This window comes from Gossypium hirsutum, chromosome A01 (genome assembly GCF_007990345.1).
Source record: "Gossypium hirsutum isolate 1008001.06 chromosome A01, Gossypium_hirsutum_v2.1, whole genome shotgun sequence".
Lineage (NCBI taxonomy): Eukaryota > Viridiplantae > Streptophyta > Magnoliopsida > Malvales > Malvaceae > Gossypium > Gossypium hirsutum.
Genome location: NC_053424.1, coordinates 111,486,786 through 111,558,874, shown reverse-complemented (window position 1 = coordinate 111,558,874; position 72,089 = coordinate 111,486,786). Strand labels below are relative to the sequence as shown.

Below are 72,089 nucleotides of genomic sequence, written 5' to 3'. Positions count from 1 at the left end.
TTAAGCATTTTCTTGTCCTCAAGCAAAATCCTCAACTCACAATCAAAATAAATTCTTCTCAATTTATAATCCCTGTCAATAATATCTCCAAATAATCCATAAGTACTCATACATTGAAAATTCAACTAAAAGTACATCAAAGTTTCAAACATTCCAAGTTGAGCATTTTATCACGAAAACATAGGTGTCTCCCCTCATCTAAGTAATTACCTTTGATTAAAATATCGTATAGTTTAACATCCTCACTAAAGATTCACTCAAATCACTCAAGGTGTTTAAGGACATCAATTAAAGCACTCATTAGTCAATATCAAAAGTTATTACCATAAGCTTGCTTGAAAATCAAATCTCCACCACTATATATTGAGCCGATACATCAATCAAAAAGGTCTTTTAGAGGGTTGTAATGTGGCTTTGGTTAGGGGGTGTGGTCACAAGCTGAAAGAAAATGTTAGAATCGAGATTGAATTAAAAAATTACCTAGCTAGAAAAATAACCAGTCATCAGTTGAATACAAGTGAGCTTCTTCTCGGAATATGGAATTAACACTTAAGCTCAAAAATGACAAATTACAACAAACATGTATGTAAGTATTTTTTTTAAGAACAAGACAAATACATAGAAGAACAAAACATAGCTAAACAATTTGTTGAAATCAAATCTCGACAAAAATAGGTATCTAATTAGGGGATTTCAACAATAATGGGTTAAGGGTTAATATTGAGGGTAAATCAATTAATGGCTTGTTAGGCTCAAAAGGGGTTAACTAAGGGTTAATTATAGAGGTAGGCTTTTGTGGAGTGAGTGAATTAAACCTAAGTGCCTTTATCATCTTGACATATCAAATCAAGTGGTGTAGTCTTGACATGCATAATTAAGCAAGTTCTAGAATAACAAATCAAAACTGACGCACTCATAATGAAAGTGAGATTGAAAGGAATAAAATATGCTCTAAAGGCTCAAGATATCACAAAAATTATGGCTTTTTGATGTTTAAACTTGTGAATTTCAACTCAAGATAATACCTAAACTTAGAGAAACAACCTAAAAGTTTTTAATTCGTCAAAAATCAACTTATCATACTTGATTCCCTAATGTCTTAAAGTTTAAACAATCAATGCATAATTGCCTATGTTTTAATTCAAGACATATAAATAAAAATCATAAATTAATTAAAATTCATTCTAATAGTGATATGAGTAATTCACGTGCGAATAAGACAACATTCAGGGATTTCTAATGATGATATAAAAGACCCCCTACACTTAAGATGTACATTGCCCTCAATGTACAAAGATAGATATATTGAAAATGATAGATATAAAATCATAAGATAGTGAGAAAAGTGAAACTTCCTGAATGATGAATTAATTCCTTGAATTGGAGTTATGGAGAATAATCGGCCAAAGCAATGATGAGGGTGGAGGAGGATACTCCGGTGGTGGTAGAGGTTCATTAGTCCATAAGTCCTACGCCAAAATAATATTATATCTGGTGGTAGCTATGGTCGTGGTCAAGCAGGACATGGCAGTCGTGGAGAACCTTTCTCAGTGGAGTTTGTAGTTCCTATGCGATGATGCTCTTTATAACTGTGATAGAATCAGGAACTTTTTAGGGAATATAATAAAGCATAATTACTCGTAATGAAATAGCCAAAACTATAAATTATTCAATAAAAATTATAAAAACTAAAATTAAAATAATATTAAAGGAAAATTAAATAAAAAGTACTTAATTAAGATAAATAAAGAAAAAAGTGAAAATAAAAATAAAAAATAAAAAGTTTTTAAACATCTTCATCGTTAGATGGTTCGTGAGGTGGGGGTGACAATAAGATGTGGAAGTGCTGACAAATCTGACGTAGAGTCGCATCAATGTGATCAAAGCATTGAAAACATTATTGCTCAAATCGTGTAAGGCGCTCAGAGATGTCAGACGGTGAAGCCGCCGCATGAACTAGACGATGGATGGGTGGTGGGTGAGACGATGGGTCCTCATGACGTGGAGGAACATCATCAGTAATGTCCTCTGGGTCCTCCTCGGTGGATTGAACGAGGCGGTACTGAGGAGGATAGGTGCCACGTCGTTTCTCGATCATCCTCATACTTAGCATGCTCGAGATGCCTTGTGGGGACATCTTGCCGATGAGAGTGAAGGAGGATGATTGTGTTGCTGTGTTGAGGAGCCCGAAGTGCAGAGCCAGTTGAGCCACATAGGGCCCGATAGAGATGACCCCTCTCCTATGTCGCTCTGTCTGATGGCGGATGGCGAGGGCGATGAAGTAGGCAAGGTCAAGGACGTGCCCGTTCGCCATGCTCCATAAGAAATAAGCATCGTGGGTGGTGACGACGCTAGTGCTTTCTTATCTCCCTGTCAGAGTGTAAGCCAAGATGGCGTATAGATACCTCAAGGATGGAAGGAGAGCTGATGCCTTGGAGCGGCTAGGATCGTAGGTGGCCGAAGCAGGGACGAGGTCCCTCTAGCATTTTGAGGGGGTGTAATAGATGTAGCGGTGGAGGGTGTCGAGTTCATTGTCGTCTATGAACTCCTCCGTGTACAGCCTTAGTGCAATCCCAAACTCGGGTACGCTCAACTGGCTTACTAGACCACCAAGACGGAACTGGACCATTCCAGGATCATCGAAGTTGGTCATGACGGTCTGAAGATGGAACGTCGAGAAGAGTTCTAGTGTGAACTCGAGATACGTCAGCTCGATGATCTCAAAGAAGAGCCCCCACAGGTCAGTCGTCAGGAGGGCTCAGACTGCGTCAACCAATTGAATATGTTCAAGTGTGGCCCAGTCAATGCAGCGGCCCACACCTAGGGGTTGAGCCCATAATATCTAATATAATTCCTCTTGGGGTCCTAGGGGAACCTAGAGGAACGAGTGCCTAATCTCCGCAGTAGGACCCGAGGATGATATTGCTTTTTTTCTCTTCTTTGAAGCGGGGACAACGGTTTTCTTTCCTCGTGATGATGACATAGTATATCTGCAATGAACAAAAATAGAAGTTTAACCAATATGCCCCAAGAATAGTATGGAAAATCAAGACTAAATATGAATATTTCAAGAGATTTACGTACTAGATGATACAAATTAAAACAACTAAATATATCAAGTTATAGGATTATGGGAATAATGCAACGAGAATATGAATGAATGTATGTGTGTAAGCATAAATTTCATGGAAACAAGGAAAAATGAAAGAGTATAACATAATGTAGTAACTAAAATAACAAAATTTTTATAAAATAAGCATGAGTATTTTAATATTCTAACTATGAATATTCATTCAAAATAGTTCAATAGAGTAGATAAATCATGAAACAAACAACATATTTAAAGAAAATAGAGAGAAAAGAGTAAAGAAACGCAAAAGGAAGAAGCTTAGAGAGTCAGAATTGGTGTTGTAGGCAGCGCACGGGCGTGGGGGTAGGACGTGTGAAGTTGCAGCGACTAGGGTTAGGGATTTTTAGGGAGGGAGATGATGAATAGTGAGGGGTTTATATAGATTTTGGGGCACACGGCTGTGGGACAAGCCCGTGTGGCCTTATTTTTGCCCGTGTGTTTCGTAAATTTTGAATTTGGGCACGTTTGACATTTGGCCCACGCCCGTTTTCTTTGGGCGTGTGGGTGCACACGACCGTGTCACACAATTGTGTCCTGCTTCGTTCGCTTCTCCCATGTCTGTGTACATAGGTCAACGCCTGTGTTAATTTGACAGATTTGCCCACAGGTGATGGGCACGAGCGTGTCGCATACCCGTGCTAATTTGACAGGTTCGCCCACAGTTTCAAGGCACGGGCGTGTCGCACGCTCGTATTATCTTGGCAGGTTCGCCTACGGCCATGTCGCAAGTTTATGGCGACTTATCGCTTCCCGTGTTGGGGAAAAAATTTTGCCCTGTTTTCACACGGCCTAATGCAGGCCTGTGTGCCTAGTCTTATGGTCTTTAGAAAGCCTGCGTTCCATGATTCGGTCAGTATGTTAGATGTTAAAAGCTAAAATGTAAAGAAATTAATACTATTAGTACTCGGGTTGCCTCCCGAGAAGTGCTTATTTATAGTCTAAGCTCGACTTACCTCTCTGGTGTGTGATCATGGTGGCTTAAGGAGTTTACACTCCTCATCCCTACTGCCAATTTTATCAACGTAAGGTTTAAGACGAGTAATATTTACCTTGAACGTGCCGAATTTAGGATGATTTACCTCAACTGTACCTTATGGAAAAATGCCTAATACTGTAAGAGGGATTTCTTCATTCGGTTCAGAAGTGGCAATTCGAGGATCTGGTGCATTTAATAGTACTTTGTCTGCAACCTTTAGTTGATTTGGTGAGGTAATGAGCTTGTCCTGGCTTTGTTTATTGTGTGTTCCCGGTTCATGTGTCTGCCATTCATCTAGCTCCTCGATTTGTAACCTTTTTTCTTCATGGATTGGTTCTTTGTTGTTGCTTGGCTCATGTATGTTCTTCGAACCTATTTCATGCAAAGAAGGTTGCACCATTTAGTTAGTTTTAACAGAATGATTTGGACAATCACCTTCAATTTTTGATGTGTTATTCGAATTACGAGCTTGATGGGTAATTGTTTCGTCCTCCACACGAAATGTGAGCTCACCTGTGCCAACGTCAATAATCATTCTAACGGTTGCTAAAAAGGGCCTTCCTAAAATTAAGGGAATGTTACTATCCTCTTCTATGTTTAGAACAACAAAATCAACTGGGAATATAAAATTTTCAATTCTAACTGATACTTTTATCTGCTAATTGAATGCTCATCCTAATTTGTTTGGGTTTCTCTAGACCTAGTTGCTTAAATAATTTGTGAGGCATGACATTGATACTAGCCCCTAAATCAGCCAGCGCGTTATTAATGTCTAAGCTACCGATTAAACAATGAATCGTAAAACTCCCTGGATCTTTGAGTTTGTTAGGCAGCTTATTTTGTAGAATGGCTGAGTAGACCGCGTTCAGCTCCACATGTGATGCTTCATCTAACTTCCGTTTATTTGTTAGAAGCTCCTTTAAAAACTTGACTGCTTTTGGCATCTACGAAAGGGCTTCAATAAACGGTAAGTTAATATATAGTTTCTTTAAAAGTTTAAGGAATTTACCAAATTGTTCGTCTGATCAGTCTTTCCTTGTCGCATTGGGGTATGGCACACGAGGTTTATATTCTGTACTTACCGGCTTTAGCTCATTATGGCCTACCTCATCCTTAGATTTGCTTACCACCGTTTTTGGCCTTGGTTCTGCAACTAACCCTTCCTCATCTTGAATGGCAATCGCGTTGAGTTGTTCCCTTGGGTTAGATTTAGTGTTGCTTGGTAGGCTACCTTGTGGTCATTCGGAAATCAACTTGGCGAGCTGTCTAATCTGAGTTTCGAGCCCCTGGATTGATGCTTCTTGATTTTTGAGTGTCATCTCGGTATTCTAAAAATAAGTTTCTAACACTGAGATGAATTTGGTTAGCATCTCTTCAAGGTTCGACTTTTTCTCCTACTGGTACGGTGGTTGCTGAAAGCCTGGAGGGGGTGGTGGTCTCTGATTTCCTTGGCCTCCCCATGAAAAATTTGGGTGGTTCCTCTAACCTGTATTGTAAGTATTTCTATAAGGATTGTTTTGAGATCGATGATTGTTACCCATGTAATTTAACTGCTCATTCTCTATGTTTTGGCCATAAGGTGGGTATTCTGAACTGCTCGATCCACCTGCTTCACATTGCATTACTGGGTGTACCTGTGAGGAACCAAGTAAACCATCAATTTTTCTATTTAATCATTCTACCTGATTGGAGAGCATGGTGATCGAATCGATCTTAAAAATGTCGGCTGCTTTCGTTAGTTTTACCTTCATGACTTGTCACTGATAGTTATTAAGTGACATCTCTTCTATAAATTCATAAGCATCTTCAGGTGTTTTATTATTGATGGTTCTGCCAGCGGCTGCGTCGATCAGCTGTCGAGTCGAAGGATTCAGACCATTATGAAACGTTTGAACCTGTAGCCAGAGTGGTAACCCATGGTAAGGGCATCTTCTCAAGAGGTCCTTGTATCTCTCTCATTCATTGTAGAGTGTTTCTAAATCCATCTGCACAAAAGAGGAGATATCATTACGTAATTTGGCTGTTTTAGACGGCGGAAAATATTTTAATAAAAACTTTTCGGTTATTTGTTCCCAAGCAGTGATTGATCCATTGTGGCAACGAGGTCAACCATTGTTTAGCCTTATTCCTCAATGAAAAGGGAAACAACCGAAGGCGAATGGTGATATCAGAAACGCCATTAATTTTAAAAGTGTCACAAAATTCTAAAAAATTTGCGAAGTGAGCATTGGGATTCTCGTCCTGCAAACCATCAAACTGAACAAACTATTGGATCATTTGAATGGTGTTAGGTTTCAGTTCAAAATTATTTACAGCAACAACAGGCCTAACTATGCTCAATTCAGTTCCTGTTAAAGAAGGTTCAGCATAATCATACATAGTGCGCAGAGTAGGATTCTGATTAACAACAATCGTAGGAGGTAGCGAATTTTCTTGGTTTTTAGCCATCTCCTCGGTTGTGGTAGAAGTATCGTCCTCTTGCTCTTCTTCTGTGTATCGAAAGCTTCACCTTATTTCTCTTCGGTTTCTACGAACTGTGCGGTCGATCTCACCATCAAACAGTAATGGTTCTGATGTGTTTTTTCTAGTCATAAACTAGAAAAACCTGTCAGAAGAGAATAAATGAAGAATTAGAAAATAAAATAAAAATTTAAATTGCAATAAAAGTAAAATGGCTAAAGAAATAAAAATGGAGTGTTCCTAATATCCTAGTTCCCCGGCAACGGTGCCAAAAACTTGATACGTGATATTCGTGACAGGTTTTAAAGATTTATGAATGAATCGTTCTTGAGACTAACTTATTATCACGATTAAGGCAAGTGTACCTATCGAACAGTAGTATAGTTCAGCAAGACCAGATTGTCGAACCCAAAGGAACCACGAGTACTAGTATTTACTTTTTTATTATTATCTAGCCTAAAAATTAAGAGGTTTGGTTATCTAAACTAATTACTAAACTAAGAATACACAGAAAGAAAATTTGGGAAAATACTTTTGGGAAAATTCGATTGATTAAAACAATACCTAAGGAAAAATCCACTTAGACTTCACTTGTTATTTGACTTTGAATCAGACGATTTATTCATTTGAATTGATCTGTAGAAATCCCTAAGTTATATTATTATCTCTCTCTAGACTAATAACACTTAACCCTAGGTTGAATAATTGAAATCTCTTTCTAATTAACACCTTAGAATTGCATGAACTCGATCTATGGATTCCCTTATTAGGTTTCACCCTAATCCGACAAAATCTTGTCACCTTATCTCTAGGCACGCAATCAACTCCACTTAATTATGACAATTTTAACTCTTAGACAAGGTCTATTCCTCCTCTGAATAAGAGCTTAACTTGAATCAATATCCTAGAATAATATTTATCATACAATTCAGATAATAATAACAAGATCCGTCTTAGGTTTCATTCCCCTTAGGTATTTAGGGGGTTTAGTTCATGATTATAGAAGAAAACATCTCAAAAGCATAAAGATAAAAAAAATAAGAAAACCCAAAACTCCTGAATGAAAATTGAAGGGAGATCTTCAGTCTTGATGATAAATCCAGCTTCTGAGATGGATCAATCGGCTTTCCTTGAGTAATTTCCTGCTTCCTACTCCGCGTCTCCCCCCTTTCCTCAGTGCTTCCTTAGGTGTTTAAAGAGGCTTTAGAATGCCTAAGAGCTCTTAAAATTGGCCTTTTCCGAATATGGTTATACTTGGGCTCGACAGGGACACGCCCGTGTGCGATAACTTTAGCCCGTGGTCAAGGCTGTTGAATAGGCACGGGCATATATTGTACTCGTGTAAGTCATGCTTCGATCCTGCCAAAGAGACATGGCCGTGTGACACGCCCGTGTAAGGAAGTCCAGGCCGTATTGATTTTCCATGTGGGTCCATTTTCTCCATTTTCGGCCCGTTTCTCGTTCTTTTTACTCTCCTATGCTCACCTAAGTACAAAACATGAAATTAAAGGATTAGGAGTATCGAATTCACCAAATCTAAGGAGAAACCATTCATAAATGGGCTAAGCATGGGATAAAAATATGTAGAAATTACGATTTATCACTCACAGTGTTTAAGGTTTCATCAAAGTTTAGCTTCCAAGGATGACCTTCTTGAGAGTCTTCTTTAGTGGTTGCAACATACATTAGATCTTCATTCAGGAAATCAAAGTTCAAAGCCTCGTAATCTTCTAGAGCTCTATTGGCCAGAAAATTTGCTATTGCGCTCCCTTTTATAGCCTTCTGATTCATATAGACTATATCAAATTCGGAAAGCAGAATTTACCGCCGAGCCATTCTTCCATTCAAAGTAGTCAACACCATCATGTATTTTAGAGGGTCCAGTTTTGAGATGAGCCAAGTTGTGTGGTAAAACATTTACTGTCTCAGTCTTCGAGTTGTCCAGATCAAAGCGCAACAAAACTTCTCAATTGGCGAATATCTTGTCTCACATTCAGTGAATTTCTTACTGAGATAGTATATCGCTCTTTCTTTTCTTCCTAACTCATCATGTTGACCAAGCACACATCTAATGAAATTCCCGAATATTGTTAAGTATAGGATAAGCGGCTTATCTTAGCTGAGAGGCATCAGCACTGGGGCATTGGATAGGTAATGTTTTGACCTTGTCAAAATTTTTCTGACATTCCTCATCCTATACACCTGGATTTTGTTTCTTAAGGAGACGAAATATGGGGTCGCATTTCTCAGTCAGTTGTGAAATGAACCGAGTGATGTAATTCAATCTCCCTAAGAAACCCGGACTTCTTTTTGAGTGCGTGGTGGTGACAACTTCTGTATAGCCTTGACTTTGTTCTGGTTGATCTCAATCCCTTTTTCACTGACCACGAATCCTAGTAATTTTCCCGACCTAGCTACTAAGGTACATTTTGTTAGATTAAGCCTTAGCTGGAATTTTCTCAACCTTAAAAACAATTTCCTTACGACTTGCACATGCTCTTTTTTTGTTTTGGATTTTGCAACCATGTCGCCAACATAAACTTCAATTTCTTTGCAGATGATGTCATGAAACAAGGTTACCATGGCTCTTTCATTCATTTCTTTTGCATTTTTCAGTCCAAATGGCATCACCTTATAGCAAAATGTTCCCCACATGGTTACAAATGTGGTTTTCTTCATTTCTTTAGGATGCATCTTTATCTGGTTGTATCGTGAGAAACCATTCATGAAAGAGAACAGTGAGTAACCTGCTGTGTTCTCCACTAAAGTGTCGATATGAGGCAACATGAAATTGTTTTTTGAGCTGGCTTTGTTCAAATCCCTGTAGTCTATGCATATTCATACTTTCCCATCTTTTTAAGGGACGGGACGATATTGGCTATCCATTCTGGGTATTTAACCACTTGTAAGAAACCAATATCGAATTGTTTCTTGACCTCCTCTTTTTTTTTAACAAAACGTCAGGCCTCATCCTTCGGAGCTTCTATTGAACTAGCTTACACTCCTCCTTTATGGGGAGCCGGTATACCATGATATCAGTACTTAACACGGGTATATCTTGGATTAACTCAATAAGGTCTCGCTTTATCTCTGTGGCAATGCAAGCTTCAATCTTCACCTCTTTTTCCACTCCTAAGCTCACAATTTCTACCGACTCTTTGGAAGGTAGGATTTGTTTCTCATCTTGTTCTACCATCCTCAACAAATCAAAAGATAGATTACAGCCTCGATCATATTCAAAATCCTAAGAATCCTCTATACATGTATCTTGCTCAAAATGAGACTCTGAGTTAGTAGCAGCGTCACTCATATAATTAATATCTGGAAACCTGTTATAGGGATGAAGAAAAATCCAAAGAACAAAAGAATCTAAGAATAATTATCTGTATGGTATGATTATGAATGAAATGGAAAGAATAAAAGAATATTTTCTCAAGATGATACGTAAAGATGCATTTTATTGAAATAAAGATGTTGGACATAAGCCTATTTCAGAAAAGGATTCTTATTGCTCCTAGGCTTAGAGCAATAAGCGTGTTTTGAACATTATTCTGAATTAGCTCTAAAAAATACAGAAATCTCTTCTACAGTCCAATTGTTTAGAATACTTTCAAGTACATAAGGGTAGATGCTTGATAAATTTTCTCCTCCAATTTCTTTTTTGGATATAGCGTTGATGTTCAGATTTCCCAACATTTTTTCTGTAGTTCCTTTCCTTAACATCTTTCGTTCAGGGTGAATAGTTCCTCCTGACACGAAAGTTCTGGATATATAGGGAAAGGTTATCGATTCCCACTTGACCTCTTCCCTACTCAGTCGTGCTCTTCTCATTTCCTGCTTCTTTTCCAGCTCTCTCTTCTTTTGCCCATATCTAGCTTGTATCCTAAGCCAAAGCAGTCTTGTTTGTCCATTAGCATCGGTGCCTTGACCCTTCCTTGTAGGTATTTTTCGAATCTTTTCCCAGGTAATGCTCCTTTCCCAACTGTCAGTTGCAGGCCCGTCCTCATGGTCTTGGATATTTTGGGCACTGGGATTTTGTTCCCTTTTGCAATGAAGGTTGCATTCACAAATTCAAGCTATCGAAATGAACATTCTATTGCCTCATCATCCGCTCCTATGTATGCGTGCCGCTGGTTACGATGCAATAATATCTTCTTCCATGTTTATCGTCACCAATCGACCTTCTGTCACCAACTTTAGCTTTTGATGCAGTGATGACGGCACTGTCCCAGTTGATTGAATCCAAGGCCTTCCTAACAGGCAATTATAAGAAGCTTGATGTCTACCACCAAGAAATATACCTCATATATGTTTGGACCAATTAAAAGGGGTATCTCAATCCTTCCCATCACCCTCCTTTTAGTACCATCGAATGCTCTCACTATGTTTTGGTACATCTTCATATTAGAGCTATCCACAGGCAATCTGTTCAATGTGGATAAGGGTAAAACATTCAGTGTAGATTTATTATCAATTAACACCCCTGGTAATGTATATACTTTGCAGCGGGTGGTTATATGCAGAGCCTTTGTAGATCCCATGCCCCCCAGAGGTATTTCATCATCATTTAAAAAGATAAAGTTTTCGGCACTTATATTGTTAACTAGGTGATCCAGCTTGTTCACAGAGATGTCATTAGTGACATAAGTTTCATTCAACACCTTCATCAAAGCACTACGATGAGTCTCTGAGCTCAAGAGCAATGGTAGTACTGATATGCGAGCTGGCTACTTGTGTAGTTGTTCTACAGCACTATACTCACTGTGCATTAGGAATTTCAAGAATTCTTTAGCCTCTTTCTCAGTTACCAACTCATTAACAAGCGATTCAAGTCTGGCTGTCTTCTCATTCTTTTGTTCAACTATCGAGGCTTTTCCTTTAATGGGCTTGACTTTTGTATTTGTGGGATCATAGCGCCTTCTAATTCGTGTGTAAGAACCCATATCCTGGCCCTTTTATGAAATGCTAACTGGGTTCTTCTCTCCCGGGATCGTCACGTTGCAGTCATAATTCTAGGGAACCTTCTTGCTGTCATTGTAAGGAAAAGCTACAAGTTTATAGATTATAACCCTTGGTGCAATTTGTACTCTGGCTTCATTACTTCTTGGTCGTGAAATAATAACCACTGGGTGGTTGACTTTATATACCTTTTCTGTTGATCATTCTTCTAATGCGCACACATCTTCTCCTTCCGAGCCTTTTACATATTCAAAGAATTCTAGCTCTTTATTATCCATCAGACTTTGTACTAGGGCCTTCTTCAGCATGGAACTCACAGTAGTTCCTCATCCTTTCGGGTCTCTCCTCTGAATCCTGTTTGATTGATCCTCCCGCTGCCATTTTCTTCCAAACCCATTTCAGTGGAGTTTTCGGTTCCGCTACATTCATCTTGGTTATCTTCCCTCCACTCTCAATTATCACATTTACCCCTTTATCAGAATGACTGGGTAATGGATTTCTCGCCACATTAGGTCTCGATGGATCATCAAACTTCACAATGCCCATATTAATGAACCTTTCAATTAACTTTTTAAAAGTGGTACAAATCTCAATTGAGTGTCTCGTGATTCCCGCGTGGTACTCGCATTGAGCATTCTCATCGTACTATTTGGAGAATGGAGGTTGCATAGGTTGCAAGTAGAAAGGGGATACCACATGTGCATCAAATAGACTCTGATATATGTTATCGGGATAGGTGTGAACTAGAGCCTTTCTATATTTGGCTGTGGGTTGGATTCTTGCCTTGGAGTGCCCTAATGGCTAGTAGTTATTGTCTTTAGCTGGCCTACAGTGATTGGTTTTGAATAACCCTTGTTATATATGCTTAAATTATTCAACTCATTTTCTTTCTTCCACGGGGCTGATCTTTTTGCGCTTTCCCCCGTGTCTATCTTACCATTTCTCACTGTATTTTTAATCATTTCACTGGACGTTACTATATTGGAGAAGTTCTAAGTAGCACTTCCCAATATATAGTTGATGAATGGGGCTATTAAAGTATTGATGAAAGCATTATGGTTTCTTTCTCCAAAACAGGTAGCTGGACTTGCGTTGCCACCTCTCTCCATCTTTGGGCATATTTCCTGAAGCTCTTATTTTGCATCTTCTCCATATTTTGCAACGTGATTCTGTCAGGTTTCATGACCGTCACATAACTATATTGCTTCATAAAAGCTTGTACTAAGTCTTTCTATGAATTGATTTTGGCATGACTCAATTGGTTGTACCATTTATCTGCTGACCTGATCAGATTGTCTTGGAAGCAATGAATTAATAATTGGTCATTATTAAAGTATCCTGTCATCATTTGACAAAACATCTTGATGTGAGCTTCAGGACAGCTAGTCCCATTATACTTTTTAAACTCTGGAGTTTTAAACTTTGGAGGGAGCACTAGATCTAGGACCAAACTCAAGTCCTTAACATCAATTCCGCAATGATAATTAGTGTTTTCCATTGCTCTAAATTTTTCTTCTAACCATCTACACCGATCTTCAAGTTGCTTTGGCAGATTGACTCTTGCTTTTTCCATTTCTACCATATCATCTAGATCAGGAACAACAGGATTGGTTAGATTATCCCCCGGATTGGAGCCTAAGCTTGTTTGGTAGTTCATCGGGGCCAAGGTACTGACTTGATACTGTTAAGGCCTGATTGTAATGGGTACCCTTCGTGGGTACACATCTAGTTGTGCCTGGACGTGTATCGGGGTAAAACCGGGGGGTAAGTAAGGTCATCATTATCATCCCCTGAGTCGACCACAATGCTCTTCCCCTTTTCAAGTCCTCTAGCCAACAAATGCGTCAATTGGCTTATCATACTTTTTTAGAATTCTTGTATTTGATTCCTCATCTCCTATTTTACTTTTGCTAACTATTCTTGCAGCTGCGCTTGCAACTAATCTTGCATGTCTTTTTGAATATGTTCTAGTCTTTCTAGTATTTGATCCATTACTTTGGTTTTGGCGCGAGTACTGTAACGATATTTGGTTGGTTGGCTCTTGTTGGTTTCCAGGTTAACTGTCATAATTTAGATTAATTAGGGTCTTTTTGTGAAGTTTAATGCATATGATGCAATGCAATGCAAATGCATGCAATGAATGCAAAAATAGGCATTGACTTTGATTCAATTTTATTTGAAAAACTTTACTGGAAAACAAATTTTTCTTTACATAAAACGGATTACATATACAGCTTTGCCCTAATACTCAAAGCCTTAACTTTCCTAAGAAGCCAAGCAAACTCTCGACCCCAATCTGATTCTGATTCATTTTTCAAGCATAGTATGTCAGCCTAACCTGCTAGGGTTTGCAAATAATCGGCCACCTCTCGTACTTGAGCCACAGCATCACCCATGATATGCTCTTTATCCCTGATCTGACCTTGAGAATGGTGAAGTTGATATTTCTAATATTTATTGTTTGCTTCAAGGAGTTTAACTTAGAGTTCACAATTTTATAATGCGGTCTCGAGCCATTCTATCTTTCCTTTTAGCTTTTCAATTTCGTTTAGGCTTGCTTTTAACTCAACTGTGGAGTTGCGACTATGATACTGATGAAGTGACTTTTCTAGTTCTGCTACATTGGCTTTTAATCCAATCTTTTCACTTTGACTTTCTGACAAACTCCTTTCTAAAGCCTCTTCTCGAACCTGAGCATCTTGGAACTTCCTTTTCCATCGATCAGCTTTAATATTTTCTTCTTTGATCTCTTGTCGCCATTGTTCTGATGTTTTTCTTAACCTAGCAGTCCTCATCGATTAGCGCAACTTCTTATAATTCGTTTTTAGACTGTCCAAGTCTTTCCCAGCCTTATTCTTTCAATTTCTCAATTTCTTGGCTTCTAACTTCTAGACATCAACATTTAATTCTAGTTGCATCTTTTGCCTCCTCCAATTGTTCTATCTTCTTTCCTAGCTCTGAATTCCTCTTTTTAAAATCTTGTTTTATGATCTCTAGTTTAGACGGAATCACTTACAAGTGTTCTTCCATTAGTCGAGTGATGTCCTGACTTGGCACAGAGATGTTGTCATTGACTCTTTTACCTCACCACCCATCATATTTAGGGGTCATCATCGGATTTGCGGTAAATCTTTTCATTCTGTGGGTTTAGTTCCAAGCATTAGATATTTCTCAAACCTTTGTCTTGTAATTATTGCCCTTATACAAAAACTCACACTGGGCCAGCCCTTGCGTTGTTGGTATGAACTACCTCGATCTATACTGCTTTAACACAAGTAGAGAAGCATATCTAACAGCACCCCATATCCTAAGTAGAGGGACCCAATCGAAGTCTCCACACCGGTACAAAATCTCACTAGGGATTATCCAAGGAGCCTTCCATTCAATGTCCTTGTCTTAGAGATTTTAGATAATCGCCATCCATTTTTCTTCCGAAATATTGTCTCGCCTCGGAATAGCTACTAATTCTTTCAATGGAGAGTAGTTCTCGGAGAATACTCAATAAGAAACTTTTTTTACCTTCCAAAAGTGGCTATGAAACCATGCTAGCAAGAGTTGCGCACACCCGATGAACCTACCTTCACGCGCCCTCCGGCATGTATTCAAAGATCTGAAAGTTTTGGCCAAGATTGCCGAGACGGGTGTGACCCTTTTTATCAAGCCGATCAAACAAATCTGAAACTACCTCATCGACCTTTTTCTTTGTGTCCAGATGTGCCAAAATCAAATCTTGCAAACTTTTCCAAAGGATGCATTTACTATCTCCTTTTTGCTTAATCCGGGCTGCGACCCATTGCTCACTCATCCTCGTGATACTCATTAGCTTATTTAAGAAAGTCGGGACATTGGCAGCTCTGGAGTAAGCTTTGTCGGCTTAAATCTTTGGGCAACGAAGCAAAGTTGTATACTCCACCACAGTAGGTACCAAATCTACCTTCCCACAGGTAAAGTAACTATAGGCAAGATTCCAAAATTGAGCTAGCGCTCAAAACAAGTGCTTGTCCACTTTGATATCGAGTAGATAAGGCTAGTCACCATAATTACAGTAAAATAGCTGCTTGATTTCATCTTTCCATCGGTCTCATATTTCTTTCAACGTTTGGAGGCTATTCTGAGTCGGGAGTCGGTGATGTATGAGGAAGGATTAGCACATCCTAACGCCCAAAATTGGTACGTAATTGATTAATTAATATCTTAATGTCGAAAGTTGAAAACTCGAAAAGAATTTAAAGTACGATCCCTATTTGTATTAATGTTATTTTTACTTAAAAATTGCTTGAATAAATTAAAACGTACGTTAAAGACCCTCTCGTCTCGAGATAACAAAATATCACATCTCGTAAGTTAGGACAAGACACATTGAATCCTTGAGAATAAGCTTGCCTTTTATTATTATTATTATTTTTAATCTCACGTATTTTAATTTTAAAAGGATATTTGGTCATTTAGGTTCAACGAGAAAAATCAAAACCCCGTAAGTTAGGGTACGACTTCTCGAATCTCCAAATACGGAATATTGCTTTATTTTGAAGATTTTTGAATAATAACAAATTTAATATTTAAACGATGTGTATTTAAAATGATGAAGTAACTTAAAATAAAGATGAAAATGGGAAATGCATGTTTAAAAGGGATAAATAATTTGACATGAAAATATTAACAATATTAATAAAATAATAAAATAACAAGTGCATAAGACAAAAAAAATTAAATAATAACGACAATAAATAACAAATGCACAAATAAAAAGGGTATAAACAATTTGATTTTTAAGAAAAAAAAAGCAAATAAAGAAATAATAAATAAATGAATGAATAAAATAAAAAAAAGTTAGAAAGAAAAAAATTTTGAAGTTAAATAAACCAAGGATCGAATTGAAATCGAAATAAAATAAGGGGTATAAATTGTAAGTAATGAAAAAGGCTGATAAGGATCAAAGTGCAACGCGCTAAAAAGGACAGGGACTGAATAGGAAAATTTTCCCTTGTCTTTATGCGCACTGTTTCTCAAGGGGACCAAAATATAATGCGCGTAAAAGGGTGAGGACCAATTGGGAAATTATTCCATGGCCCACTGAACGAACATTCAATAAGGGACCAGAATAAAAATAAAGTAAAATTAAGTGATAAAATTAAAAAGTAGAACGGTATTAAATTGAAGCAGGTCACAAAAGCGGAAGGACTAAAAGGGTAAAAAGACTCTTAGTCAAAAACACGCGAATCCGGAGGATGGATCGGGTCAGACGCGAGTCAAAAGCGAAAACAACGTCGTTTTGGCATTTGGGAGTCAAGCCCAAAACGGAGTCGTTTTATATCCCTATAAATGCCAAAAAATCTCCAAAAAATCATTTTAACCCTTTTTCAAAAAAAAACTTAACCTTTTTTTTTATTTTTTCCTCTCTAGCCCCTTTGGCTGGCCTTGGCTCCTGCCATTAACCACCGTGGTGGCCATCAGTCGTCGGCGACGGCGCTGCCGTCCATAATGGCCGGAAAGTCCAAGGTCTCACCTTTTGTTCCCTTTTTCGAGTAGAATCCCGATTTAGGGTTAAAAAGGCCAAAAAAGCCCTCAAAAATAAAAAAACAAAGAATCATTCGTTTCTTCTCACTTCCGTCTCAACCATTCGACGAACCCCTAAGGGTCCATCGGTCTTCCAAAACGGAGGGAAAAGCAATGACTATAGAGGTATATAAAATTTAGTTTTTTATTTTATTTTATAAATCTCAAAATAAAAGATAAAAATGAACATAAAAAAAATCACATTTCTTGTTATATTCAATCTCTCTCTTTTTTTTTGTTTTCTTCTATGTTTTTCAAAAAGGAACCCCCTTTTACAATCAGTTCAATGGCTTTTATAGCTGATTTACATTCTCTTTTTTTTGTATATTTTCTTTTATGCTTTTCAAAAAGGAACCCCCTTTTAGAATCAGTTCTCCTTGTAGGCAAAGGTGGCAGAGCAGTTGGTGGAGTAGGTGGCGATAGAGGCTAGGTTTTTTTGTGTTTTCTGTTTAGGTGTTGTGGGCTAGGGTTGTTTTGGGCCATTGGGTTTTTTATTATTTGGGTTTTGTAATTTAGATAATAGGTTTTTAAAATTTGGGCTTGTAATTTGGGTTTGATTTTTTTGTAATTGGACTTGTTATTATTTCATTTTTTTTATTTTTTTTTGGTTTTTTTTGTTTGGGTCGGGAAAATTTGGGCCTTTACACTTGGCATGATAGTAAATAACTTTAAAATTTTTTATTATTAGACTACTAAGTTCTAAATACTACACTATAAATAGGTATTGAGTAAGTGAATATACCAAATGATATAGAGAATTTAGGGAAAAAAGTATGTTAGTATGTATGATAAATAGTTGAATTTGTGATTATTTGATTGATTAAATTTGTGAATATACCTAAGCATGACCTAATGTATTGTTTGGTATTGATCTGTTGTAATCCGGTGTAGTAGATTAAACTAGTTTTAAATTTTAAGGAGCTTGAATACAATCATTTTTGTTATGTTTTAATTGGGTTTCTTTAGTTTTACTTACATTCAATAAAATGTGCAAATTGAGTTTTTTTATTGACTTTAAGGGCCAAATGAGGCCTAAGGGGGGTTAACATACTTCGTGAGTGTGCATGAGACCATTAGAAGGCGTTTTGGGTCAATCCTGGAAGCTATGTCACAACATGGGTGATCTGATGTAGTAACATAGAGCACAAAATGAATAAAGTAAGAAACTGCCTTCAATGTCGCGACACGGGCTGAGGGTGTCACGACATACCTCTAAAGACAGTTGTAAAAGAGTAGATTGGTTGCTATGTTACAACACACGTCCTGGTGTGTCGTGACATCGACTCTGTTACGAGAATAGAACACAAAGTAGGGCGTTTTGGTCTGCATAATTGAACTTAAAGCTCGAGAATGTCAGCTAACCTAAGGTTAAGAACGATGGCTACCTGAAGGCTATAAATAGGCTCCTTTAGCACACATTATACAGATCATTCGATTAGTTGAGATTCTCTCTTTAGATTTAATTTTGTTTTCTTCCGTTTTTAGAGTTTCGTTTATTTTGTTCTTTATTTTCTTTCAAAAGATTTAAGTTGTAAAAGAGAACAACTCTTGTGGATTAGCATTCATTATCAATATCGATCAAGCTTTTTTTAAACTCTATACTATTCGTTCACTATGATTAATTGGTCCATCTACTCTTTATTATTTATGAAAGCCATGAGGAACTAATCCTTCTATGGGGGATTAGAGAGTGGAAGCATGACATTTTAACTGTTTTTAGGGTTATTCAACGGATCAATTGTTTGGGAAAGGAAGAATGTAAAACAACCCCTAGGCCTGACAACCCTAGAAAGTCATCAAGGTGGGAATTAACCCAAAATTGATATTGCCCATTCGTGAACACTTGACCCCAAACTAGTCTGGACTGTGAGGTTGGAAGATAAGTAGCTCTTGTTGACTCGTTTTGTTAGTGGAACTAATCCTTTTATGGGGGATTAGTGAGTGGATGTGTGATTAATTAATTGTTATATAAGGTTTTCTTTTGGATCAGCTGTTTGGGAGAGGAAGAACTTCAACCCTAGGCCTGATGACCCTATAAAGTCATTTAGGTGGGAGTTAACCTAAAATTGGTATGACCTATCCGTGAACACTTTAGCCCTGAACTGGTTTAGACTGTGAGGTCGAGAGATAATTAGTTCTTGCCAACTCGTTAGTTTAGTGGAAGATCGAGAGATCCTGTTAGGGTAGCGGCTAGCTGATTGAGTAGAAATCTGAAATAGGAATTAGTTATGATCACTAAAGCGAGCTAGTCACCCATACTTAGATTTAATTAAGTTAGAATTTATTTATCTGAATCTGTTATTTTTATTTCATTATTTATAAAAACCCAAAAATATTTCTTTTAAATTTTTATCGTACTATAATTTATTTAAACTACTATTACTTCAATTTACATTTAGGTTGACATTAATTTAGTACTCGTCTCATTTGGGTACAATTCTCAGAGTACTTACCTACTTCGTTCAAACTATATTACAACCTGACTCGTATACTTGCGAACACTGCCTCGATTCCATATCATTTAGTGTAGTATTCACATTCTGGATGTTGGTATGTCCGGAGGCAATCATCTCCCTTACGGGAATTAGCTACTCATGGTATTCATAATCTTAAACTCAATTGATATAAACATGTAAATAACACGAATAAACCAAAAGAGAAAAAGATATAGAATAATCCTAATTTGTATTAATTAAGTGTGGAATAATGAATCTCTAGATTGGGAAAACGAATCTTCTCACTTGCAAAGGAAAATAAACCGAATAACTTCGAATAGATAAAAGAAATCTTGGATTGAAATTGATTCCAAGAGAAAAGAACAAAGCGTTTAAGAAAATAAAAGAAAACTAAATCTAAATCCCGCTCTTAAACTACGAGGGTTTTTGGATACGTCTAAGATGACTTAGTTACGTCAAACCCTTAAGGTTTTATTCATAGAAGTGTTAGCAACCCGAATTAGGTCTTCAGTACGTCCTAGGTCTTTGTATAAGTTTGATTGTGTGAGCAAAATTAACCTTGAAGGACTTAGGCTTCACATTAAGCCAATGTCACGCCATAGACATTGCGTGGCACGACACAACATGCTTTCTTTGGGCTCTTAGGTTCATTTCATCTTTTTTCGACTTGAAAAGCTTGTGCAACACTCATCCCTTGATTCTATGTCCATTGAGCCCTAAATTCATCATCCTGCACACTCAAATTAACATATTAGAACTATCAAATGCCCATGTCGACCTAATACGTCACTAACACTCAAAATTGTGAAAAAAAAACACTTATTTTATTAATATTTAATACTAAACTACTAAACACTGAAAATGCAATAATTAATAATAAAAGTGCTAAAAAGGCTCTTTAAGTGCAAAAGTATACTAAAATAACTACTACATTTAATGTCAGGTCAGCAGTCAACTAAGCTAAGTGGTGGTGACTCAAGCTTTTTAGATGTTCAACCTTCAGCTTAATTCAAGGTTATTACAATTAACAACAATTTAGAGAAGAGAAAAAATTCTATGGTTAGAATAGAAGGGAAGATCGATATCAACTTGCAAGCTCCTCTCTCGAGCAACTGTGTTAGCATACAAATTAATCTTAATGGACAGTCATTGACTTTTATATCACCTGATTGGGTGTTAGCAAAGATGCATTCTACAAGCACAATTTGGGTTTGAGTGTTCGTGACAACGTTGAGGTTGCTGAGGGGAAATGGGTTTCGACGGTGAGGCTATTGAGACTATAACGACTAACTTGAAAGAGTCGGGTAATGATGGAAATGGAGATAACACGAGTTTTGAGGGCGTGGAGGATTTGGATCCTAACGATGAGGAGTTTGAACTTCTCGCTCGGTTACAAGGTGCTTTTGCTATCTTTTTACCTTTTTTTATGAATTCTAGGAAATCAATTATCTAGAATTGTCAAGGATGTAGACACCTTCATTTTTGCAAAATCATAAATATGTTAAGGAGTTCAATCTTGATATGTTTTCTTTGTTAGAGACTTAGATAAGTGGCCATAGAGTGGATGATGTTATTCATAAGCTCATTTTTTATCAATCCCATCAGTAGTGGCTATAAGTTTCTCAAGAGGTATTTGAATTTGGCCATAAAATTTGACTTTTTATAAAGATAGATAAAGAATAAACACTTAAACATGATTTAAGGAACTTAGTAAATCAATAAATTGAAGGGGATAAAATGAAATTTATTAGAGCACCTCTGAGCTGTTGAATATCAATGCCAACTTATTGTAAAAAATAATTTGTCAATAGCGATTAACTTTTATGATTTTCTACGATTTAGTCCTTATACCTTAAGTTTTAACTGTTTAATAAAATTACCAGAATGAAATTCAATATAACACTATAGTAGACTTGTGAATATTAAATAATAATATTTATGGTCTCGATCATCAGATAATAGGGTTTCAAAACCACTATTTCGGGTACCCCTTAAAAGTGGACTATTACAGGTTAATGGTCATTAAAAGTAGCTTTGAATAAAAAAAATGTAAGTCTAATCTAAATTTCTTTTTACTTGAAATCCTGTCTTTTCTAGCAAAATAACCAATTTTCTCTCTGAAGTGTTTTGAAAGGTTTTCTGATTATGCTCTTTCGAGTAGATCATGAAAAAGCCAATTTTTTTACATTGCGGCTAAGGTTTCAACATAAATAAAGGAATCACTTTTGCATCAGTTTTGTTTCTAGATCTTAAAGGTAGATTTTCAACCTTTTTCAACCTAATTCGTTCCTTCTACATGGATTTGCGACTTGGGATCGCTATAATTTATTTTTCCACCGTGCCACGGGGCGTACTAGCAGTTCAACACTAACCAACACTACCATTCATCTAAACTAAACCCTTGGCACTCTTCAAAACTGGATTTTGTTCACTTCTTGACAACAGCCTAACCACTTGGGTTCTTAGTAGGCCCAAGTCACACCAGCCATCATCCTAGAAGCTGATACTAATTCCACTACCAATAGCCCATCTGAGCCCATTTTGAAGCAGTGAGTTGATTTTCTTAAGAGAGTCCTACATGGATGAAACATTCTTTTTAGTTGGACTTTAATCATTCCTTCGTAGATATTTGTTAGCTAAAACCTTGACCCACATTGATTTTTGTTCGTGAATCTTTCTTTAGGCTAGTTTCAATAGATAGGCTTGGTTTTTGAATTTCTAAACTCTAATTCCAAGCCTACCAATCTACTTGGGTATTGTTAAGTTATCACAACTTATAAGATACAATTTCCTTGAATATTTAGTTCTTCCCTCCCCCTTAATTTTTTCTTCTTTTGATGCAATCCAAACTAGCTAAAGTGATAGCTGGCAAAAATCTACACTGCATATAGTAATTAAGAGTTGTGGCCATAGTCACCTAGATAAGAACTAGTCTTCCAGATAGAGATAATAATTTTCTTTCCAAGAACTCAACTTCCCTTGAACTTTTTTAATGATGAAATCATACCCTTTTTTAGAGACTTTAGACAAGTGAATCAGGAAACCCAAATATTTCCTAAGGTATTTTGTCTCTTGTATTTTAACGGTGTTCACTATTCTAGCTTTACTGTTTTCCTCCTTTTTAGTAGAGAAAAGAACTTTGGATTTCTGTAGATTTATGATTTTCCCCGATTGTTCCATAAAGGTATTAAGAGTAATCATGATGGATTGAGCGAAAATTTTATTAGATTTTGTAAAGAGAATCACATCATCTGCAAAAAAGAGGTGGGTGAGTGGTGGGCCTCCTCTAGATGCACTAATTGGCTGCCAAGATTTATTTTCAATTTCTCTCAAGATAAGGTGATTTGAGATACTCCATATAGTGGTTGAAAATATAAGGAGGCAACGGATCTCCTTGTCGGATTCTTCTTGTTGGAACAAAATTTTCAAGCTTTGATCCATTGAGGAGAATTGAAATAAATGAAGTGGAAATCCATTGCATGATAAGACAAACCAACTTCTTGAGAAACTTTAAAAAACATAGAATATTCCTAATGAAACTCCACTCAAGTTTGTCATAGGTTTTTTCAAGACATAAGGTGCTATGAACCAAAATAGCTAACAAACTAAACAAATTGAAACATATGCAAGCAGACCCACTAGAGCCATTATCCCTCTCAAGTCAAGAGTCAGTTCCACCACTGATAGAATTTTTATAAAACTTTGTAGCTAACTTGATCATTATGGTTTCAACTTCAAGATTAAATCAACTACCATGCTAGCTTTGAGACGAACATGCTTCACCATAATATTTCAGTTCCCACCTCGCAGACTATTGATTCTCCTTGCCAAAGCATAAGCATTTCTATGCGCATCTAGTGTAGTAATCAAATTAATAGCCTACAAGCAGTCAACTACCACTGCAACTTGTTTGTATCCTTTGTTCCAAGCAATCTTAAGGTCATCTACAATAGCCCATAACTTAGGCACATTAGACACACTAACACTTTAGTCCCCTCATTGTTTCAAAGCCCATATTTCAAAGCATAATAAACCTAAGATTAAGAACTGTAATGCCCCCAAAAAGTTTGGTGTCATTAATAGTACTATTTAGGGAAATAAAAGCATAAAAATTCAAAGAAAAAGAATTTATATTTATTAAATGTATTTGCAGATTTAGTTATACACCGAGAAGAAAGTATTAAATGTGATAAATTAAAAATCTCTATCATTAAGTGATATTAAATATATATATAAAAGAAAATGGAAAACGCTCTGGATGTTGATGGTATCTGTTCTCTGCCGGTGGTTGAAGATGGTGGCGGAGTGCGGGTGGACGATAATCCTAATACAAAGAAAATTAGATTCAAAGAAGATAATAATGGGAAAATCACCGATATGTTGGTGGAAACGAGAGCTAGTTCTTCAATCTCCTGGGAGGACAAATTGTTGGGGACTAATCCTGGAGATCTGAATACGGTTGGAGTGGTCTCTTTTGGTTTCAGTGTCGATGTTGACTTAGAAATTTTGGAGGGAGACATACATAGATCTATGGTCAATGGAATCCCCGCCATTGATTTTTCTGAGAGGATTCAACAAATATTATATAAAGAAATGGAGCAAACAGTTGTCATAAAACTACTTGGAAGGAATATTGGTTATGGAGCTTTAAACAACCGCATAAGTAATTTATGGAACCCTTCCATGCCTTTCCATCTCATGGACATTGAGAATGGATATTTCCTCGCTAAGTTTCAATCCCCAGATGACTATGCTAAGGTTTTGTCGCAGGGGCCTTGGATGATTTATGGACAATACCTGACTGTCCAACCTTGGACAAAGGATTTCACTCTATCTCAAGCATATCCAAGCATGGTGTTAGCTTGGATAAGACTACCAGGTCTTTCAGGGTTCCTGTATAAAAGAAGAATACTCGAAGAAATAGGAGGTATGATCGGTAAAGTTGTCCGTTTGGACTTCAATACAAACAGCAGAACTAGAGGAAGGTTTGCCCGAATGGCTGTTTATATTAATCTCGATAGACCCCTGACTACTCAAGTCCTTGGGGTTACATCAAAAGGTTGAATATGAAGCTCTACCCACGATTTCTTTTACTTGTGGAAAATATGGCCATACTAAAGAGCTCTGTGTCGTAGAGCAACCGGGATTGTTATCCGAAAAGGAGCAAATCAGTGATATTCCGGTGAAGAGGGCAACCGAAGAAGACGGAGCAACGTACAGGCTATGGATGGTTGTCGAGAATAAAAATAGGTGCAAATCTAGGAACATTAATTCCAGTAAAGAGAATCTTCGGGATCAAGGAAAATCAAGCTCCAGTTTTGACGCCTTGACAAATATAAAAAATCTGAATTTGAATGTTGGAACAAAGAAGGGAATAGAGGGTCAAGCGGTGGATGTTGGAAAAGTTACAGAGCAGATAAGGGAAAATAATAAGGGAAATGAGCGGATATGGGGAGTTAAAAAGAGTGTCGGGCCTGAGATTTATAAAATGAGCAGGCCTGCTATGGACGGCCCAATAGTCCCTTTCATTGCTGGTAATGTTGAGGCTAATGGTGCAAGAGGCCCAGATGCTGCCACATCGGATAAGGCCACTACCTGCGATGGGTCAAGTCGAATTAATGTGCTAGACAGACCAAGCACTAAATTCGAGTTTCAAGTTGACACTACAGAGGGATCTTCTAAGTCTTTAAGTGCTCATGCTATTAGCACGTCGACCGACACTCTAAGTTTTAATTCATCTCCAAATTTTGCTAATTTTTTTAATATGAATAATTCTTGTCTTAACCCTATTTTTGTTGGATAGGAGGATAACGATGGTGATGCTTTAGGCATACAGAACAAAGCTGATTTGATGGTGCCAGAATTGGTTGAAATTAAAGTCACCGATCCTATTGGAGGCTTAGATCCTTAGAAACATACTGCAGTATCTTTCAACAAGAAGGAATCAGCTAGAGGGAATTTTTTAAGGAAAAAGAACACCACAGATTTTGGGGGTAATAAGCCACATACTTTGGGGAAGTCAGTGGTTATTAAAGATGGAGGGTTTGGGGCTACAAAAAAGATAAATAAAGTTACGCATGGGAAAGGGATTAATTTTAAAAATAAAAATTCCTCTAGAGTTCCTTTGAGTGACTCTATGATCAGGTTAGCTCAGACAGTTTCCAATTTGCGAGGTGTTAACTTGGAGGTGGCTGGTCAAGGTTCGGGTAATAGTATCTAAGATTGATTCATTTTTTTTTGGATATTTTGATTTTAATTTTTAGATTTTTACTCTTTTCGTTCCTTTTTATCTTTTTTTATGGATTTAAATTTATCTATTTTCTCTTGGAACTGCCAAGGTTGCGCAAGTAGTAAATTTTTACGGGCTTTTCGTGAGTATAATCTTGAGCATAATCCGGATATTGTTTGTCTTTTTGAGCCACGAGTTAGTGGTAAAAAAGCTAATGCTATTATTGATAAGTTGGGTTTTGATTTCTCTCATCGCATTGAGTCTATTGGTTTTGCAAGGGGCATTTGGGTTGGATGGAAGGATAATATTCGCATCAATATTATGCATAACCATCCGATTTATTAGAAGTTTTACCTCCCGGTCCATTACCTTGGCTTATCTTAGGAGACTTCAATGCTATTCTCTCTCCTAATGATAAAAAGAGTGATCGGTCAACGGGTAAGAGATGCAAGATTTTTGGGAATTTTTTCGAATCTTGTAATCTGCAGGATCTTGGATTCATAGGTCCTGCTTTTACTTGGAAAAGAGGTAACATTCATGAACGGATTGACCGGGCTTTAGCAAATGATTATTGGATCTCTGCTTTCCCGCATACTTTAGTTTATCATCTTAATTGGATCATAGACTTATTCTTATTTCTACTAACCCTGTTCTTAGCCTTCCAAAAGGGAGACCTTTCCGTTTTCTTGCAGGGTGGACAAGACACGCAAATTTCAAAGAGTTGGTCTGTACTAAATGAAGATTTACAGGTAATATGGCTGACTCTTTATCTGACTTTACTATTCATTTCAAAGAGTGGAACAGGTCTGTCTACGAATTTTTAGGAGCGTGTAAGAGATATCTCATGAAGTCGCTTAGGAATATTCAGAAGGCTATGGATTGGTCATCCTCTAGTAGACTTGTTGATCTGGAGATGGAGGTTCGAGATGACCTGAAAAATGTTCTTAATCATGAAGAGCTCCTTTGGAGACAGAAGGTCAGATGTGACTAGCTTCAGTTCGGAGATCGTAATACTAAGTACTTTCATAGTCGCACCATGCAAAGGAGGAAACTTAATCACATATTGGCTTTACGCATAAGTAATGGAGAGTGGATTTCTGATCAAAGTGTTCTCAGTGATGAGGTAGCTAGATTTTTTGAGAGACTATATGGTGAATCTCCTACTCCCATGAGTACTTTTCCATTGGATGTATTTTCTCATTTCAAGGATGAAGACATTGATTTTCTTAAAAAGTCGGTATCGAATGAGGAGATAAAGAATGCCCTCTTTAATATGGCTCCTTTGAAGGCTCTGGAAAGTGATGGGTATCACACACAATTTTTTCAGAGTCAGTGGGATTCTGTTGAAGAGGCGGTTTGCAATTGGGTACAGGGGATCTTTGCTGGTAATAAGATTGAGGAGGATCTCAATAACACCTTAATTGTGCTTATTCTTAAGAAAGAGTGTCTAGAAGATTTCAGCCAATTTCGACCAATCAGTCTATGTTCGGTTATGTATAAATTGGTCATGAAGGTGATCGCCAATAGATTCAAACATGTGTTTCCGAAGTATATTTCATCCGAGCAAGCTGGATTTATTGCAGGTCGCAACATTTCTAACAATATCTTAATTATGCAAGAAGTTATCCACTCGATGAGTAGTAGGAAAATTGACAGGAATTGGATGGCCATTAAGTTGGATTTCGAGAAAGCTTACGACAGGATTAGCTGAGACTTTATTAATGTGACTCTTGTAGCTGCTGGGGTTCTCGAATTTTTTAGAAAGGTAATTATGAGTGTTATATCTTCTTCATCCATTTAAATCCTATGAAATGGGGTTCCGTCTCAATCCTTCAGGCCTGTGCGGGGGATCAGACAAGGATGTCCTTTATCACCCTATCTTTTCGTCCTTTGCATGGAATGGTTAGGACATTTTATTTAGTCTGAGATATCTGTAGGAAGATGGCGTCCGATTCAGCTTTCTAGATCAGGGCCATGCTTATCCCACCCTTTTTTGCTGATGACCTTGTTATTTTTGGAAAAGCTGAGATGGATCAGGCTATCTTACTTAAGGAAACTCTTCAAAGATTCTGTGACTTCTCTAGACATAAGGTCAATGCTAGAAAGAACAATATGTACTTTTCCAAAGGTGTTGATGAGAGCTTATGTAACCAGATTAGCTATTTCTTTGGCTTCTAGATGGTTCAGAATTTGGGTTCTTATTTGGGAGTTCCTCTCTTACATAATCGGGTTACTAAGAATACCCTTAATTTTATTGTTGATAAAGTGCGATGCAAACTTCCGAATTGGGAAGCCAGGAAACTATCCTTTGCAAGGCGGGTCACGCTGGCTCAATTTGTCCTTCTCGCTATTCCTAACTATTTCATGCAGACTGTTCTAGTCCCGAAGGGGGTGTGACACGAGATTGAAAAGATTGCAAGACAGTTCATTTGCGGAAGCTCTATGGGACATGCTAAAAATGCATTGGTAGGTTGGGAGTCCATTTGCAAACCAAGATCTCGCAGAGGGCTTGGATTAAGGTATCTTTCTGATCAGAATAATTCTTTCCTTATGAAAATCGCGTTTAATCTCACCTCTCAAAAAGACTCCTTATGGGTTCGTGTCCTGTGGTCGAAGTATGTATGGAAAAATCATCTTCCTAATTCCATTCACAGAACTAATTGTTCTCATCTTTGGCATTCTCTCTCTAAGATATGGCCACTGCTACGTAAGAACCTCATTTGGTCTATTGGGGATGGTTCTTCCATCCGTAGTTGGAAAGACGCTTGGATTTCTGAGGTTGGTCCTCTTTTACTGTATGCTACAGGTTATTCTAGTATTAATCTAGAGTGCAATCTGAAAGATTGGGTTCTACCTGATGGTACTTGGAACTTGGATTTGGTCCGTTTATGGTTGCCTGAAGATATTATTGTGCGTATTGTTAGTATTTCACCTCCGCACCCTGACGGGGGTATTGACAGGATCATCTGGGCGTGTTCTAGTTAAAGTTCCTTTTCCGTCTGAAATGCTTATTGGACCTTAAAAGAAAGTTCCTGGGGTCCCTTTGATGATGTTTGGAAACCTGTTTGGAAGTACCAAGGCTCGCAGAGAGTTCTTCTTTTTCTTTGGCTTGTAGCCAAACAGAGGCTTTTTACTAATGCTGAGCGATTGAGGAGATGAATTGGGCAGAGTAGTGTGTGCCCTCTTTATGGCATGATTCTGAGGATATTCTGCATGTTCTACGCGATTGTCAGATGGCTAAAAAAGCTTGGATGCTCATTGTTCCTGCTGAAAGACGTTTCAAATTCTTTTCTAACCCTTTTCAATTCTGGTTTTCCTCTAATCTTTGTTGCCATAACAAGTTGCAGGATAAGGGATCTACTTGGTCGTGCCTCTTTGGTATAGTCGCTTGGAGACTGTGGAAGAATAAGAATCTTTTCATTTTCCAAAACATCAATTGATCGGCTTCTGAAATTATTAAGTCTTCCCTCAGCTGGGTTCAGCACTTTGAACCGTTTCTTACTAAAGCTACATCTCCTACAACTACTCATGAAGGTCATCAACACTTGGCTGAGAATTGGTTTCACTTGTTTGTGGATGGAGCAGTCGCCAGAGATTCAGGAAATGCAGCAACGGGAGGCGTGATCAGAGATAGGAGCGGTAATTGGATTCTGGGATTTACTCACTACCTGGGTAGATGTTCCCCCTTAGAGGCAGAACTTTGGGGCATTTTGGATGGTATACTCGTCTCTCTAAACAGGGGCTACAAAAAAGTCTGAATTCAGTCTGACAACCTTGATGTGGTAAGGGCTTTGACTATGAAAGTGGTAGTGGACTCAGGTATTACAGTCATCAGAAGAGTTAAAAGACTTATGCATTCTGAAGGACAATGGGAAATCAAGTATGTTCCCAAGGAGTGTAATTTAACTGCGGATCAACTGGCAAAACTTAGCCTCTCTTGGAAGGCATCCCTCCAACTTCTTGAAGCTCCACCTGATTTGGTGGTTTCGGTTATTGAGCAAGACCAAGCTTTTAGGCCCTTTTAGGAGGTTCTAATTTTTTTTTAGAATTATTTTCACCAAAAAAAATCTTTATCATTTCAATATGGACTAATTTACAAAAGGAAAGTAAAAGAACCTATCCAGCTAACTTTCTCAATTTAAGAGGTTAAGTAATTTATCAACGGGTAAATTGTTAAAGGACTTATAGAGAAGTAAATAATTTGATATTATGGTGAATTTTAAATTTTTAAAAAAATATAGGTTAAAGAAAGCCTTTGGATTAAGTCTCGTGATTTAATTTAATCTTTATTGTTGAAGCTCATTAATGATAGAATGAAAAAAAAAGCAAGAAAGTATGTGTAGGGATAAATAAAAGCCCTTAGATCTAAATTGTCATGTTTAATTGTGCCCATTGGATCAACGAGGGTAAAGAAACTTTTGTAGAAACTAATTTTAGCCATGAGAAACACCATTTTCTAGACCTTTATAAACTTAGTTTCATCCCTAAAATGCTCAGGATTGGACAAATTGTTGTCCAAATTTAGATTAGCTTGGACACCAAATTGTCAATTAGCCATGAGAAAAAAAAATATTTTTATCAATTTATACATATTTTAAATAATTTTATTTTGTTTAATTTATGTATGTTACATGCCATGATGGGAGGCTTTCACATGTCACTAGATAATTGGTTGTCAATGCCATGCCATCAATTTCTAATGTCGTTACTACATAAGTACAAAGGTGTGTGACAATATCCAAGTTCAGTACTGATTAGGTAAAAAAAAAAGAAGGTATTAACTAAGTGTAAATAGACAAGTTTTGGGGGCAAAATGTATATTAAGCATAAAAAATAAAATTTTATAGTCACAAATAACTTTATTGTCACAATAATGATTAAAACTAGCAATTGCTATATGTTTTCACTATTACATTATTTCTTGGAAAGTAAAATATATTTGTGTCAATTTGAGTATTTTTGTGCGAACCGGTCATGATAAATTGATGTAGCCACAATTATATTATTTACTTGTAAAATAATTTAAACATCACAATTATATTATTATAAATAGGTAAAATTTATAGTGACAAAAGATTTTATCATCAAATGATGATTAATAATAGTGATTACTTCATATTTTGTCACTATTACATTACTTTTAGGAAAAAATTAAGTGTTAATTTGAGTCTTTCATTAGTGACAAATTGGTAGTAACAAATGAATTTAGTGACAACTATACACTTATCGTGATGATTTACTTGTGATGTAATTTGAAAAGTCACAATTATTATCATAATAGTGACCAAATATTGAATAAATCATAATTACTTATTTTAGTAGTGTCACATATACAAAATTCGTCACAAATAATCTAATATTTCTGAGGAAATCTTTATTATCACAATATTATTGTCACTAAAAACCTAGCTCTTAGAAAAACCTTAAAATATCAATCCGCCGGATCCACCCTTAACCAGAGTGACTGAAACAAAATTTCAAATGATGAATATTTCGTTTTGAAACTTGAGTCCAAATAACACTAGTGTATCCTAGGAAAAAGACAATTGAAGATTGATTCCACGAAAATGCTGCATGTTTTCGGATTTTGTCATAAAATTAAATTTCTTTTTTGTGACTAATGAATTTCCACATGCTATTCAATGGCCTTGTCCATTGGATTTTCATTTTCTGTTTTCTAAGAAAAAAAAAAGGGAGTAAATAAATTTTCAGCACTCATTTACACGACACTATAATGATATTTAGAAATTTGAGTTTTTAATCAATTTTAAGCAATTAATAAAAATACCAATACTAAGTGTAGACTTATACCTTCTTCTTATAAAATGAAAGTAATAATACTAATTAAAACATAAAGGAAAATGCAACAATTAAAGCAGTTCAACAAAAAAATAGAAATTCAAAGGATGTATAAAATTTTTGTAGCAAGTAAAAAGACACTACAGTCCAAAAATCTTCTTCCATGCTTTAAGGATCTTGTCTCTTCTGTTCTTGTAGTTGTTCTTCTTCTTCTTCACGGATCTTCTAGTCCCAGTTATGTCCGATTCATCATCATCATCCAAGGGTGGTGCTAAAGTCACATACTGGTCATGGATCCTACAGTAACTTTCAGAAACTGAAGAAGATCTTCGCATTGAAAACGCTCTTTTGACCGCAGCCTGGAGCTGGAGTGCATAAGCGGCAGAAACCGAGCTGTTTCTTCTCAGAGTGGGAACAGGCATCTCTCCATTGGTACCTTGGGCTTCATCATCATCATCATCATCTTGCACCGATGGACATTGGGTGTTGGGGTTTGAGTTCTTGATGCTCTCTTCCGGGGTAGGATTAGAAATGGATTTGGAGGTTTGAGGGAATGGTACAATAAGATCTGAAGACTCCATGGATCTGGAACTTTGATCGACAACATCAGTACCTTTGATCTTGGAATATGAATGCCCGTTCATATTTTGGTTTGGTGGAAATGGGAGGTGGGTAGGGTTTGGTATGAGGTTTGAGATAGGAGATAGAACTTGGAGCCTAGCAATGGTGAGTATACATGTACATTTATAAAAGATATGAGTTGAAAGTGGGGTCAAATAATCAAATAGAAACAAGGTTTTAAAACGCCAGACGCATGTTATGCGTTAGTACATTTTACTCGAGGTAGATTCGAAGGGAAATGCCCTGCTCTTTTTAACTGTTGCTGATTCTCTACTTTACAAGGTGATTTACAATTTGGATATTTATAGATTGTAGGTCGGATATATATTTTAATGTATGTCAAAATAACCTTGTTTTACACATTTTTATAATTTTTTATACATTTAATATTTTAACAATTTAACTATTAATTTTATTAATATAATTATAGGCATGTAAAATTCTAAATTAATATGATATTTTTATAATTTCAATCTAATATATGGTCTTTATTCATAGGTGGTGTTTGAAATAGTAGAAAATTAAATTCGGACATATTCAAAGGGAGGCCAATAGAGTTGCGGATTGCATCCCAAAGCCAGATGGTGGCGTGATTGACCAATTGATTCTTTCTGATGAACCACCAAGGTATGTACAAGAATTTTTGGAGGATGGTCTTCGACAATTATTGTTGGTTATAGATAGAGCAAATTAGTTGCCATATAAACGGTCTTTATTCTAGCAAGCCCTTTGAATTTTGAATTTTTTCATTTTAATATTATAATTAGTGTTTAAAAAAAAGATAAATCTGTGTTTAGCTCCCAAAGGTTTTTTTTTATTTGGTTTCTTTTATAAGATTTAAAATTTTCTTAATGATGAATTTAGTAACTTTTTAAAATTTAATGTGGTAAATTAATACAAAGTAGTATATATCTAAATATTAATTTGGTAAAAATAAAGTTTAATAACTGCAATAACTAAGTATAAATAATTTCTAATACAAATTGAGCATTTAACTTATTTTGTTTTCCTAAACTTTGGTGATAAAGATTATCCCAAGTTTAAAAATACCTTATCGAAACAGATCGGGCCTACTTTGAACATATATATTTTATATAAATATCTCTCTTATCAACAATTTTGGCTTCTCCATTGTTTAGTAATATACGTTTTAACTATTAAAAATTTTTATTTTACCTAAAAGAAATAGTTAAACAATTTTAATTTACTCAAAATTTGTTGACCTATATAAATAGAATATGAAATAAAACGGATGAATTGTCAAAATTTCAATCATATAAAAAGTTACGGAATTGTGAAAAACCACTATAATTTTCCATGTTAGAGAGCTTATATTTTAGGGTTATCCTATGTTTCTTTGATCGCTTGTAATGATCATCGATTGTTCTCCCTTTGGCATCCTTTTCTTCCGTGATTCTCTGAATATTTCCTTCTAAATTTCTTTTACCTTTTCATATCCCAAAATTTTTTGGCCTTTTTAAGTCACCACCTTCCTTCTCTTGCTCCTTTCAACTTTTGATTCCTTCCCTTCCACTAGAGGCGGATTCTTACGGGGGGGCTTAGGGGCCCAACCCTCTCACTAGACAAAATAAACCAAAAGGTGGCTTAATGGAATTCTGGGGGTTAGAATGGTGAAAATTTCTTGTAAATATCTGGTAATTGATTATGAAGTTGTTTATAATAAAAAAGGAATCTTTTTTTTCAAAATGGGAAGGCTTACTCTCGATAAATCAACACTGGTTTCTATACCCTTCTATATGTTCTCATGTTCTAAATCCCTAGTTTGTATTTGTGACACAAGATTGATCAAACATTGAGAGCCTTTTTCTGGGGACGTGAAGTCGATAAAGAGAAACTCCACTTATGTGGTTAACAGAAACTTTGAAAGCCCATCAGTGAAGGTGGTCTAGGAATTAGAATATCAAAAATGATGAATGAGGCACTACTTGTAAAACAAGCATGGAGACTAATGGCAAAACCAGAGTCAATCACAACTAAAATGGTGAAGGCAAAATATTGCAGGAATATGGAAATACGTACCATCGAAAAGAAAACTTTAAACTCATTGATAGGAAGATATGTGTATAACCTAGGAAAGGTCATTCACATTTGGGAAGGAACAATGTGTGAGTTTGCCAAGAATCCTAATACTCTCCTCTCCCTTGAGACTAGTGCCATTGACTATCAACACTCCTAGGACCATGATGAAAGATGATGGTAGATCATGGAATGACAAAATTATAAAAACATTCAGTGGGAAAAGCAACTCGGCATGAAATTACTAGTCAATCGTTGTGTTTCTTTGGTGGGAAAGAAAAGTTGGTCTAAAAATAATACCCTATGACATTGATGAGCTAATATTTTTTACTTATTTTAGGGTATTATTGTTTCTAAGTGATTTTTAATTAGTTTGAGTATTCTAGTTTATCTTATAACTAGTTGTTCTAAAATAAGTCTTTCTTTATTTTTAGTATTTTAGTATTTTTAATTAGTTTGAGTATTTTTAGTCTAATCAAAGGTTACCCAAAATTAATTCCAGGTGACTGACAATCTTCAGTAGACAACCTTAATAGTCAAGGACGAAGTTAGTAACTGTAATATACCATTTAGAGGCATCTGAAAAGGTGTAATAATGACAATTGTGCATTTCAACCCTTGACTCTTGACTTAAAAAAGATTCATTAACTCTAAATTAAAATCAAATCTATAATAAAATTTATTAGTGTACCTTATTTTATATAATACATTTCAAATATCCATTATGAACCAAATTATTATAACAGTGTGTCCCACTATAAATTAATAAAACATGCAAAACAAAAAAGGCTTGTAAATCTGTTTATTTTACTAAATTTATGTGTTGACTAAACGCTGTATCTTTGAATTAATGCTCCCAATTTGTCTAGTCGTTTTGGTCAAAATGTTCCATCACCGGCCACGTGATCCCGTTTGTCGGCTAATGCACGTGTAGGATCAATGATTTAATTAGTGTGTTAAACCAACATGAAATACATCAGGTATATATGATATAATATTTAGGATAATTATTAATTTTATAAATACGATTAAAATTTTTTTTATATGTCTTTAATTAATATAGTGTTAGCAAAAAGATAGGTGCAAAGAACATGAACTGCACAATTAGATTGAGTCTTGAAATGGTGGGTGTTGTATTAAACAACCAACACTAAACTTGAGCCATAAATATTTATACTCTTTAATAATTACATAAAATCAACCTATTCAATAATATCTCATGATAATTTTTATCATTTTTGTATTTTGAAGACCCGATACTCTAACCACTAAATTTACTCATTAATTGTGAATTCAATAAGTAAAACCACAACACTCAAGTTTTACTATCAATATTATACATTCGTACAATAAGGTTCCTCGCTTAGAATAAATTAAGTGCTCAATTCTCTCTGTACATAAACCTATATAAATCTCTTAATTATATAGAGTTTATGAGACTTGCTTACATAAGAAAATCTACCACAATCCCTACAAAATAACCACCATATAAGATGAGTACAATATAATAATAACGAACAAGATAAACAAGGATTCTTAGCTGCTAAGTTTTTAGTGATTTAATCCAATTCAACTTTCTTGATTTAAGGGATTGATAAGGGTAATCTTATTCAATCCAATCAATTTAGCAAATTGCCAACATTGGAAACTTTCTCCATACCAATTTGGTGACCAAGGAGTGGGCACTCCCTCTGGTACCAAATTGCCACTTTCATATTTTCAACATATAATATATATAAATATGAGTTTAAGAAAAATTTTTAAATTGATATAATTATTTTTTTAATAAAATCTATGACTTTGTATTAAAAAATGGGTCCTAGCCCAAAGTTTTGTACAAAGAAATTAAATAAACTAAGCCTGCAAAAAATTGGGTCTACTACTTTTAAGGAAAATCATTCCTAACCTAGCCCAATAACTAAAACTAACCTAAAACCACTTGGCCACAATAAATTGATATAATTACTTTTTTATTATTCATTATATTATTAATTTAACATTTAAAAAAATTTAGATAAAATCATAATGATATGTTAGTTTCTTAATTTGATGATAACATTAAACAAACAATATTTACTAATTAAATAAATTCATTCAATAACTCTTAAATCATTTAATTTGCGATTTTATTACTGGTGGTAAATTATAATTATTATAAATAAATTATCATTTAATTGGTATTATAGTTATATATCAATTAAAATTAAATTTTGTTAAATTAGTTTTATTTGATAATATGTTTTAATACTTTTTGGCATAGTATTGATAGTTTTCAAAATATTAATACCCATCTTAAAATCTATAACTAATTGACATTCTGTTTTCAACTAATTCAGCTAAGTATCGATCCAATATCGATAAATTTCATTTGTATAGATATCTCACCCAATAGTCACTAAACTTTGCATTAAATGCTAATAGTATCGATAAATTTTGTTGCAGGTGAATTTAATAATCTGGTATTTTCATCCTCAACAGCTCAATTTATTTTCTCAACAACCAAAACGGTTGGAAATGAATTAGAGGTATAAATACCATCTTCCAAAGGTGCTATAATAAGAAGAGAGATCATCAAGCTTAAAGATTAATCAAAACCACCTTCGTGCTTTATTCTTTCATACTTTTCTTGTACACACTTGTGAGCATTCATTGCTTTTCTATTAGCTCAAGTGTTTTTTTTTTCTTATAATTGAGTTTAATTTGTAAACACTTTAATCTTGTGAAGATTATTTCTTTGTTTGCTTCTTCGTTATTCTCTTTGAGAGAGTTGAATCTTAAGGTTTTGGTAGAAACCTTAAGGGAGTTGCAATCTTAAGGTTTGGGGTAGAAATATTAAGGGAGATTGTAAGGTTAAAACTGATCCTCAAATGTTGTCAAATTAGTGAATTTGGGAAAACCATTAGTTGTGGAAAACTAAGTTAGTGGAGTAGGCAATTGAGACCGAATCACTATAAATTGTTGTGTGTTTTTGTTGAATATTCTTTCTTTGCTTCCACCATTTTCTTAAAGGCCAATTCACCTTCCTTCTTGGCTCCTTCTTGGCGATTTCGAATGAGCTAACAAATTTAACATCCTAAAATGATACACTAGTATCCAACATTTTCAAATAACATCTAAACAAATAAAAAAAAAGTACTATTTATCAGGTATTAAAATTTAAAATTATCATTTTTTTAAGAATATTGAGTCATATTAGAATGAAAATGACATTGAGATATTAGTTTAACCGATGATGAGATGATTTTATGATATTTATTTCTTATTCAAATTATATTTTAATATTTATACATTTAAATTTTTGACCTAAATTTTAGTTGTGATGTTTATTAAATATCAACAGAACATTTAAATATTTTATAATATTACCATTTAATTTTTAATTAGATTTTATTTTAATTATTTTTAGAAAATTTTATTTTTTATCTTTTTAAATACAATTTAATGAATTTCATGTATTGGTTTGATGGTTAGGGTGTTCATCTGTAATGACCCAAAATTACGGGGCATCGGAAAAGTGCAATATCAGGCCTCCATTTTAGTGAAATGAGTTCGTAAATAATTATTAGAAACATTTATGAAACTAGTGGTGTGCCTAATTAGGTTCTAATTAGGTGAATTTAGCTTAATTAAGAGTAATTAAGAAAAAAATTAAATTGAATTAAGGGTAAAAGTTTAATTATAGATTAATAAAAAGAAAGGGGAATCACAATGGCAAATAAACCATTTCTCAATGGTTGAGGCGGCTAGTAGATTTAATTATTATTATTATTATTATTATTAAAATGATACCAAATGTGTGATAATAATGATATACATCTGTAATTAAAAATAAGCATAAAATTGTAAATTATAGATTTAATTTGCTTATTAATTAAGCATAAGATATTTATTATTTATTATTTATCATTAGTAAATTAAAAGATATTTATTAGATAAATAATTAAATTATGAAATTTTTGTATAATAAACAAATTGAATAATGAAAATTGTAATAAAAATATTGGTATATTTGTAATAAATAGATATATGTACACTTGTTATAAAATAATTTATTTACTTAATATTAAAGTAATAGATAATTAGATTGAATTATATTATTGTTAATTAAATAATTAAATTATAAGATTGTTGTGTGAAAATTAAAATAAATAATGACATTGTATGGTATTGATGGTGTACATGATTAAATACTTAATAGATATTTAGAATAAATATATTATAATATATGTTAAGTAAATAAATAAAATAAAGTGTTTATATATATATAAGGTATAAAAGAATAAAACAAAAGAAAAATAAAGAAGAAAGAAAAGAGATTGAAAGGAAAGACAGAAAGAAAAGAAAAAGGAAAAATTAGAGATTTAAAGTTTGAAGTTTAAATTGGTAAGTCAATTAAGTGTTTTTTACTCAAATTTGATGTTTTAAAAGCTTTAAAACAAGGTTTTGATGAAATTAAGTTGATATTTTGAGAGTTCATAGGTTTTCAAGTAGGGTTCATGTTGGACAAATTATGGAATTAGGGATTTAATTGAAAGAATTTCAAATTAGAATTGATAAAGGGATCAAATTGTGAAGTAAGCTATAAGTTTTATGTTGTAGGGACTAAATTGAGGAAAATTCGAAATTAAGAAAATATGCTGAAAAATTAATAGTTAAATTTGAGTATGGATGAAATTTGAATAGAAATAGAGTGTGAATTGAATTAGAAAAATAAGTAAAATTAGTTAGGATTAAATTGGGAATAAGGTAGGAATTGATTAGAAATTCAATTATTTATTATAATTAATGTTGTAATTAATAGTATTATTATTTTAATTTACGTAGTTAGCAAAGAACTCGAGGCATCGACACCGAAAGGAAAAGAAAAAATTGTCGAGGAGTAATCGAAATAATTCGGGTTTGTATTACTATAATTCAAATCTATTTATTATTAATTGTTATATTTTAATTAAAATGCATGGTAGATAAATTTAGGAAAGTAATTGAAATAATGATATTGATTTGAATGAAATTGATTTAAAAGTTTTTATGGCTATTAAAATTAAATGCGAACAAATTGGAAATTAAAAGTGATTTGAATTGAATTAAAATGAATTGAATGAAGAAAATATGTGATTATTTGAAATGTATATTAATTGAAAAGTGATTAGTGATTTGAACTTGATTGGAAAATGAATCGAAAATATGAATTGAATAAAAGTAAATTAAATTATGAATATGGTGAATATGTGAATTGTGTACTGATTGAAAAATGGATTGAATTGAATCAAAGTATGATTATATGTGCTTATCTGAAATATGTATTGGTATTGAATTGTATATTGATTAGAAAGTGAAAAAGTGAATTTGAATTGAATTGTGATTGAATTGAAAGTGAATTTGAAATAGAAAAATGATTTGAATACCCTATTAACTAGTCGGGCTGAGTCGGATATAGTTGGCACACCATAGGATTGGAAGTGTTCAGGGATACTTCGATCTTGAGTGATGAGACATTATAAGTGTCGTACTGTTACTTCAACTTTAAGTCGATGAGGCACCTTGTGTGTCGTACTGTTACTGTTACTTCGGTTTAATCCGATGAGGTAATGAGTACCGTACTGTTACTGTTTACTTCGGCAAAGCCGATGAGGCACTGAGTGCCATACTGTTTTGGTTGGATTCGTGTATCCGCCAAAGTCCGAGTTTGTTAATAGGGTGAATAACTGAAATGAGAAAATTAAATAAATTTGATTAATCGTACTATTAAAAATATGAGAAAGAAATTATGAGTTGAATTGTGAATTGAATTGAGACATGAGATTTGAAGTATGAACTTAAGGTTCATGAAATTGTTAAATATCGAATTATCGATATTGAAATCAGTTGAATAAATGAAATGAGAAAATTGAATGAATTTGATCGATTGAACTATTGAAAGTATGAGAAATTGAAATTATGAATTGAAATATGAATTGAAATTGAGATATCGAAATAAGAAGTGAAAATAGAATGAATAGGAAATAATGAAATAGTGTATGAGTTAATTGAATATAATCATATGAATTAATTATAATTATTTTTATTGAAAAATGTTGGTTTAAATAATTATTGAAAGACTAATGTTACTGAATAACTGATAATTACTGAATGATTATATTAAAGTAGTGAACAACTGATTGTTATTGATTGATTATGAATAGAAATGAATATTTTATTGAGAATAAGTTATTGAATTGAGATATAGAAATGAAATTTATGAAATAATGATTTATGAAATGGTTATTGATGAAATGCATGAAATGGACATTGATGTAGTAAGAAGATATATAAATTAAAATGAAGAAAAGCCATTTAAAATACATATTATTAAATTAAAATTAAAGTTTAAATGCATGAAAGATTTATTAAAGGTAAAATAGTGGTAAGATTTAATGTATATATATATTGTTTTACCTTAAGTATTTGAATTATAGTAATACTACTGGGTGTATACTCAACATACGGTTTGTTTTCGTGCATAGATTAGGTACAAGAATTTTTGAAGAGTTGAATTTTGAGATTACAAGCTTTCATCTCATCACATCTTCAAGCAACAACAGTATATGTTTTAAAATTTTGAATAGAATTGCATATACTTAGGAAAAATATTAAGTATGTTCCAAGTGTCCGTTTTTATGTTCTAATATATTAGTGATTAGCCAAGAATTATTATAGCACCAAATGTAATATTCTTATATCAGGTTCCTTGAGTCAAACATGGTATAAGGATGTTACATCATTGCCCTAGGTGTGGTCTGGGTTCAAAGCACTAATTTCATTGTTGTTAGGGCTTTGCCCTTTTATTGTAATTCAGCAAAAAAATATAATTTAATTTTAATTATTTTCAGAAAGCTATATTTGTTTTTATCTATTTTCTATTTATTACATATTATTTTTATAATACAATAAAATGAACTAATCTCAATAGTATTTCATTTATAAAATTAAAAAAATAATTATGAAAATCTCATTCCATTTAAATGAAGTGGATTTTGGGCATGATTTATAAAAATCCCACAGTCCATTTAAATGAAATGGATTTTGAGCATGATTCACAAAATTTGATTTGATTGTGCTCAATTCAAATTTAAATTGATATTTTTTATTTAAAATTAAAAAATATATATTTAAAACATAAAACTTTAAAAATTAATTTTATAAATTTAAAATTTAATTTGATAATTTTAATACATTATAAAATGATAATGTTGAATTATAATTTTACAATCTTATTGAATTATGCTTTGAGAGTAGTTTAAACTTGTAACGATTTGATTTTAAGTGGTATTGAAAAATATAATTTTGAAATTCTATTTTATAAATTGAGTTTGTAAATATAAAATAGGGATATTCATGGAATTAATGTTAAACTATGTTGAAGAGTGGTCGAGAAATTTAGCCGATAAATCAGTTAAATAAAGCTCAGGGACAAAATTGTAAAAATTCAATTACTATAGAATTTTAATTAACAAAGAGCTTGAGAACCTAAATAGCAATTAACTAAAGGTCCAAAATGATAATCAAACCATTTACTGCTAGGAATTTGTGGAGGATGATGACATTTTCTATTACGTATATGATTAGGAGATAATTGTGTTAATTAAGACATAATTAACTTAATCAAGCTATTTTAATTAGTGAAAAATAATAGTCTAAAGTATAAGATAGTGGAAAAATGTAACACCTTGACACCTGACTCGATCGTCGGGTCTGAGCTACGAGATGTCACATTCATTGTCGGAGCAACTATGATTAATCATATTCAAATTACATTGTTTTATGGTTATGTCCAGCCACAACAAACATTCAGTACAATATATAATCATTTTCAAGTCTTACATGAGTTTACGAAAGATCGAATATTAACCCAAGGTGTAACAACCCGTTTTTCAGTGGTTTCGAAACTACAAATCCAACAAGTGAGTTTGTAAATATTATTATTTAATATTTGTGAGTCAATTATAATATTATATTGGATTTTGGTTTAATAATTTTTACAAATTGAACGAATAGTTAAATTTAAGTGGTTGTCTCTAAAGTCAATTGGTTTTGAAAAATGAGGTTTCAAGATCTCATTTTCATAAACCAAACTACTAAACATTATTATTAAATATTTACATAGTGATTATATAGGTGTATTGAAATTTGACCCAAAAATTTTAACGTTTAGATAATTAAGTAAAAAAGGACTAAATTATAAAAATCGTAAAATTTAATTGCTATTAGTTTATATGTGCTGAATGGTTATAAAATCATATTTTGAGGGTCCTATGAGGCAATTTGAGCATGTTGGAATATAATGGCCAGTTACTATACAAATTTGGTGTAATATTATGTTAATATAAAACTGTTTAATAATTTAAAAATGATTAAAACATAAAAACAAAAGACAACCATTTTAATTTTCATTTTCTTACGAAACACCATTGATGGAGAACACAAGGTTCCGCCAAGCCTATTTTGATTGCACGTAAATGTTTTCCTATTCATTTTTAGTAATTTTTATGTTTTTGAGATCGTTGTAGCTTAATCTAGTTAGCTCAGGAACTAATTTGTAAAAGTGTAAAATATTTTGAATTATGTCATGGATGAATTTGTGATGTTTTTGAATTTTGATGATGGATTATTAAGCTTAGTAGTTATTTGTAAAGTGATTTTAGTTAGTTTTAAGTTTAGGGACTAAATTGATAAAATAATAAACTTGGCATGAAATTATTGTGATATTTTAATAATTATGGGCTGTAAAGGAATAAGGGAAAATTCATCTAGCATGAAATTGGTGAAATTGTGATAGATTTGAAACTTTCGGGTGTGAGACTAAATTGAATAAAAGGTAAAAGTTTAGGGTAAAACTATAAAATATTGGTTAAAGGTTCAATTATGTGAATTTTAGTATTCAAAAGTATTTGAATTGTATAATTGAATTAAATTATTATATATAGATCAAGAAACAAATCAATCGATAGACAAATGCGAAAAAGAAAAAATTGATGATTAGTCATTGAAGTCATGTTTGCTGCAGAATCAATTTTAGTAAGTTTGTATAGTGTATAAATTGAGTTAATTGTTGTTTGTATAGTATAATATAATTTGTGTATGCTTGTGATTGAATTAATGGTGTTACTATTTTAAAGCTTTGAATGGTTCAATTTGAAATGAAATTATAATTAAGGGTCATGATTGAAATTTAAGGAAAAATATAGTTGAATTCAGGTGATGAAGAAATGCTTAATCATATATATGATATGAATGTGAATCATGGCCCGTATGAACCTAATGAATGCTTAGGATACAAATGACATGTCAGTAGGGTATTTATCGTTTCGGGTATTGTTCTTGGATGCCCTACCGATGTATAGGTCCTGCATTTGTTGTAAATTCTCCACAGCTCGTGTGAACAGCATCATGTAGCCTAACATCCCAACCTACAATTCATTTGAGCAGGTCCATTCCATTTGACAACTCGTGTGAGCATTTACAGTCATAGCTTGTGTGAGCATTTACTATCCCAGCTTGTGTGAGCATTGTTATCGTTTATCCAACACTATTTTATTAGGGTTTATAAGATGAAAAATGAGCAAACAGAAATGGATATACGAAATGTTATATGGAAATAGACTAAACCATAAATGGTAATATGTAATGGTATCTTGTAAAATGTTTAAATTACATCCTTTACGGTAAGTTAAAGTTTAGGTTTATTACGAACTTACTAAGTTTTACACAAGCTTACCTTGTTTTGGTTTTTCTTCCTTGTAGATCGTCAGTTTTGAGCTGTCGATGAATTGCTTTTTGAGATCACACTATCCGACAACTTGTTCAGTAATTAATTGTTCACTTTGGTCCAGTTATAAGTGGCATGTAAATAAGGTTTTGGTATATATATTATATGAGTATTTGGTTATGTTTTAAGCCTTTTGGTATATGAATCAATGTAAAAATGATAAGTTTTAATGGTTTTGTTGATGAATGTAATGGTGTATGATAAACCATAAATGTAACATGTTTTAATCCCATGCTTGGCTTGTTTTTGGATGATATATTACATAAATTAGTGAATTTGATGCTCCTAATCCTTTAATTTCATGTTTATATACTTAGGTGAGCATAAGGAAACAAAAAGAGCAGAAAACGGGCCAAAACCGGATAAACTGGCTATCTTAATGATCCACACGGCTAAGCCAATCCCACACGGGCTGAGCACACACCCGTGTGAACCACACGGGCTGAGTACCGTTCACACGGGCTGGCCACACGCCCATGTGCCAGCCCGTGTCGATATCGCTCCCTGTTTCCAAAACACGAGGAAAAAGTCAATTTTTGGGGTTTCTGAGAATTCTAAAGTTTATAAATACACACTAGAAGAGGACTTAAAAGGGCACTGAGAGTAGAACATAGAAAAGACTCGAAGAATGCCAACAGATTCAACTCAAAAGCAGGATCTCCTTCAAGAATGAAGATCTCCATTCAATTTCTCTCGAAGTTTTTGGGTTTCTTTATGTTTTGTTATTTTCTTATTGTTGAGATGTTTTCCCTCAAAAGTACGAACTAAATTCCCTAAATACGAATCTTATTATTTGATTTGTTCTAATTACATGATAAATATTTGTTCTTGATCTCAATTATGTGTTCTTATTTCTTTTTTAATGATTTCAGGATATTAATTCATGATTGATGTGCTTATTCGGTGGAGCAAAAGTCCCTGTTTAAGAGTAGATCCTGCATAATTGTGTGGAGTTACATGCAACCTTAGAAATAGGGTGATATAAATCTATCGGATTAGAGTAAAATCTAATAGGGAAATCTATAGATCGAGTTAATGCAACGATAGGGGTTTCAATTAGAAAGAGATTTCAATTAATCAACCTAGAGTCAGTTATTTTTACTCTCGAAAGAGATAGTAATATAATTTAGGGATTTCTACAGATCAAGTCTAATGAATACATCGTTTAATTTAGATTTAGAATAATAAGTGAAGTCTAGGTGGATTCTTTCCTGGGTATTGTCTCTCTCATAAGTTTTCTTCGATTATTTTCCCAATTCGCTCTCTATCGCTTAGTAATTAGTTTAGTTAAAATTAGATTTTAAACCAATTCCTTCAATTTATAGGTTAGATAATAAAAAGATAGTAATTACTAGTACTTTTAGTCCTCGTGGATACAATATTCCCGACTCACCGTAGCTATACTACCTTTCGATAGGTGCGCTTGCCTTTGTCGTATTTTAGTTAGTTCGTGTCGTCATAAAGTTTTTGGCACCGTTGCCGGGGACTAAAATATTAGGAACACTTAATTTTTATTACTTTAGCCATTTTTATTTTTGTTTTTACTTTAATTTACTTTTTGTTTGCTTCTAGCAGGTTCCTTTAGTTTATGACTAGAAGAAACCCCTCAGGACCCCTCGTATTCGACAGTGAGATCGAAAGTACAGCTCGCAGGAACCGAAGAGAAGCAAACAAAGTGGAAAGAGTACACTAGAAGAGCAATAGGACGTTATTACTGATGAGATGACAAAAAATCAAAATAATCAGTTACCTCCTGTGGTTGCTGTAAATCCTGTAAATCTGAATCCTGCTCCTCGTACTATGTACGATTACGCTAAGCCTAATTTAACTGGGGTTGAATCTAGTATTGTTAGACCTGCTGTTGCTACAAATAATTTTGAACTAAAGCCTAACACTATTCAAATGATTCAACAGTTTGTTCAGTTTGATGGTTTGCAGGACGAAGACCCAAATACTCATTTGGCCAATTTCCTAGAATTTTGTGACACTTTCAAGATAAATGGCATTTCTGATGATGCCATTCGGCTATGGTTGTTTTCGTTCTCATTAAGAAATAAAGCTAAATAGTTGTTGAACTATCTACCGCAAGGATCTATTACTACATGGGAACAAATGACCGAAAAATTCTTGTTGAAGTATTTTCCACCGGCCAAGACAACCAAGCTGAGGAATGATATCTCCTCCTTTGTACAAACGGATTTGGAAACCTTATATGATGCATGATAGAGATATAAGGACTTATTGAGAAGGTGCCCTCACCTTGGGTTACCTCTATGGCTACAGGTTCAAACTTTTTACAACGGTTTGAACCCCTCAACTAGGCAATTGATAGATGCATCCGTAGGTGGGACTTTGAATAATAAAACACCTGAGGAAGCTTATGAGTTTATAGAGGAGATGTCACTGAATAATTATCAGTGGCAAATCATGAGAACAAAGCCAAAAAAAGTAGCTGGTGTTTTTAATGTAGACACGGTCACCATGTTAGCAAACCAGGTAGAGCTTTTAAGTAAGAAAATTGATGGTTTGTATGGTTCTACGCAGGTACATTCAGTGATGCAGTGTGATACAAGTGGAAGAGGGATGAATAATCCAGAATGCTTAGCCTACGACCCTAGTACAACAAACGAACAAGTCAACTATATGGGTAGCAATTCTAGACCTCAGAATAATCCCTATGGTAATACTTACAATGTAGGTTGGAGGAACCATCCCAACTTCTCTTGAGGTGGTCAAGGAAATCTGAAATCACAACGCCCTCCTGGCTTTCAATAACAACCTTACCAGTATGAGAAAAAGTCGAACCTTAAGAAGATGTTGATGAAGTTTATTTCGGTGTCAGAAACTCACTTCTAAAACACTGAAACAACACTTAAAATTCAGCAAGCGTCGATTCAAGGGCTCGAGAATCAAATAGAGCAATTGGCTAAGATGATTTCGGAACGACCACAAGGTAGCTTGCCAAGTAATACCTAAACTAACCCAAGAGAACAACTTTATGCAATTACTGTAAAAGATGAGGAAGGGTTAGTTGAACCAGAACCGAAGCAAGAACTTGTGGTAAGTAAAGGTAAGGTTGAGGTGAGCCACAGCGAACAAAAACAGGTAAGTAACGAGTATAAACCTTGAGTTCCATATCCAAATGCAACAAAGAAAGACCAAAAAAATGAATAATTTTGTAAATTTATTAAACTCTTGAAAAAGTTACATATAAACTTACCGTTTATTGAAGATCTTTCAAAGATGCCCAATTCAGTGAAATTTTTAAAAGAGTTTTTAGCAAACAAATGGAAGTTAGATATGCATCGCACGTGGAGCTAAATGCAGTCTACTCAGCCATTCTACAAAATAAACTACCTAATAAATTGAAAGATCCAGGGAGTTTTACTATTCCTTGTTTAATTGGTAGTTTAAATGTTAATAATGCTTTGGCTGATTTAGGGGCGATTATTAATGTCATGCCCTATAAAATGTTTAAGCAACTAGATCTTGGAAAACCCAAACAGACTAGGATGAGTATCCAATTGACAGATAGAACCATTAGATTTCCTAGGGCTATTGTTGAAGAATTATTAGTCAAAATTGATAAATTCATATTCCCAGTTGATTTTGTTGTTTTAGACATGGATGAGGATAGTGACATGCATTTAATTTTAGGAAGACCCTTTTTAGCAACTGCTAGAACCATCATTGATGTTGAAACAGGTTAATTGATACTTCGTGTAGGTGATGACACAATTAAACTCCAAGCTCATGATTCTGTTAAGACATCTAGTAATCGAGATGATTATACGAGTTCTATTGGTATGAGTAACTTCGTCGCTCAAACTCATTTACAAGAAACCCCTAGGAAGAGCGTGATGGAGTCACATTCTACTCCTTGCAACAAAAGCAGAACGAGTCACAAGGAACTAAGATTACAGATCGACGAACTAGATAAATGGCAAACACATGTTAAAGAGGAACCGAGAATACACGATGAACCAAAGCAACGTCATGACTAGCATAAAGATGGAATAAAGCAATTTAAGGTCAGGGACCAGGTATTGTTAGATGTGAAAGACCCTCGAATTGCCACTTCAGAGCTTAATACAAATGGAGCAACTCCTTTTACGGTACTTCATGTTTTCCCATACAGTACAGTTGAGGTAAATCATTCTAAACTCGGCACTTTTAAGGTAAATATTACTTGACTCAACCCATATGTTGATAATAGACTTAATAGTGAGAAAGAGGAGTTTCAACTCTGTGAACCACCGTGACTATGCAAATACGAGGTAAGTCGAGCTTAGACTTTAAATAACCGCTTCTTAGGATGCAACCCGAATACTAGCACTGCTAATTTTCTCATTTTTATTTCAAATTATTTCTTTAAAATTAACTAAACATTAAAATACAGGTTTTTGACCCACACGGCTTGAAAACACGGGCATGTCCTAGGCCGTGTGTCTTAACATAGGCGTGATAATAAGTTACACGGTCGTACGATATGGCCATGTGCCCCATACATCCTGGACACACGGACGTATCTTTGGCCGTATAAATCTTGAGACTTAGTTTTTCTTTTTAAAAGAAACTGACAGAGAGTTACACGGCCAAGCGACACGGCTGTGTAACCCATACGGTAAGGACACATAGGCCTGTCCTCGGCCGTGTGAGCCCTGAAGCTTAAAATCCCTTAAAATAGACAGAGACACAGGCTAAAAGAGGCCACACAGGTGTGTCCTTGGCCGTGTGTAAACTGAAGCATAAATTTTTAGATTTAAAACAAGTCGGAGAGCTACACGGGCAAGGCACATGACTGTGTGTGCGATCACATGGGCATGTGGGAAACCACACAGGCATGAGAGAAACGAATGAGATCGCATACGGCCGTGCGACACCACCGTGTGAACCACACAGGTGTGTCCTAGGCCGTGTGAAGACTGGGTGGGTTAAAATTTTATCGACACGGGTTAACCAGGAAAGCCACATGGGCGTGTCATAGGGCCGTGTGGCCCAACACGGGCCTAACACGACTGTGTCACCCTTTTTAATCCCCAATCCCTAATTTTCTCACTTTGCCTTCTTCCTTTAGTTTTCCTTAACCCTAGCCGCCACTCTCTACCAATCTCCTACGTTTCGGCCACCAGCTCGCTCCAACTTTGACACCCTCATCTCTTCAACTATTCGCGCCGACCCCTAGCCCCGAAATAACCTTTTTTTTCCCCCTCTCACTTTCTAACGAGCCGACTCGACCCTCCACAACCCTCAACCTCTTTTCATCTCTTCCTTTCCCTTGACTAGCCATCCACCTCTGACCCTCACCAACCAACCCTCTCGCACACACACGCCTTTGATCCTGTACAAACCGCCCCTCCCTCATACCTTCTTTTCCTTCCACGATTTCCGCGCCTCCGTACCACCCTTCCCCCCGTCAGTTTTTATTTTTTTTCCTTTTTCTTTTATTTATCTCTTATTACTCTTATTATTTCTTTATTATTGTTTTCTTTTACTTTGCTTTTATTTTCATTAGTTTTTAGTATTGATTTATTGTTTATTACTGCTCTATTGATTTGTTCACTCTTGTTATCTATTTGCGTCTACTGATGGAGTTTGGGATGGTTCTTGATTTTGTTATTAGATTGATTGGTGCTTGTTACTAGTTTATTTTATTTTTCATTAAGAAGAATAGAACATTTAGTTAGATTTAGTTGCGTTCATTTTTGCTAACTTTCACAATTCATTTCATTATTGATTCCTATCAGATGTTATTAATCTTCTAGCACTTTCATTTGGTATTATCATTTCATTTTTTCATGATTAAAAGTACATCCCTTTAGTAATCTAATTGATTGAGCTTAACTAGATTTTGATTTTCTATTAGCTCATTTCCACTTGTTGGTTCGTCAATTTAATTTATTTGATCATTTTATTTCAGGTAAATCATGACGAACACTCGTGGAAAATCTAAGGTCGCGTTCTTCGTTTCAAAAAAGTGGAAGTACCCTGGTGGGACCTTCTCCTCGAGCGTATCTGCCGAGGCTCGCCATCATTATCTCTGATTTTTTACAGTCCCCTAGGAGGACTTATATTAACTTTATCGAGTACGACCACTCGGGTTAGGACGCTGCATTGATTGGCCCACATTAAAACAAGTCCGTTTGGATGATGATGTGCGTGCGATTATTTCCACAGCCCCGTGGGATTGGTTATTCACCGTTATCGAGCCCACTTATACGAAGCTTACCTTAGATTTCGGTGCCATATTTTCGTTCCAGCAAGTCATGTCAGTCCACGACGAGCTAGGAACCATCACCATTCACCTTGGTGGTTTGGTGTGACATATGAGTGTTCTAGAGTTCAGTGCTGCTTTGGGACTCTACACAGAGGAGTTCATGAGTGCCGAGGATTTTATTCAGCTTCATCAACATATTCATCACTCACCTTCGCATTGTTCGACTGATCTCACGGGCAGCCTAACATCCTATGGCGCTAGTCGCTCAAAGGCGACTTCTCTCCCACCTACCCTATAGTACCTTCACGCTCTTCTAGCTCATACATTGACAGGTCAGAGAGAGAGAAAAAGAGTGGTTAGTAATTATAACGCCTATTTTCTGTGGAGCATGGCTACCAGACATGTCTTTGATTTGGCGTACTTCATCGCGCTCGCCTTTCGCCATCAGACTGAATGCCACAAGAAGGACCCTATCGTCTAGGCCCTTACATGACTCCCCTCACTCGACACTTCGGTCTTCTCAACACATTAAAGCAGTCCTCGACACTTACCCTAGTCGGTCAGATGTCCCCTCAAGGCACCTCAAGCATGATCCACATGAGGATGATCGAACGACGATGTGGAGTGGACCCCCTTCGGTACAAACATTCTAGTCTGACGTTTAGAATGACCTTGAGGACTTCACTGATGACGTTCCTCCCTATCACGAGGATCCACCACAGCCTCCACCATCAAGTCACTGACATGCTCCTTCTGCTGCTAACTTTTGAGGAGTATTCTCCGAGGAGTTTACTAGCTTCTGTCAATACTGTGCTCAGAGGTTCGACAGTATTGATGCCACTTTGCAGCAAATTTGTTAGCACCTCCATATTGATCCTCCAACGCCATCGACTCGCAACATTAATCAGTCTGATGATGAGGACCATTGAGTCCATTTGTCTTTAGATTTATTTTTATTTTTCTTTTTATGTTTATTTTGTCTTTATATTTTGAACTCTATTTTAATTATTGTTGTTGTTTCTAATCGAGTAACCCCTTTAATCCTCTTCAACCTTGTGTTTATTTTCTTATCAGTTGCTTAGAATTTTGCACTATACCTACACTTATCTATAATTTCGCTTTTCACTATTTTGGGCATTTCATCCAATAATCAGGGCAGTTTCAATTCTCTCCCTCTCTTATGATACTTCTGTTTCTATAGTGATTATCTATTTTTGTACATTGAGGACAATATACATCTTAAGTGTGGGGAGGTTATTTATATGATTATTTGAAAATCCCTAAATTATGCCTTGTGTTTAAGTAATTTTCTCATATTACTATTAGAATGAATTCTTATTGATTTGTGATTATCATTAATGTGTTTTAGATTTAATTCATAGGTATTTGTGCATTGATGGTCTAAACTTTAAGACACTAGAGAATCAAGCATGATAAGTCTATTTTCAGAATTAAAATTTTTTTAGGTTGTTTCCCTAAATTGTGGTATTACCTTGAAGTTTAAAATTTGTAAGATTGACATCAAAGGCCATAATTTTTGTGAGATTTTAAGCCTTTAGAGCATACATTTTTCTTTCTCACTTTATTATTGGTTATGAGTGTATCAATATTGATTTTTTATTCTCTAACTTGCTTTGATTATAATGTCGAGACCACACTTTTGATTTGATATACTAAGATGATAAAAGCACTTAGGTTTTAATCCATTTATCCCATTAAAATCCTACATTCATAATTAACCCTTAGTGAACCCCTTTGAGCCTAATAAACTGTTTCTTGATTTACCTATTAATATTAACCCATAACTTATTTTTGATTCATTGAGAATTGTTTCCCTTTTAGTAACCCTCTTTTTGTCAAGATTTGATTTGGTTGGTTGCTTAACTATGTTCTTTTGTTTCAGTTGTTAAGTTTTCTCTTATTATCTATTGTTCTAAAAAAAAAGTGAAAAAAAGAAAAATAAATAATACATTTATGTTGATTATTACTAGTTCTATGTTTTTGAGCTTAAGTAGTTAATTTCATATTTTGAGAAGAAGCTTGTGTTATTCTTTAATAATTTCAATTGATGTAATTATTTAGTATTAATTTATTTTTCTAGTTAGGTAATTTATCAATTCGATCTTGATTCTAACCTTCTTTTTCAGCCTTTATCCACACCTTTAACCCAAGCCCCGTTAAAACCCTTTAAAGACCTTTTGATTTGTGTATCATATCATTTTATAGTGGTGGAGATTTGACTTTCATGCAAGCCTATGGTAATGACTTTTCATAATTGACTTTTGAGTTCTTAATTTTTAAACCTTAAACACTTTGAGTGATTTGAGCAAATCTTTAGCGAGGATGTAAAATCTTATTGATTTTTAATTTAAGGTAATTAATTAGATAAAGGGAGACACCTATGTTTTCATGTCTTAAAAAAATATGTGACTTGGATTGTTTGACTCTTCGAGGCCCTTTTAGTTGAATTATCAATGTGTAATTATTTGTGAATTATGATAAAACATTATTGATGAGAATTATAAATTGAGACAGTTTAATTTTAATTGTAAGTTGAGGATTTTGCTTGAGGACAAGCAAATGTTTAAGTGTGGGGATATTTGATAAACCATAAATGTAAGATGTTTTAATCTCATGCTTGGCATGTTTTTGGATGATATATTACATAAATTAGTGAATTTGATGCTCCTAATCCTTTAATTTCATGTTTATGTACTTAGGTGAGTATAAGGGAACAAAAGGAGCGGAAAACAGGCTAAAACAGGACAAAACAGGTTGTCTTAAGGATCTATACGGCCAAGCCAATCCCACACAAGCTGAGCACACACCCGTGTGAACCACACGGGCTGGCCATACGCCCATGTGCCAGCCCGTGTCGATACCGCTCCCTGTTTTTATAACACACAAAAAGTCAATTTTTGGGGTTTCTGAGCATTCTAAAGTTTATAAATACACACTAGAAGAGGACCTAAAAGGGCACACAGAGTAGAACGTAAAAAAGACTCGAAGAAAGCTAATGGATTCAACCCAGAAGCAGGATCTCCTTCAAGACTGAATATCTCTATTCAATTTCTCTTGAAGTTTTTTGGGTTTTTTTATGTTTTGTTGTTTTCCTATTTTTGAGATGTTTCCTCCAAAAGTACGAACTAAATTCCCTAAATACCTAGGGAAGATGAAACCTAAGACGGATCTTATTATTTGATTTGTTCTGAATTTACATGATAAATATTTGTTCTTAATCTCAATTATGTGTTATTATTTCATTTTTTAATGTTTTCAAGATATTAATTCATGATTGATGTGCTTATTCAGTGGAACAAAAGTCCCTGTTTAAGAGTAGATCCCACATAATTGAGTGGAGTTACATGCAACCCTAGAAATAGGGCGATATAAATCTACCGGATTAGAGTCAAATCTAATAGGGAAATCCATAGATCGAGTTAACGCAACGATAGAGGTTTTAATTAGAAAGAGATTTCAATTAATCAATCTAGAGTCAGTTATTTTTACTCTCGAAAGTGATATTAATATAATTTAGGGATTTCTACAGATCAAGTCAAATGAATACATCATTTAATTCAGATTTAGAATAATAAGTGAAGTCTAGGTGGATTCTTTCCTGGGTATTGTCTTTTTCATAAGTTTTCTTCGATTATTTTCTCAATTCGCTCTCTATCGCTTAGTACTTAGTTTAGTTAAAATTAGATTTTAAAACAATTCCTTCAATTTATAGGCTAGATAATAAAAAGATAGTAATTACTAGTACTTTTAGTCCTCATGGATACGATATTCCCGACTCACCGTAGCTATACTACCATTCGATAGGTGCGCTTGCCTTTATCGTATTTTAGTTAGTTCATGACGTCATCATTGTAAATCTATTTGGTGTTGTTCATGTTATTTAGGTAAAGAAATGTGCATAAATTTTGGTTATTTGGTGAACTTAGTTTATAAATGTGAACATGATATTATGACGATAAATTTGATAGTTGAATAAGTAAGGAATGTTTGTTTTGTATGCTTGTCTTGTGTTTTGGTGATGAAATTGTCAGTTTGCTTTAGGTAACTTTGTGAACTTTGGATGTTGTTATGTTAGTAATGTGGGAAACGGTGTTATGTGTTTAATTGGGTATTGGTATGGTTAACTAATGGTTAATGTTTGAACTATCTATGTTTAAACGTTTGAATTGTGGTACCAATAAGGGTATATTGGTTAGGCACTTAGGTTGAATGTTTTTGGTATGTTTAAATGTGGGTTGAATATGTAAAAAAGGATGGAAATGGTTTGGTTTGAGACCTAAGAAATGGTTGTTGAAATGACTTGTTTTTGAAGTTATTTTATGTGCACATGGCCTAGGATATGATCTACTACACAGCCGTATGCCACACACAGTCACTTCACACAACTGTGTGTCTTATTGATTTTTGGTACAGGTTTATCCACACAATCTCAGAGAGATACACGGCCTAGCGATATGGCCGTGTGACCCTAAGTTACACAGTTTGGCCACATGACCATATTTTTAAGCCACACGGTTTGGCACTATCACACGGCCATGTGGCCCTTGTTTTCAGTTTTTGTCATATTTTTCTGTTTTGTCTCAAATTAGGCCACATTCGTTTCTAAACTGATTTTGGGGTTCCAAATGTTCGATTTAACTTTCTTTTTTTAATGTATGCTATGAATGTTGATTGTTTATTAATTTATGATTAAATTAATTTTTGAATTGTATTACTATATTATCGGTCTTGTTAACTTTTGTAATACCTTGTATCTTTAATCCGGCAACGGGGACAGGTTAGGGGTGTTACATGAGGACATAGAATGACCAAACTGTAAAACTTTCAAAATTCAATATGGATGTCGTCATCTCTTCCGCTTTGTGACCTCGCCAAACAGTTTGACACATCACAACGTTAGACCACTTGACGTCGCGACGCCAGTTACTGTATTGGCGAGTGGAGGCATGATCTATTAACTGTTTTATAGGGTTACTCAACGAATCAGTTATTTGAGAAAGGAAGAATCTAAACCCTAGGCTTGACAACCTTAGGAAGCCATCAATGTAGGAATTAACCCAAAATTGGTATGGTTTATCTGTGAACACCTTCACCCCAAGCCTATCGATACTTTTTGAAAAGATATCGATACTTTTGTAATTGATTGAAAACCTAATGTCAATTTGGTATCGATTTTAGAATAGGTATCGATATTTTGAAAATTATCGATACTTGGCCAAAAGTGTCGATACTTTTTTGCCTGGGGTGATATTGACTTGTTTAAAAATAGTTTTAACATTATTGAAAATGTTTAACTCAATTGAAACCATTTTAACTTGATTTTATCATTTTTCCAATTTTGTTGAACTTTAACTTTTATTCAAAAACACTTCAATTTGTTATATCAAAACTTATAATCAAATAAAGCTTGGTTTAACATAAATAATTTTTTTTTTTTGAATAGATAAAGTCTAATGAATATTGAATTATACTTTCATTATAATTTAAACTATTTAAATTTATAAATAAACAATATCTTATTATTTTAAAATATTTCTTACTTAAAATAAGAAAATATTTTGCTATTACATTAAAACTAATAAAAATTTTGAATAGATAAAAGTAGGATAAAATTATTGAATTGCATTTTATACACATCATGAATTACATTTTTATTATAGTGTAAGCTATTGAAATCGAACACTTATTATAAAATATTATAATTTACCTTATATTATATGAAATAAAAAGGAATCATTAGTAGTAAATTTGATCTAATTTTTTTAAATGATTATAAAATGTGCTATACTGTTTTTGTTTTTCTTTTACACTGTTAACAATTCAGTATTCGAAATGTAACAAATTAATAATGATGATAATTATATCATAACTTTTTAAAATTAAATGATTAGAACATAATTTAAATTTTAGCTGAATTTAAAAACTCTTCATAAGCAATTGAGCACGTGTCGGTTCATGCAAACGTCATTATATGCTTGCTTTGTAACGGAAAAAGCGTATGGTAGCAAGTCAATAAGAGTAATTTCCGTGTAAGGCCTAGATGGCTCAAAACCACTTAATCCCCATGTATATATGGAAAATTCTCTCTTAAAAAAATGGTGTCTTATCCTGGAAACTGCTTGGAAACTTGATTAGTTGTATGTAACTAAACTACATATAAAGAAAAGTCAAACTCATGAATACCTATCTTATAGTTTTGTTTGTACGTTATCTTTGCAGACATTCAGGACTTCAGACTGGTAAGGTAAGTCTAATGTCTGTCAAGTTGTCTATCCTTTTTATTTTCCTTATTTTGGATAATTATTTGGATTTATGGATCCATAGGAATTGATATACATCTACTAAATACTCTCTGTAATGGTGAATTATGTTGAAAAGTTTGTATGCTCTTCATTTTTATTAGTAGCTGAAAGACTGGGTTAGTCTCAGACTCTTAGTTAAAGAAGCAACTTGGTTTTGCTAGTTTTATTGGGACATATATAAGCTATGTTCTGTGTTTTATACACGCATGCATACATATGATACACATGGATCCATGTTCATGCAACAAAGATTTTTCGTTTACTGGAGCAAAGTTCACCCAGATAGGTGCAATGGGTTCAAAAATTTGGAATGGAATATGTGTATGGGTTCGTTTTCTTGTAGATCAAATGTTTGGTGAAAGTTCATATTTTCCCTATTGTATTGCCTGATCCCCGACTGAACTGTGTTTGTAAACTATGTGCAGTTTTTGGTTAATTTATCGGTTTGGGTATCCAAATCAATTCATTTAGTTTGGAGTAGGAGTCCTGTTTGGTGAAGAATAGTGATATACAAGGCAAATGGCACTCAAGATTTCAGCTCAGGAAGCTGCTGAGATTGCTATAGGGTCTATTGGGAGTGGATATAATCTAGCTCTTGATTTAAGGTTGAAATACTGTCAAGAAGAAGAAAAGGATTCACCCTTGATTGAGTTTGAACAAGTTGGGTGTTATGATGTAGCTTTGCCCGGTGGAATCTCTATCCCAAATGTATCCAAGTTGATCAAATGTTATCAAGGCAAGGGTACAAGGAACATGTGTGATGTTATCTCTTTTCAGCAGGTAAATTTTATTACTTCCAACAGTTATGGTTAGAACATTTGTCTTTTTCCTGGCAAAAATATCATAGAACATTTTGTTGATTTTCACTTTCTAGGCAGATGTCAGAACGGTTCAACCATGAGCTGTCTCTGAGTGGCAAAATTCCTTCTGGTTTATTCAATGCCATGTTCGACTTCTCCGGCTGTTCGCACAAGGATGCAGTCAGCACCAAGACCTTAGCTTTTGATGGGATATTCATCACACTTTATACAGTTTTATTGGACAAATCACAAATGGTACTCTGTGATCATGTTAAGAAAGCTGTTCCATCATCATGGGAACCTGTTGCCTTGGCAAGGTGAAGTAATTGGATTAGAAACATGTTTACAATCTAATGTATGGCACTGGAGATCTAAGCATGCAAGACTGTGATCACTTGTTTTTTGCCATTCCAGATTCATCAAGACATTTGGAACCCATATTATTGTTGGTGTGAAAATGGGCGGAAAGGATGTAATATATGTGAAACAGCAGCACTCATCAACTGTTCAACCAACTGATGTATACACAAAACTGAAGAAGTTGGCAGATGATAAGTTTTTAAAGAACAATGAACAAAGTAGAATCAATTCAGAAGAAGTGAAGCTAAATAATCAGGTTTCTTATCTGATCCCTTTGGATCAAGTAAGTTCAAAGAGCATCTTCTTCTTATTCACCTTCTTTGATGATATTACTTGTTAATTCTAGATGCAGGATATCTCTATAATTTACAAAAGGAGGGGTGGAAGAGAGGAAATGAACTTACCCCATGCTGAGTGGCTACAAACTGTTGATGTTCATCCTGAAGTGGTCTCAATGTCATTCATTCCTATTACTTCCTTGTTAAGTGGAGTTCCAATGAGCGGATTCTTGAATCATGCCATTGATCTCTACTTACGTTGTAAGCATAATGGACTTTCTCTTTTTGGCCATTGTTAAAATTGTTATCAATATTAATTATATCAGACTATTTCATATATAGATAACTGTTGAAATTTTATGACAGATAAACCCTCACTTGAAGAACTACATTTGTTTTTGGAATTTCAGCTGCCAAGGGAGTGGGCACCAGTTTTCAAAGAGTTTCCCCGTGGTTTACAACACAAGCGACAGAGCAATTCGTTTTTACAGTTCAAGTTCTTGGGTCCCAAGCTTTATATTAACACCATTCCAGTAAACTTCTTTTTTCATCCTCTTCAAATCTTCTGCTGTTTCTTGTTTCTTTTGCTGCAAAAGTTCTTTTGTGGGGTTACCAATTCTATGACAGGTTGATGTAGGTATGAGACCAGTTACAGGTCTTCGGCTCTATCTCGAAGGCAAAAGAAGCAATCGGTTGGCCATTTACATGCAGCACCTTTCTTCTCTACCTACATACTTTCAACTTGTTGATGAACCCAACGATACATTGCCTGATGAAGAGTCCTATGATAAAAGATACATGGAAAAAGTTCGATGGAAGAATTTCTCTAGAGTTTGTACAGCTCCTGTAGAGTGTTACAATAATAATTCCATAGTAACTGGAGCTCAGATACAGGTAGAGAAACATGGATTGAAAAGCATTCTCTTTTTACGACTTCATTTCTCTACCGTTTTGGGAGCGGTAATCGTAAGGCGTCCGGAATGGGATGGATCATTTGGAATTGCACCTCAGTCCGGAGTCCTATCTGATCTTTTGAGTAAGCCTTTAACACCACCTCCACCACAAAGAAAGCCAGATACAAGCTCTGCAGTTTACCCTGGTGGCCCTCCAATGCCAAATTATACCCCAAAACTATTGAAATATGTTGATACAGCAGAGATGAAAAGAGGGCCACAAGATCCTCCTGGGTACTGGGTTGTGTCTGGGGCAAGACTGGTTGTTGAGGAAGGCAAGATTGCTCTACGGGTAAAGTACTCCCTATTAATTGACATACCTGATGAAATACCTGAGGAGCATTAGCATATGTATATTTGGTTTTTGGTTTTTGGTTTTTGCTGCTGCAAGCTCAAAGCCAAAATATTTGTAGTTTAATCCTCCATTGTTCTGGAGCTTAATACAAAATTTCTAACTTGGTTCTACAGAGACAGCAAAGTAGATTAGCTGTGTGATGTTGAAGGGAGAGTTTCACCTAGTTTAATTGATTGTTGTTAATTGGATTTTGAAAACATTTTGTAGTTTAAATTTCATCATTCTCATTCTGTTGATTGTGTGCATAAATAAAACACCAGAGAAATTTACCCATTTTCATCAGATGAAAATGCTGTTGACTTTTTTATTTCCTTTTCATGATTTTATACCCATATTTATATTCATACATGTCACAAATAAATTTTGATAAGATATGATAGGAAAGACCAATTCGTGAGTATCAAGATTTTACTATTTTTTTTATATTTTTTTACTATTCTCGTGATATCATATTACATTACATTGATGGCCACATTTATAGGATTCGTTTCTAGATTTTTGGTTTTTCTTTTCTTTCAACGCTTTCAATTAAAGTATAATTTAGCTTTAACTTTTATATAATTTGTCACTTTAATTCTATTTTATAAAATTTTAAAGATATTGTCGTGACAATTCATATGTTAGTTTAGTATATTTCATGAAAATTAAAATAATTGCTAAAACTTATTAAAATATTCAACAAATTCTAAAAAAGTTCATAATTTTTTTATAAATTATCCATGTAAGAAATAAAGGACATATAGACTATCATGTTAGTACTGGTAAAATTTTAATAATTCAATCAACTTTTATGTCTATAAAAAAATAATTTCCATAAAATTTAAAAGTTGAGGATCACGGTTATCCAAAAAAAAAAGAAATTAAAGCTAAAGTAACAAAATGGATAAACATAGGGTCTAAATCTGTCGTTGTTCCTTTAATTAAACCATAAATGTTTATAATTTTACTCAAAATAGGTTTTTTTTTTTGGTGTGACAAAGAAGAATGTAAAATATAACAAACTATATCAAATAGCCCAATTCCCGGGAAACTTCAAAAACTTGCAATCCTTGACTAACCACATGGGCCAACTTGACCAGCCTATCAGCTTCTTGATTCTCTTCTTTAGGAATATGGAAAATACTCCACTGATGAGTCCGAGATAACAAACAGAAGAATCCTCCTAATCAAAGTCGACTTAGATCCTTCTAGGGGTCCCTTCTGTATGGCCTTAGTCACGTCAAGACTATCAATCTAGATCAACACCTTATCATATCCTCGATTGATTAAAATACCTAATCCATCCAAGATACCCTACAATTTAGCCTCAAACACTGAGCAACTCCCTAGGAATCTGTTAAAAACTAAATATCCACTTTCCATTTCGGTTTCGTACAATTCCCCCTATTGTGGAAAACCATTCTAAAGCCTGGCTGAACCATTAGTATTCAAGTAGACCTAGCTCCCAGACAAGTTTGAACATGAAAATGGAATCCAAAACAAACTCATTGCACCCCTACCGGTCATCATAAATTGTTTGGCCCAACTATATAAGACCTTGATTGTATCATTACTACTCCAAGACGCACATTTAAAGATAAAAAGATTGTGATTCTTCCAAATTCGCTAGATGAGAATCCCAAAAAGACATTGTCAATCAACCTCCCCAAAGCCGATGTCATATTGGTTCTACAAATATTGGTTCTACAAGTTAGAGATGATCCATTCCTGTAAATAACCAGAAAAAAAAAACTAACAAAACAATTAGTAAGGATTAAAAGAATCCAAATATCTCTCACTGTAGGACAACCCTTAATAGCATGCAACGCATCTTCAGTAATGTGCCCACAAACCCCATATGTTGAGCTATGACTGAAGCCCTTTCAAACTCTTTTCATGTTGGTGAGCAACCTTTGCTTAAGTGCTAGCCAAATAAAAAATCTAACACTTTGTGGTCCTTGAAACTTCTATGGGATCTTCTATACATCCTCTTTCGGCTTCTAGGAACTTTTTTGCAGTTTCTCATATGCACTTTTAACATAAAAGAAGCCCGTCGGCAAACCTCCCAAGATAATCCTATCAACACTTGCTGTCGAATGTAGCGGAGGAACCCCAATAATCTTTCGAATCACTATCTCTAGTAGCGAAAGCCAAAAAAATCAAGGTTCCAAGTGCCATCATTTGAAACCATATCGCTTAGCAAGCATTCTAGATCAAGATTTGTCTACCCGGGTATCAAAGTAACAAGGGACTTGGGATACATGGGTCACTCCAACACTTGATATTCTTCCCATCCTCCATTGTCCAAAGCAAATTCTCCCGAATAAGTGACCAAACCTTAACGATTGCTCTCCACAAGAAAGCACATCTACTACGTGATAAAGTTTCAAGCATTCCGTTTGCAACCCCATACTTAGCACGAAGAACCTGAACCCAAAGGACTTTAGAATCAGTCACAAGTTTAAAGCTCAACTTCATCATGAAAGAAGTATTATGATCCTGCAGCTTCCGAAAACCAAGCCCGCCATGACTTCGAGGCTGACAGGTATCCTACCATCCAACCAAAGCCGCTTTTCGACCACTGCTCGAAGATCCCCGAACAAACTGGTGCACCAAACATTCAATTTCCTCACAATGCCCTTTGGGAATCAGCATTGACTACATGAAGTAACTGGGGATTGCCAATAATACCAATTGAGCTAGAGTAGCCCTGCCAGCTAAGGACAACAATTTTGCCTCCCAACATTGTAATTTGCTTTTAACCTTTTCCACAACAAACCGCAAAGTCCTATTGGTTACTCTGTCGTGAAACAGAGGTACACCCAAATAACTTTCAAGATTTTGAACTCTACGAAAGCCAAGAATACGACACAAGCTACTTGCTAAGGCATCACTTACACTTTCTGAAAAGCATACATTCGTTTTATGTGCATTAATCTTTTGTCCAGAGTAATAACACATATTATGCATGTTGTCAAATCATAATATACTAAATTCATCTAACAAATTCTAGGGTTAAAATGTAAATTTGGCATCATATTATAGATGGATAATAAAATTTGTCATTATACTTTATTTTTATTGACATTTATTATTATATTTTGAAAATATGACTAAATTTGTTACACAACTTTTATGTGTTTGAATTTTACTATTGAACTTTAAAATTTATTAAATTTTGTATCCAACTTTGAATTTTTAAAAAAAATAAATTTTACTAATTAATATTAATTTTAATATTTCGAAAACATAACTTAACAAGAAAAATATTTCAAATATTTTATTTTAATGGATAACAACAATTTAATTTATAAATATTTAAAAATTAATAAATCCAGTTATAATTTTATTTAATGAATAAATAGTTGAAAACTAAAAATGCATATATAAAAATAATTTATTTTTATGAAATTATCATGTTATTAATTTTAATATTATATTAATTAATTTATTATTTTTAAATATTAAATAATATATACAAATATTTTTATTAAAATTTGTCTTTATATTATTTGAAATAAAAACTGAATAGCAAAAACACAACAACAACAACAATAACAACAACAACAACAAAAAATCCTAACTTTAGTGGGAGTATTCAATAAAACAAAAGTAAGAGACAAAATTTAAGGTGAATGTATTTGGGAAGTCCCTTTATTATAGGAATAAAGTTAATTCATTTACTATTGAAAAGAATTAAATAAGATCAAATTGGAATAAAGTTAACATTTACTATATAAAAAAATCATTTATTGTTTAACAAAGTTAATATATTTAAAGCATTTATGGTTTTATAAATGAAATTTTTTGTTTGGATTTGAACTGCAATTGAAAAAAATAATTTTCAAGACTTTTTTATAACTTAGGTGATGTTTGATAAACTAAAAAATTAAATACTGAAAAAATAATTATTGAATTGAAGTTATAAAATTGTTTGATATATTACTTCAATTTAATTGTTGAATACAATTAGATTGTTTGATAAATATATTTTTTAAATTATAAAAAGTATATTCCACATTTTATCCTTAATTTTTAAACATTTCATCTTATTTTAAACAAAAATCAAATTTTAACTATAAAGTTTCTATAGGATAATATTATATTAAAAATAATAAATTAAAAATATTTTCTATTAAATAATAAGTAGCTCTTATCTACTTATTATTTTCTTCGCTTTTTTATAGAAAAAAATCCTATCAATTTGTTTTATTTTAGATTATCAAACATTTTTAAAAAATTAAATCATTGAAAATATTAATTTTCAGTTAAATAAATTCTTACAATTATAATTATAAAATATAGAAAAAAATTATACTCAATTATTTATTTTTATGTTATATCATTTATTATTTTATATACAATACTTTCACACGTATTATTGTTATAACACGAAAATTATTTTAAAAAATAATTAGGGATTTAGGCCATTTTTCCCATATTTAAGGAAATAGGTTGATTTTGGAAAGTAACAAAAAACACACTTTTAGGCTCCTTATTGTCACCTCAACAGAAAACGTGTCTTGCACGATGTGTTTTTTATTTCTAAAAAAGTGCTTTTTTGTGTTGGAAATTTGGGAAGAAAGATTTATTTGTGTTTGAGGTAGACATTGTGATAGTTTTAAGGTATGTTTGAGTTCACAGTGATGCGACGATGCTCAGAGACTCACACATTTCATCTATCGTGTGAGGATGGAACCATCACCTTAGAAGCCCATCGTAATGCAACTCAAGCTTCCAGTTCCCGGTGGTTATACGATCACGGGTTGAATTATATAACTAGGGCTTCCAATTGACGGTGGTTATGCGGTCTAACAAAGACTTTCTAGGTCTTCAACCCAAGTGCATGTTATGTTCAAGTAATAAAATCTTGGGAGTCCGAGGTCGATTCACAGGGAAGTTGATTAGAACTTACAAGATTACAAGTATTATGTAAGAATAGGAATTTAACACTTAACCCTGGAATGAGTATCGATAATGAAAGTAGTAGCAAGATATACTAGAAAAAAAACTAAAAGTCAACATAAGAAATTAACTTAAAAAAAAACCAAATACATGGAAGAAAATATGTTAAGGTTAGAGGATCAACTCTTGGTGTCATATTAATATTTAAATTTTAGTACTCAATGTTATTACTCAATTAGAATCCACACAAAAACGAAGGTCTCAATCGGATAATTTAGTAATGTATGTCCAACAATTAATCATATGAATCCATAAACAAAGGTATGTCCATCAAGGGATTGTCCAAAATGTCCAAGAGTTTAGCAAATGAATCCATATGCAAAGGATGGTGCAATATGACAGTTCAACTGTTTAAATTCAGTCCAAAAATATAACATATGGTATTATAATCACTTGATACCTTCAAGACTTATAAAAAATATTTCAAATATTTATAATGTCTATTTTTATGTCTACAACAAATCAAGGTTAATTTATCCAAGTATTCATTGTACCATATATTATCTATAACAAATAAAATATCTTACTTAACAAGTATGTTTATAACAAGTGATTGATAATTAATTTTAGCTCAACTAATGAGTTGGAATTTACCTTAATATTTGTCAAGAGTTTCACCCTTTCACCTCAGCATTAAAAACTTAGAATAACATAACAAAATTAAACAACTCAAACTTAGATGAAAAAGACATATTAGATATAAGAAACTTGAAATTTTACATGAATAATGAAACAAAAAACACTTAACAAGAAAATAATCTTGATTTCAACTTCAAGATGCCTCCTATTCTGAAACAGAAAGCCATTTATAGAGGTTTGTGAAGAGGAAAATAACAATGCAAAGAAGTTGCTAATAATAAATTTCTACGTCTACTTTTTTGTCATATTTATGGTCATTTTTCATATGTTAAATGATGACTTCTTTTGTCCAAGTTAATGTCTCCCAATGGGAAAAGTCCAAGGAAGTTGATTGATGGTCTGCATCTTGTTTATTCACTGTAGAAATTTCAACTCCAAACTCCATGTATGTTAGGAGATATGACCCAAACATGAAAATGCGTCAAAATTATCCATCAATGTGAAACTTGTAACTTTATCTTTACTTTTCGATTTCTTTTTGATTCATTTTTGTATTGGTATTCCAATATTTGAATAGATCTTCAAATTCTCTTTCCGACAATATAAAGTATTGTAACACCCCCAACCCATATCTGTCGTCGGATTAAGGTTACGAGGCATTACCAATCCATACACAACTTTAAAGAGTCAAACATTACTATATGGCCGAATATTTCTTTAATACCATATATAAATAATACACATTTTATCATACCACTATGAATCATTAAATAAACACGAAATATAACTCATAGTACACCACATTTGCATGCTAGATATTATACGTAATTAACTATTACATAATTAAGTATACATGATCATATCAATTTAACCATATCATATTCGGCACATTTACACTACTATATATAATTTAAATGAATTAAACCATGAACTAATTTACTATTAAATCAACCAATTTATGCTCATCATTTAATGAATAATCTATACACTATTTAAACATCAATTTTAACCATAACGAACATATTTGTATCATATAACACTCATATTATCATTAGGTATTATCAACAAAAAATTTCACTATTCATTTAGTCATTTTTCCATACATTAGCCGAAAATACATGCATATCATTATCAATTCCAAGCAAAACTTACAAGATGAATTATAAATTAAATTATTATAATTGATCCACAAATATAATACATTATCAACTCAATATATATAACTCAATATTTATATTCATCAACCGCACCTAATTTATCAACCAACCAAGCATAATATATGCACATACATTTTCATTACAAACCTAATCAAAAAGACTAATACACACTCAAATATATATTTATAATTTATATCTAAATCATCAACATTATATTCCATTACTAAGCTCAAATTACTAAACCATTCACAAGATAATACATATCATATTTCAAATTTACCATAATTGATGCTAATTTATAAACTATTTGTGTTACTTATCAAAGCTCAACAATCGAATTCAGATATATTATCACTAATGCATATACCATAGACTAGTCAAACAAATACATATACATCCAAAATTACCAACCATTTTCAATATATAAAACACATATCACAAATACCTTTCATCCATGACACATAACATTATAACTAAAATGAACTTAAACCTTAATCAAACATAACCAAATTCAAGCATAGAAGTTAAGCCATTTTCGCATGGCTTAAATTATACATGAACCCAAAATCCAACATTCCAAAAAAATATAATCCAGCCTATACATGCGATAGATTCGAAAATTCACTTATAAAAATACCGAAGACAGTTGATAGTGTGATAGACTTTGCTGACGATCCCCGAGCTCGTAACTTGAATCCAAAATCTACAAAACAGAGATAAACAAGAACACACACAGTAAGCTATTGTAGCTTAGTAAGTCATAAGCAAATAAATCATTAAATGATAATAAGTATTGAATCAACTAGACCAAATTAAATAATCTATAATCAAATACACATTTTTCATGCTTAAAACTCATATATCATTACATGAACGATATGTAATTATATTAACGTGGCTGAATACACATAAGTTCATAAACATATATAATTCTCACTTTCATAATGCATTTTTCATTTATTCATAACAAATATATACTTACCTTTTCCTTTAAGTCGTTTAACTTAGCACATACCTGACATTTTAGCTCGATTTCACATTCGATCTTATCTTGATATTACCCGTTGAACCATTAGGGATCAAATAGGATACTCGCATAATCACATATATCGAACAATACCAACGTCCCAGACGTGGTCTTACATGCTATATCGATGCCATTGTCCCAGACAGGGTCTTACACAAATCAAATACGATGCCGATGTCCCAGGCATGGTCTTACTCGTAACCACATATCGATGCCAACGTCCCAGACGTGGTCTTACACGAAAACATATATATCAATGCCAACGGCTCAAACGTGGTCTTACACGAAAATATATATATCGATGCCAACGTCCCAGATGTGGTCTTACACGAAAACACATAGCAAAATCCTATGTTCGTACGGGGCTTCTAGACGTCGTAACTCAATTGAATCGAACTCGTAAACTTAGTTCTCATGCATATATATATTCGGCTTTCACTTATATAAATTCACATAATTCAATTTCAGCATATAAACTCGTATATATAAATACTAACAATATCTATTCGTTTATGAACTCACCTCGGACGATGAAAAACAGAATGAGACGACTAATCAACAACTTTAGTTTTCCCCCGATCCAAATCTGATTTCCTTGGTTCTAGATCTAAACATATTCAAATTAAACTCATTCAACATATTTTCACTTATTTTAGTCCAAAAACACATAAATAGGTAAATTACCATTTTTACCCCTGACATTTTACACTTTTTATAATTTAGTCCAAATTGCACAAAACACAAAACATGTAAAATTTGCACACAACATGGGCTGAATATTCCTAGTGTTCATACAAGTCCATACATTTCATTTATTTCACATTTTAGTCCCTCAATTTATTATTTTTGCAATTTAGTACTAATTACTCAAAATCATCAAAAATTCCAATACAAAACATATCAATCCAAAACATATCTTTCATATTTCACCAACTAACATCACAAAACTCAAATATTCATCAATGGAATAACTCAAAATATTCACCAAAATCAGAAATTCGAGCATGGGCTTTGTAGATAACTTAGCAACGATCTTAAAAACGTAAAAATTACCAAAAACTGAGTTAGAACTTACCTTGAATCAAGCTTGAGAACGGCCGAACCTAAGTTTTATTTTTCTTTTCTTTTGTTTTCGGCAAGAACAAGGTATGAACACAAAAAAAATATGACTTTTATTTTTATTTTATAATATAACATATATTAACATAATATTTAATTTACATATTTAACCTTATTATAAAATATAAAACCATTTTAAATCATGGCCATTACTGTCCAACACCTATAAATATGGTTTAATTGCAACTTAAATGCCTCTATTTTAAAAGACAACAACAATTCGACCCTTACATATTAAACTATCAAGTTTTAATTTCACGCGATTAAGCCCTTTTATTTAATCGGACACTCAAACGACAAAATTAAAACACGAAAATTTCACATATATAAATTCACACATAAAAAACATAGAAAATAATTTTAAAATATTTTTCTGACTTGGATTCGTGGTCCCGCAACTACTGTTCCGATTAAGGTCTAAATCGGGCTGTTACAAGTACGCCCAAAATGGAGTCTTGAAGCTCAAGGCATGATCGAAACACTAAGAACTATTCCAATTGGAAGTTCTGAATGTGCCCAAATTACAAATTTTGAATCTTTGAGCTTTGAGCTTTCACTCATCATCTTGGATCAACTTTAGGCTTAGTGCATTTAATTTTATGGTTCTATGTATTGACATCTTTTCCCCAAACCTATTTTACTTGCAAATTCTACATGCAATATTTTATTGAAACTAAATGCGTGAAAAACACTAAAAATACAAAATAAAGTCAAATCATTAAGATTAATTTAAAATATATAAAAATACTCAAGAAAGCAATAAAATTTAAGATATAGTCTAAAATAATCGTATGATAAGGACTCATCACGGTCACAAGTTGAAGTACAACTTAGGCCTACAGTTGACAGAGGTTATACAGTCAAGGGTTCAAATTTTATGATACCGAAAAAGGATGCTTTATAAACCTCATACATAAGTTTTACATTATAATCATAGGAAAAAACTAAGAGGCTTTCCAATATAATTGTAATAGGCCAATTTTGGCCTGGGCCCAAATCACAAAAATAAAACAAAAACCCAAACCAAATAAATAAAATGTCCAAAATTAATAGTCCATTACAAAATACTACCCCATCTACAAACCCAATACCCAAACCCAACAAGATTAAAACCCTAGCAGCCTAAAAAGGCCCAAAACTAAACCATTTCTAGCAAACAAAAAAGGAGGCAGATACCTTAGCCTCTTTGCGCCGCCGCTCCTTCCACGCACGCCACCACCGCCGCACGCCATCCTCCACATGTCTGACACTTGCAAAAATTGAATGCAACAACAAAAAGAAACACGCGAGCAATGGTAGTAAATAGCAAAAAAGACAAAGAATAGAAACAAACGGTCTTGTATCCGGCTATAAAGTCCAAAACTTCATCTTTGTAATTTTTTACGCATACTAGTAAATCAAAAAGCAGAACAGAAGTTTAAAAAGGCGTTGGTTTTGATCTTTTCCTTGTTTTTTTTTTTTGTTTTCTTGTTTCTTGTTTTTTTTTACAAATCTATTTTAATAAAAAAGGCATGGAATAAAAAGAAAAAGTCTAAAAGAGGCATACTTGAGGGTTTCACTCCACCGTCGTAAATGTTTGAGGTAGCCATCTCTGATGAAAGGTGGCTGGAAGTCGAGGGGTCTTTTGCTTATCTAGGCATTCTCGTTCAATTATTGGAAGTTTTGGCTTCAAAACTGGCTTAAGGAGGTCGAAACAGTCGAAAATGGCCTCTCTTTTTTACTCCAGCCACCTTACACGGTAGTCACCGTCGTCGTCGGCTGGCGGCCATGATGGACGGATGGTGGCCCTATTGGCCAGAGAAAAGGGAGAGGGTTGAGAGAATTTTGGTGTTTTTTTTTTTGAGAAAGAAGAAAAATGAAGTTTTTTAGAAAAAAAAATGATTTAAATAAAGAAGCAAAACGATGCCGTTTTGGGTTAGGGACCTAGGCGCCAAAACGATGTTGTTTAGGGCCTATCCGCACGCGACCCAACCCGCTCCAGGGGGATCCGCGTGTTTTCCCCTTTTGGGTTATTTGTGCCCTTGGTCCTTCCGCTTTTTGGGTTGTTCTGATTAAATCCTTAATCTGTTTGATTTTAACCTTTTAATTTGTTATTTATTTATTCTTTTTAATTTTTTTATATACTATTTATTTTTAACGGTTTTATATTTTATTTATTTTAATTTTTTATATATTATTTATAGTAAACTGTTTTATATTATCTATTTTAAATTGTTTTAGATATTATTTATTTTAAATTGTTTCATATATTATTTATTTTGAATTGCTTTTTATATTATTTTATTTTTAACTGTTTTATGTATTGTTTATTTTAAATTGCTTTAAATATTTATTTCAAATTGTTTTATATTTTATTTATGTTAATTTTTTTTCATATATTATTTATTTTGAACTATTTTTTTGAATTATTTATTTTAAAAAAAATTTCATATATTATTTATTTCAAACCTTTTTATATTATTTACTTTAAATTGTTTTTGTATATTATTTTAATTCATTTGTCTTTAATTATTAATTGGTATTAAAAATAATGTACATTGTGTTATTATTGCCATCATGTGTACTATAATTCGTTTATTCGTGTTTTCATTCAATAATGTAACATTTTATTCATAAATCGTTATTCCATGTTATATATTATCATTTCATCTCATTTCATCACTTCAAAAGTTGCATTTAATTTTTTTATATCCAAAATAAACCGTTGTATTTTATCCCTAACAAAATAAATGCACGTCGTTTAAGTATTGTACTCGCTATTATTCAAAAAAGGAAAATTTTTAAAACAAGGCAATATTTCGCATTTTGGAGATTTGAGAAATCGTACCCTAACTTACGGGGTTTCAATTTTCTCGTTAAACCTAAATAGCAAAATATCCTTTTAAATTTAAAAAATACACGAAATTTCAATAAAAATTAAAGGCAAGCTTATTCTCGAGGGTTCCAAGTGTTGCATTCTAACTTATGGGATGTGACATTTCGTTATCTCGAGACGAAATGGTCTTTAACATTCTTTTCGATTTATTCAAGCATTTTAAAAATGAACATTAATAAAAAAGGGGATCGTATTTTAAAATATTTTCAAAATTTCAACTTTCGACATTAGGACATTAATTAATCAATTAGGTACCAATTTTGGGCGTGACGAGGGTGCTAATCCTTCCTCGCACGTAATCGAATCCCGAGCCCGTTTTCTTGAATTTCGTAGACCAAAATCGTTGTTTTAATAAATCAAAATATTTTATTAAAATGATCAAATTATGAGGTGATCCGATCACACCTCATAAAAAAAGATTGGTGGTGACTCCATTTCCATTTTTTTAAATAAAAGTCGACCTTTTTCAAAAAAAAAAGGTTTTGACAGCTTGGCGACTCCATTAGGGAATGAATAAAAGAGTCAAGTAAAAAAATTATTAATTTTTGTCTTTTTGTCAAAATTTGAAAATCTGATTTAAATTTATGATTGCTTCATTGCATGTTATCCCTCATTTTCGTGACTTTCATCATAATGTGGTTGCTTTATTGGTTTAAATCACAAATAGGCCAATTTTACCCCTTTAAGTGGAAGTGAGAAACTATTCCTTCGTGAGGTCTTCACCTCCGTATAGGATAGTGGATCGCTTTCAGGATACATCCGTACCTATGTCTTCGTGAGATTTTCATCTCCTTATAGCCATAGGGAAATGTATTCCCTTGAACCGAACTTGGTTCGTATGAGCCTATAATGGGCAAAGATAGAGGAATCTGTTGGTTCGGGTACCTTTACTCTAGAACCGAACTGCATGTAGTGAGCCTTAAGAGTCTACCTTAGGTAGAACCATGCCGAACCTTAGTGGTCACCTGAATAAGTGCTTTATTTCTTGTTTGCTTTGAGTTCTATTTTTGTGCATAATACTGACTTGTTTTGTTTTGCTTTGACTGTGATTGCATGACATTTTCATCATAAAAA

The 72,089-nt window shown here is 33.8% G+C and overlaps 2 protein-coding genes and 1 non-coding gene across 4 annotated transcripts; 1 reads left to right on the top strand and 2 right to left on the bottom strand.

Moving 5' to 3' along the window:
• Positions 1-31,566: 31,566 nt before the first annotated feature.
• Positions 31,567-32,331, bottom strand: LOC107925402 (uncharacterized). Its single transcript, XM_016856063.2, has one exon. It carries the CDS (start codon positions 32,207-32,209, stop codon positions 31,706-31,708), a length of 504 nt encoding a protein of 167 aa, XP_016711552.1. The 5' UTR covers positions 32,210-32,331; the 3' UTR covers positions 31,567-31,705.
• Positions 32,332-46,188: 13,857 nt separating this feature from the next.
• LOC121207330 (small nucleolar RNA R71) lies at positions 46,189-46,295 on the bottom strand. Its single transcript, XR_005902426.1, has one exon. It is a non-coding gene; the product is annotated as a small nucleolar RNA R71 (small nucleolar RNA).
• A 10,063-nt stretch (positions 46,296-56,358) lies between these two features.
• Positions 56,359-59,587, top strand: LOC107925363 (MACPF domain-containing protein At4g24290). Of its 2 annotated transcripts, XM_016856025.2 has the most exons (7): positions 56,359-56,510; positions 56,994-57,348; positions 57,447-57,685; positions 57,783-57,984; positions 58,075-58,267; positions 58,373-58,539; positions 58,634-59,587. In XM_016856025.2, the coding sequence occupies exons 2-7, from the start codon at positions 57,088-57,090 to the stop codon at positions 59,303-59,305; spliced, it is 1,734 nt and encodes a 577-aa protein (XP_016711514.2). In that variant the 5' UTR covers positions 56,359-56,510; positions 56,994-57,087; the 3' UTR covers positions 59,306-59,587. The 2 variants fall into 2 exon arrangements, with proteins under 2 accessions (XP_016711514.2, XP_016711515.2); XM_016856026.2 differs by lacking the exon at positions 56,359-56,510 and having other exon boundaries at positions 56,521-57,348; positions 57,443-57,685.
• The last annotated feature ends 12,502 nt before the right edge of the window (positions 59,588-72,089 follow it).

Bases quoted from the DNA above. Each gene is read 5' to 3' on its own strand.
- LOC107925402 (XM_016856063.2), bottom strand. From the start codon at position 32,209: ATGAACGGGCATTCATATTCCAAGATCAAAGGTACTGATGTTGTCGAT.
- LOC107925363 (XM_016856025.2), top strand. From the start codon at position 57,088: ATGGCACTCAAGATTTCAGCTCAGGAAGCTGCTGAGATTGCTATAGGG. The intron at 57,349-57,446 runs GTAAATTTTATT...CTTTCTAGGCAG, and splicing joins ATGTTATCTCTTTTCAGCAG to ATGTCAGAACGGTTCAACCA. The intron at 58,540-58,633 runs GTAAACTTCTTT...ATTCTATGACAG, and splicing joins TTTATATTAACACCATTCCA to GTTGATGTAGGTATGAGACC.